The sequence below is a fragment of the Triticum urartu genome, chromosome 5A (genome assembly GCF_056163025.1).
Source record: "Triticum urartu cultivar PI428250 chromosome 5A, HENAU_Tu73, whole genome shotgun sequence".
NCBI lineage: Eukaryota > Viridiplantae > Streptophyta > Magnoliopsida > Poales > Poaceae > Triticum > Triticum urartu.
The window spans coordinates 488415714-488482425 of NC_141877.1; the positions used below are offsets into that span (position 1 = coordinate 488415714).

The following is a 66712-nucleotide window of genomic DNA, read 5'->3' on the forward strand; positions in this document are numbered from 1 at the left end:
CTTAGCCAATTTCCCAGGGACAATTTCGCAAATCCTACCATCACTTTTCCACACTTGCTATACTAATTTAATTGTACTTTTATTAGAACATCACCTAATTTTTATTTTCAGATTCTTTATTATCTTGCAAACCTATCTCTTTACACCTACAAAATACTTCTAGTTCCATACTTGTTTTAATAAAGCAAACGTTAAGTGTGCGTAGAGTTGTATCAGTGGTCGATAGAACTTGAAGAGAATATAAATTCTACCTTTAGCTCCTCATTGATTTCGACACTCTTATTTATCAAAAAAGCTACAATTGATCCCCTATACTTGTGGGTTATCATCCACCATGTCATTATCAAGATCAGAAATACGAAAATTTCAGGGAAGCAACAACAACATCGGGTAACAGATTTCATCTGCTACCCGCATAAATAATTTTCAGCAATAGATCTCATCTACTACAAAAATATATTATGCAATACCCATACATCTCTATGTATTATAGATCGTAAACTACATCTACGCATAGCAGGGCTCATGATGCCACTAAAGGAGAACGCGACAGAAAACAAAAAAAATCGGTACTGGTAGCACGCCTAGGATCACTATGGAGATGCATACAAGGTTTTTGATCTGATCATTACCGACTTGAAGTGTAGAGGAAGTAGATTCGATGTAGATCGTCGGTGCAGATCCCCACAACTAGGATTTACAACTTCCCAACCGCGAGGATGTTCTCTCCGTCAGCTCCTCGGACAGTCCTTTGGGAGGCGGTCAAACAGTCCCTCGGACGGTGTCACGAACAGCCCTTCGGGAGGCACTCTCAGAATCTCATATGGTCACTCGGATAGCCCTCCAGGAGGCACTCTTGAACTAAGATCGAAACTATGACCTCTCTATCAGGTTGCACACATATGGTGTCAGCTATCTGATGTCTAGTACACAACTTTATTCTTGTAGACTCGTGTTGGGCCTCCAAGTGCAGAGTTTTGTAGGACAGTAGCAATTTTCCCTCAAGTGGATGACCTAAGGTTTATCAATCCGTGGGAGGCGTACGATGAAGGTGGACTCTCTCAAACAACCCTGCAATCAAATACAAGAAATCTCTTGTGTCCCCAACACACCAAATACAATGGTAATTTGTGTAGGTGCACTAGTTCGGCGAAGAGATGGTGATAAAAGTGTAATATTGATGGTAGAAATATATTTTTATAATCTGGATAAATAAAAACAGCAAGGTAGCAAATAGTAAAAGGGCACAAAAATGGTATTGCAATGCTTGAAAATGAGGCCTAGGGTCCATACTTTCGCTAGTGCAATCTCCCAACAATGCTAATATAATTGGATCATATAACCGTCCCTCAACGTGCAACGAAGAATCACTCCAAAGTTCCTATCTAGCGGAGAACATAAGACAAAATTGTTTGTAGGGTACGAAACCACCTCAAAGCTATTCTTTCCGATCAATCTATCCTAGAGTTAGTACTAAAATAACACGAAGCTATTCTTTCCGATCGATCTAACCAAGAGTTCGTACTAAAATAACACCAAAGCAAATCCAGATTCATAATATTCAATCCAACACGAAGAACTTCAAAGAGTGCCCCAAGATTTCTACCGGAGAAACAAAGACAAGAACGTGCATCAACCCCTATGCATAGATTACCCCAATGTCACCTCGGGAATCCGCGAGCTGAGTGCCAAAACATATATCAAGTGAATCAATACGATACCCCATTGTCACCACGAGTATTCAATTGCAATACATATATCAAGTGCTCTCAAATCCATAAAAGTATTCAATCCGATAACAACAAAATCTCAAAGGGAAAACTCAATTCACAACAAGATGGAGAGGGGGAAACACCATATGATCCGACTATATTAACAAAGCCCGCGATACATCAAGATCGTGACATCTCAAGAACACGAGAGAGAGAGAGATATAGAGAGATTAAACACATAGCTACTGGTACAAACCCTCAGCCCCGAGGGTGGACTACTCCCTTCTCATCGTGGTGGCTGTCGGCATGATGAAGATGGCCATCAGAGATGATTCCCCCCTTTGGCGGGGTGCCAGAACGGGGTCTAGATTGGTTTTCGGTGGCTACAGAACCTTGCGGCGGCGGAACTTCTGATCTAGGTTAACTCCAAGGGTTTTCGAAATATTTGAGAATTTATAGGGTAAAGAGGGGGTGTGGGAGGCCATCGAGGTGGGCACAACCCACCTGGGCGCGCCCTGGTGGGTTGTGCCCCTCTCGGGGCACCCCCCAGGTGCTGCTCTGGCCCATCCTGGGTGTTCTGGTCCATAAAAAATCCACACAAAGTTTTGCGGTCTTTGGACTCCATTTGATATTGATTTCCTGCGATGTACAAAACAAGCAAAAAATAGCAACTGGCACTGGGCACTGGGTCAATAGGTTAGTCCCAAAAGTGATATAAAGTTGTTATAAAATGATTGTAAAACATCCAAGAATGGTAATAAAACAGCATGAATACTTCATAAATTATAGATATGTTGGAGACGTATCACTTGCACACTTTGTTAGCATCTTTAGGATAGACAAAACGTTCTGGTTGCATCATATACAACTCTTCTTTAAGAAATCCATTAAGGAATGCAGTTTTGACATCCATTTGCCAGATTTCATAATCATAAAAATCCACACAAAGTTTCACGGTGTTTGGACTCCGTTTGATATTGATTTCCTGCGATGTAAAAAACAGCAACTGGCACTGGGCACTGGGTCAATAGGTTAGTCCCAAAAAATGATATAAAGTTGCGATAAAATTATTGTAAAACACCCAAGAATGATAATATAACATCATGAATACTTCATAAATTATAGATACATTGGAGATGTATCACTATCCGGCAGGGTTTCGCCGTCCAGAACTAGTTCCCACCAGAACCCAGCCAACCTTTCAACTGTATGAAACTATTTCAATGGAAGGGAGAGAGAAAGCCAGATCATGCATGGCATTTGTATGAGAGTAAGTAGTGAGTGCGGCGAGCTCCTCTCCACCTCTATTTATAGGAAAACCCAAGGGGTAGAGTGGCCCATGAAAACCCCAACATGCCTATGCTTTATGTCCCACATAAAGGGCATATTGGGGAGGCAAGTGGCGCTCCATGGAGGAGCTCCCCTTGGACGTCCACCACTTGTGGGGCCCCTAAAAGGGGGTTCCCACCCTTCCATGTCATCCCTAGATCTTTTGGGGAAAGCCCAAAAAGGTGGCTTTCCAAAAGCAACGGTTAAATCTGAAACTTTTTCTGTAGGTCTAGAACATTTCCAGTACACACTAAAATAATTCTGGACGCATTCTGGAACAATTCCGGACCAATGATTTTCATCGGTGAAAAGCTACCAAAGCGTTTTCGGCAGCTCTGGAACATTTCCGGTTAATATCTGCAGAAAAAATCCAAAAGTTACACTACAAGAGATTAGGCCTACTATGACGGGCCAAAAAATGTCATCAAAAAGCTAATAATGTCACAAATTACACCTGAGTGACATTTTATGGGCGTCACAAGCATAATCACGGAATCCCCGTCACAGATTACTCCTCGTGACGGTGCGCACGAAATAATATCACTAAAATGGGACCTTCCGTGACGTTCTCTAGAACGTCAACAACTTGTTATTTCTATGACGGTGGATTAATGTCACAATTTAGGAGCAAAGATGCCATATCGTACGATATTCAATGATGGAGCAACGTTACCGACTTTATGCCATATAAACACCCACACAGATTACCCCAACACTAGCATCACTACTTTCATTATAGATGAAAATGACATCATCAAAATACATTTACTATATTTTGAATAATTTGCAATGAATTATCAGATCCACTATATTGCAAATGCATATCACAGTAAGTATTTAATTCACATCACATTATATAAATAAATTGTGAGCCCAATCACATTATGAAACGCAAGACAAATTATATTATATATTCAATCTCTAAGCCAAATCATCCTCTAAATAGAAATGACAATAAAAATAACACCGACTCAAGTTTGACACGACAGAAGACAATGAATTCTTGCTGAGTTGCTTGAGCCCTTAAGAGAAAACCAATCAGGTTATCTGTATTATGTTGCTTCTTTTCCCAGGCTTCATTCTTCTTTTGTTGGCTCTTCTTCACAGCTTCCAATTCTTCTTGATGCTTCCTTTGCATCAATATCAAATGCTTTGTCTTGTGCTTCAAGTCTCACGGCTAACTCCCCCCAACACCTATAAACTGAGGAAACACAATAGCATGTTGCATCTTAATGAGATAAAAACATGCAAGATAAAAACGCATAACAGTACCACTAAGAAGCACACAATCTATCAAATTACGAAGCTGAGTACATTATTAACTAGATTTGCAGGTATGCAGATGGGCCAATAGAACGGTATATTAGTTTGGCAAAACAAGAAGACACAAACTTGTATAAAAATTGTCAGTCAAAAAAATTTACATCGATCGCTGCTGCACTTTTAACTAGTGTGCTACTTAAAGTTTTAAGTAGCATGTGAATGACTAGGTTACTACAAAAGTTTAGATCAGCACATCACTATGAAAACCGATCGGTAATGTACTAAAAACCGCAGACCAAAACACAAAAATGTTTCTTTAGTAAGGAGTGACATCCATTCATCTATTATAATGAACAATCTCAGAATAATGCAATATCTAGAGGTCATCACCCAACAACTACATGCCACATTATTCCTATTAACTGTGTGTTTTCTCATCTCTGAATTGATCCAGACATGCTATGAATTTGGCCGTTCATAACCTTATGTACAAATACGTGCCATAAGCAACTAGTACTAGTACTGTCTACACTATTTTAATCAGTTGTGTGCTTACTCACCTTCCCAGCAACTACAGCTAATTGTGTACTTGCACTGTAGTTGTACGTTGCTTCCTCAATCTAAATATAACAAACAAAAATGCAAGTTATGCACAAAGGAAGGACACGATGAGCTTAAATGTTAGGTATACACAACCAGGTATGGAATTATCAAAGACTGGACTATAAGAAAACAGAAAGTGGAGAAGCAACAAGCAAGTAGTACAAAGTTTAAGCTTCAGACTTTACCAACATAGCAAGGTCGATAAGATTATATTAATATTGCAAACCCAGCCTGCTACCTATGGTGAGCAGTCGATTAATGCGCCTGCTTTATAGGGGAATAAAACAGAAGAGAAACAATATACTGACAAGTGTTCACATGGAGAAAAAATATTACAGAACAACATAAACATTTTCTCTTCCACTGAGCAGTATTAGCATCTGAATGAACCTTTTAGTATATAGATTTTTTAGCAGCTAGCAACTACAGTATGGCCCATGATACAAGCCCTCGACATATCTTTACCTTGTTAATTGTTATCACATAATATTGACTTCTTGTGTATAGTTACTAATAAAAGGCTATTCTTAGTATAGTTTCACTGTTAATACTCTGAACATAGAGTCTAGTCACATATTAGATGTTCTTGAGCATGCTAGAGATTGCATAATCTCGAAGTAGAAATTTAGAGACAGTTCGGAACATACCTTTGATAAGAGTAAAGGACATTGATCTTACTCCTGATCTAGATGAACTGCAACTAGGAAAAGGAGATCTCAAATAGGTGGTTAGAAGAATCAAATTCCAGATCACAAATATTACATCGGGAAATTATGGAAGAAAAAGGAAGCAGCAAAATATTACCCTCGAGTAGTTGAAGGGGAGCAGATCTAACGGTGATGTAGCCGGGTTCCTTGCAGAGTTTCCGACCCATCTACTAGCCTATCTGCATCATCGGGTTGCCTCTCCCAAACCTGGTATCTCCCGCCGTCGCTGTCTTGTTGGTCGTTGGACGAAACCAATCTTGTAAATCACCATCTACATCTCAAGTAGTGAGTGATGGAGGGGTGGTGAGGCAGCGTCCAAATCTTGGTGAGGCATGCGGTGAGAAACGAAGTTGGGGAAGGCGCCAGAGATGAACTGGGCGATGGTCGACAAGCCATCTATGAAGTGGCAGTGGAGGTAGCATGGAGGTCGGACCAGGCAGCAAACGGGGCAGGTCGGCGTCGGTGTAGTGGTGGCTGGGGACGCGCAAGCAGACAAACAGGGTGGCGGCGGACTAGAGGGCGGAGGCAGGGAGGGAATTTGGGTGGCGCGGCTGGCGGCGAGTGATTTGGCGGCGCCGCTGGTGAGATGAGATTTGAATCAGGTGCGAGTCGGTACATGTGTATTTGGGGATTTTTTGGGCTGTGGTTTTATTTGGAGGCACAGAGCGTGGGCATGAGACCTAGTGACAAATTAGTTGTCCCGTGCTTGGAGCTGAATTCTGTTTTTCTTTTTTTGCTCCGTGGTTCTGACTTTTTGGTGTCCCATCGTTTTAAAAGGTGGTTGATAAGAATTTAAAATATCCCATCGACTCTCATATTTCCATTTTCACTTTTGAGATAGAAATGTAACAACATTAGCTCACGAGTGTGCCATTGAAGGTTTTTTTGCATACCCACTAAATATTTATTATATTATAGTTAAATAATGTTCACTCATTTCCTCTTGGCTCCCTTATTTTCATTTTTTAGATAAACATCAGCTCACGGACGCTCGGTTCAAGTTTTTCCCAACCACTACCTATTTATATTAGAAAGAACAAAATAAGTTTTGCCTTTAATTATTATAAGTATTTCCATGCCCACTTCCTATTTATATTATATCAAAAAAATACAACACTCAACAGCCTTTGAAAAAACTATGGCAAGTCCCATTGCTAACATTGACGCATGGGTACAATAGCTCAATTACCCAAGAACTAGCTATGTGGTGACTCTAGCTCAATTACCCAAGTCCTTTGAAAAAATACAACACTCAACAGTCTGACTACTATACATAACATGACAAAATTGGTCTTCACACATTTGTAGTATTCGGTGACTCTAGCGGGCTTGTCATGAAAATTACCAAAATGTCACAAAACTTGGGAGCCATGTGTGCTAAAAGGTCTAGGAAATTCGGTGACGGTCACCGTCACCGGTTTGTGGTAATTGGTGACGTCACCTACGACAACTTCACACATTAGGAATTTATGTGACATTCTCGACCATCGTCACGAGGATTTTCGTCACAATATGTCAATTTTGTTGTAGTGTTACCAGAACAATCTGGCAACCTCCAAAAAGTTCCTGGCGTGTGCCGAAACCTTGTTGGCTTAATGGTTTACTCTGAAACAAGTTTTTAGTTTTACCGAAGCTTTTCTGGTGTTCTCTCTAGAACCTTTCCGTTGTCTTCGAAACTTCTTCGGTGACTTTCTCTCAGACCCCCTGTCTAGTATTCAGCACATAGAAGACCCTTAAGCATGTGACCCTGTAGGTTCGGTGAAGTATAGACATGAACGGAACACTTTCTGATCAATGATCAATAGCGGAACCGAGGACATCCATATTGACTGCTATACCCACATGAATGAATATTTGAGTGAACCTATAGTTGTTGTGTGTTATACCTGTTGCTTCGCAATATGTTACAAATACCTGAGGTGAGACTTATCGGCATCCTTGTGAATCAACAACTTTTCCATTATACCAGCAACCTCATTATTGGTTTTGTTCTCTTTTCTCGTTTCCACGTTCCAGCACCCCATGTGATCAAATCACATTGTGTCTGGCCAGACGATGATGGATATTGTAACACCGAGAGGGCCCTAACACTACTAGGGAAAATCCTAGCAGCAGCGCTGGTTTTAGGCCTATCAGTAGCGCGGGGCGATGCACTACTGATAAGGCGCTACAGCTAACGTATAGCAGTAGCGTGCCTCTGCCCACACTACTGCTAAATCGACTTAGTAGTAGTGACTTCTCGGAGGAGCGCTACTGGTAATTAGTAGTAGCGCTTCTCCCTGCCCGCGCTGCTACTATTATTTCGTATTTTATTTCTTTTTTATTTCATGTTGTATTCGTACACCTTTACACAAGTTTTCATACAATAGGAATTTAGAAATTGTTTTTACATCATAATGAGTTATTACATCACGGGGTGAAAGAACCGTGGACTAGTTTCAAGTGGATGGACATCCACTTGAAACTAATCCGCGGTTCTTTCACCCAATGATATAATAAATATCATCATCATCATATCATTAACAACTTATCATCATAATACATCATTGTCATATAACACCTCCTCAAGATCATCGTTTTCATCAATGAGACATCACATAGCAAATTGGTCACTAGTCGTAATCACAAGTACTCATCATCATCAACTCTAACACATTGTATCACATAATAAACATATTGTACCTCATAGGACCTACTATATTCTCTTAGGACCTACTATATTCTCTAAGGTAAAATAGCAAAAAACAAGATAGCCCCTAACTCTCCATTATGGAGAATGGAGATTATCCTGTCTCCAATTCTTGCCTTTCTCTTAGTGTTACTTCCAAGAACCTCCTTGCGAATGTCCAAACATTTTTTCCATTATTTGATTAGCATGTGTTCACCGGTTTTAGAAATCCGATATGCATAGGTGAGCTCCTTAGATTGACCTGGCTGTATGTTCAGAACTGCAAGGCGACCATTCTGATACATCAGATGAGGCACACAATCCATCGGGATTTTCTGTTGAAAAACATAGTAATAACTTCGTAGTTAGCAATGATGTACTAGTTTTAGAAGTATGCAAAAGATGCACGGATGTCGTAATAGTAAAAAAATCTTACCAGTGTATCTCCATAGAAGTTACCGTGGTTCAACACGTGCACTAGTGGCACGTATTCACCATAATTTGGAGGAGTTTGATAATAGGTATTGTAATTCTCAAGATAAGTACAATAAGCAATTAGATGACTTTTCTCCTTATAAGTTAATTCGAAGCCATCAGTGTAGTGGGTTTTGTCTACCATCTTCTGCACATTCTTTGAATATTCAAAATAAGCTGTCAATGGAAATAAGCTGTCAACTATTTTGAAATAAACAATATAAATTAGTTAATAACTATGTTTGAGAAACTCACATTGCGGTAGAATCGGAAGCGTATCAACAAGGACCCAAATGTCCATATTGTCTTGCTCGATGTCAGGATCACCAAGATCCATGGTGACAATCATACCCTCATAAAAACCACATTTTGCAAAGTGCTTCCCAATTTTGGCAACCAAAAATGGGTTACGCTCTGAGAATTGTACAGATTTACTTCAAAATCGATATCATGATGGGTCCTTAGGTGTATTTTCTTTGTCTGAAAATTTTCATGGTCTTCAAAACCCATCCTTGCCAAGACATAGCATCTTGCATGGCATGGGATAAGCTAGTCGAATTGTAAAATATGAAAATTAGACGTTGAAATAGTTGAAGTCATTCTTAATTACGAAAAAACACTTGTCGTTGTTGCGTACCGTTTCAACATCGAAGGTCTCCTCGAGCTTAACGATGAAGCGCCGATCTTCATCCAGCTCAATAAACCTGTCGCGCATACCTCGATCGTCATGGCACCAGCTGCACTCCCCCGGGAGACTGTCATCATCCGAGTACGACATTTCCTACGTTCATAATTCAAAGGTTAAACTTGTACAATTAAATATATGTACTAAAAAACCTAAATTAGATCATTATTTTTCGAGAAAATCCAGGCCACTCAATATTTCCTACATATTCTAGCACAAGTCATGCCAGAATTCACGGAAAAATCCGGCATGACCTTTGCTAAAAAAGGACCTATCAAGCGCCCGAAATTTCCCGGAACGGAAATTAATCAACACTCCGGCAAAACATAGGCCACTCGGAGGTGTAAACTGAACATGAACGGCCACTTGGGCAACCACATATCCTATTTGAGCAACACAAGATATACATGGATATTTGGCTGGTCTCACCTCGATGTCAGAGGGGGTCGGGGACGACGGCGGGGATGATGGAGGGGCTCCTTGATTTCTGCAAAAGCAAAAACTGTATAAGTTATCACTAATACATCCCGAATAATTGCTTAAACTAAAAAATAACAACAAATATGACATGTTCAACTAGTTTTATTAATTCAACTAGTTCTTACTAAATATAATCTTACTATAAATAGAAAAAAAACTAGTTCTTTCTAAAAATAAAGTAGTTCAACTAGTTATATTAATTATCTTACTAAAAATACATTAGTTCTATTAATTCAACTAGTTCAACTAGTTTATTAATTTACTTACTAAACTAGTTCAACTACAACTAAAGTAGTTCAACTAGTTTATTAATTTACTTACTAATTATTTTAAACACTTACTAAAAACAGTAAAAATAAACTACATTATACAATAGTTAACTAGTACCATCACTACTACTAATTAACATTTACTACTGCTAAAAATCATTATCTATGAACCATAAATTAACATCTACTACTACTAAAAAACATCTAGTACTAACTAAGCAGAGAGAACGCGGGTGGGGGAGGGGTGGGGGCTTACAGAGAGGGGAGAGACGGTGGCGGGGAGGTGCTCGGCGACGGTGAGGTAGATGCGGCGAGGGCGGGCTCGGGATCGGGAGGCGGCGACGGGGTTGGGGGAGGCGGCGGCGACGGTGAGGTCGAGAGCGATAGTGAGGTCGAGAGCGGAGGGGGTGGGGAAGGCGGCGGCGATGGTGAGGTCGAGAGCGGCGGCGGGCGGCGGCGGTGAGGTTGACGGCGGCCTCGGGCGGCGGCGGTGAGGGCAGGCTCAGGCTCGGGCGGCGGCGATAGAGGAGTAGGGGAACAGTGGGGGGAAGGAGGACGTACTTAGCGAAATTTTGAGCGGACGGGTGGTTAAGTCGAACTAGAAGTAGCGCACTTCAGGAAACGTGCTATAGCTAAAGTAGCTATAGCGCGTTTTCAGGAAAAACGCTATTGCTAAGTCTAAGCACGCATCAAAAATATACATTGGTCATCATTGATCTTTTTGTATAGAATCTAAATAGTCAACATATGGGACTAAACTTAATTAGGTGCAACACTTAGCAGCAGCGAGTTTTGCAGAAACACGCTGCTACTAAGTACTTTAGCAGCAGCGCGTCCAGGGAAGGGCGCTACTACTATATCTAGCCTGGGGGCAAATCCGTGGCAATTATAGTAGTAGCGCTTGTTTCACCTAGAGCGCTACTGCTATCTAGTTATTAGTAGCGCGGTTCCTTTAAGCTCGCTACTGCTAGTTAGTAGTAGCGCCTATTTTTAAACCGCGCTGCTGCTAAGATTCTGTGTATAACGTTTTCCCTAGTAGTGTAATAATATATCTCCATCGTTGGAGGAGCAAATCACAATCTTGAGCTATCTTGTTCCTTGTCATACTTTTCCATCAACCTGTAAGCCGCCGTAATAGCCACCTAGCTATGGATGATGTTTAACAAACCCAAAAGTTAACGAAGCAAGAACGAAGGAACTCAACACTCTCATGGTCTAATGAATTATACAAACATTAACTTTCTCCGTGTTATTAACCATTTACTTGTGACGAATGTATCTCATAGCATAACATCAATCCAGGTCGATTCAGCACAAGTGTTATTCTAACATTGCGCCCTCAAAATTGCCGGCATAGTAATGCCCATGATCAGGAAAACAGGACCATCATGCAACACTTGAGCAGGTCATAGAGGCATGACTAGGAATACATTTTACTGTTTAATATACCACATGTGCAAATGAGTTTCACTCCAAGCCTCGTGGTTATTGCAGATTCGAGAATCATTGCAATTATAACATGGAACATAAACTTCAACTACGAACTTGGAGATATAAAATAATTATTATTACTACCTCTAGGGCATATCTCCTACAAAACACTATGTGTTATAACAATTGACTTGTGACGATATCATCTCAAAGTATAACAAAACAAGTTTGGGTCATTTTAATATGACCGTTCTTCTAACGTCATACTCTCAATATTATTTTAGGACTATCATTACACTTAACGATATCTTAAGATCCGGAAAACGTGATCACCAACAACACTTGAGCTAGCCTTAGAGGCAAGACTAGGAATCTTATTTCCCCGTTTATCGTTCTACACGTGCATATGAGTTTTCCACTGAATTGCATATTCCAGGACCATATCAGTTATATCATAGAATATAAAATCTTAATTATGAACATGAAAGTATAACAATACAATATTATTGCCTCTAGGACAAATTTCCAACAAATTCAACATTGTACAATTATAATCAAAATCTTGGAGACAACTATGTGACTCTGACGCCCCACTAGACGACGAATGACCCAACCCCAGCAGGAGCAACGACGCCCTATACCTTAGTCTAATGGGTTTGGTTCACTCGCCTTGCTAGATTAACCGTACCTTACATACTCACCACTGTTATGTTGCCACACACACTTCTGTCTCTGAATACACCTCTAGCCCGTAGGTGGGCAGAAATGTCCTTGTTGTACCACATTGTCGTCTTCAACCATGATGTACTAATTGCGCTGAATTTATCTGAGATTCACCTCAGTTCGATGGCCCTTACCTAGGGTTCTTGAGAAATGGTCGTGTCTAGCCCAATTGCCAGAAGATGTTTTTATCTTTTGTACTCACTTCACAAATGTGTAGTCAAATATATGCCTTTGTATGAATTTGATAATTTTTCTTGCATGATTTCTATTTGTAAAATAGGCATAATTTACGCTTTAATTTTATACTTGGTAATAATTTAATTTTTTTACACCACAATTTTATCTAATAAAAATTTATATTACTTACCTTTTGTAGTTAACCACATTATTCTTTTGCTAAATATTAGTGTCATTCTTTGTGATATTGTTCTAATGTTAATCACTAAAAAGTACATTCTTTGTGCTATCTTTAAGCAGTATTGTATAACAAAAACTATGTTAGTTGTTTTCGTTTTGGAGACATCAACCCCTTAAAAAGGCCTTTAAACCAAGTAATGTTATATGTGAGAAAAACATAAAGTAAAAGATTGCGTGGATCAATAGATGAATTTGTGACGTTGCATGAATGTATTGATGCAGTTGTGTGTGGTCATGTATATTTAATACCTTACAATATCATGGTAGAAATATTTATAAACATATATGGTCCACCGGTTTCTAGGCTACGATATAGCCAAATAGAAAAGTCTAGAGTGTATGTGTTGTTTAGAAAAGTCTACCATCTAACCATTGACACACTCCTTTACAGTTCCCTGTAAAATGTGTCTTACATCTCGTATTTTAGTTTGATAATGAAAGCACAAGTGCTCCCTGGGTGATTTTGGTAATTAATGTCAACATATCTCTTATTGGACTAATATTTTTATCTAGTATATTTCAGAAAGTTGAACAAAGGCGTGGCATGGACAAGAGGATGTGGAACCCTTTTGAGAAGCTAAGGACAAAGATTGGCAAAAGCTCAAGACTCTTCATTTCTATTTTAGTGATCCAAGATTACATTGAGTCCATAGGAAAGCCAATACTATTAAAAGGGGATGAGGTGTTGCTTAATGGTCTACTTGCTCAAAGTGCTTAGTGATATGCTCCAAAGCCTTCAACCACTTTATCATTTCCACATATGTCCTAAACCTAAAGTCAAACTCGGCCCCGCCGATTTGATCTATCCGGCGCCACCGAGTTCATTTGACATAGCCACTGCCAGAAACCCTAATCAGTTCGGTCTCACCGATGGGATCTCGGTCTCATCGAGATGGGCTTGCAAACTCTCTGTTGTCTGTTGCAATTATTTCAGTCCCACCGAGATAAACAGTCGGTCCCACCGAGTTTGCTTGACCAACTCTCTGTTTGTTTTTTACCAAAGGCGGTCTCACCGAGTTTGTGTAATCGGTCAAACCGAGTTTAGGTTTTACCTTAACTCTAGCACATCGGTCCCACCAAAAAGCCTAACGTTCACATTTTGAACCAGGTCGGTCTCACCGCGTTTCACTATTCGGTCCCACCGAGTTTGGTAAATTGTGTGTAACGGTTAGATTTTGTGTGGAGGCTATATATACCCCTCCACCCCCTTCTCCATTTGTGAGAGAGTCATCAGAACGTGCCTACACTTCCACTACTCATTTTCTGAGAGAGAACCACCTACTCATGTGTTGAGACCAAGACATTCCAATCCAACCACAAGAATCTTGATATCTAGCCTTCCCCAAGTTGCTTTCCACTCAAATCATCTTTCCACCATATCCACATCTGTGTAGAGAGTTGAGTGTTGGGGAGACTATCATTTGAAACACAAGAGCAAGGAGTTCATCATCAACACACCATCCATTACCTTTTGGAGAGTGGTGTCTCCTAGATTGGTTAGGTGACACTTGGGAGCCTCCGTCAAGATTATGGAGTTGAACCAAGGAGTTTGTAAGGGCAAGGAGATCGCCTACTTCGTGAGGATCTACCCAAGTGAGGCAAGTCCTTCGTGGGCGATGGGCATGGTAGGATAAACAAGGTTGCTTCTTCATGGACCCTTCGTGGATGGAGCCCTCCGTGGACTCGCGCAACCGTTATCCTTCGTGGGTTGAAGTCTCCATCAACGTGGATGTACGATAGCACCACCTATTGGAACCACGCCAAAAATCTCCGTGTCTCCAATTGCATTTGCACACTCCAATCACATCCCTTTAATTTCTTGCAATTTGCATGCTTTACTTTCCGCTGCCCATATACTCTTGCCATGCTTGCTTGAAATATATTGTGAATGTTTAAACTTGTGCTAAAACTCCACCTTAACTTGAAGAGCTTAAAAACTGCTACCTTTCTTTGTTGAGGGTCTAATCACCCCCCTCTAGACACCTCTTCTCGATCCTTTCAGATAATCACCTTACATCACAAGTGTTTTGTGTTTGTGTTGAAATTATGTGGGTTTGGTTATATCTTTAATAAATTTTGCACTTATGTGATTTGATGTTTGATATGCTTGCCACACTGCATGAGAATTAACTATTATATACATGTGACTCCACCAATTTCTCAATAAAAACTTTTATTTACACATGCATATAATTAATATGGGAATTACTCCTCTAGGAACATTAGGAGTATACCTACCATCCATCTAAGAGAGACTACCCTCCTAGTTAAAGTAGCCGACCTACCATTACAATGTTTTGGTCAAACCAGGTGCCCAATTCGCAAAAAAGGGGGTGCACCATATTGGTTCATGGTGTGTGGACATGCTAGAACAATTTGATCATTTTTTTCTTCATTTTTTGGCAATCGAATGTGTTTTTTGTTTGAGGGAAATATCATGTTATTTATCAGTGTACAATAGCAGGGTTTGGAAGATTAAAAAGGCCACCGACATCTTAGAGTAATAACTCTTCGAGGTGTCTTTGTCAATATCAAGACTTGTTGGTTGAATCTTAGAGATGCTCATAGCGATAGGTTGTTAAGCAACGTTTTCCTCTTAAGTGAGTGGCCTAAGGTTATCAATCTGTGAGAGGCAATGACAAGATTTTTTTCCTCTCAAACAACTCCAAAGCAAACATAACATAATTTCTTGTGCCCCAATTTTTTTAATGTAGATGTCAATTATAGTAGACTCTTGGTTGCAACGAAATATCAACATTTAATCATATTTTGCCTTTTTTGCATTTTTGAACAATTAATAAATGTTAAAAACAATACTAATCAAAATATTTTAGAGTGTTTTTTTATTTAGGAAATGACGCTAGGTTTGGCACCTTCACTCTTGGCATCTCTTGTAACACATGGTGGCATATAAAAATAAGTATAGGCGTGAGAGTTGATCGATACACACATGATGGAATATAAAAATAAATATATGCATGAGATTTGATTGATAAATCCTACATACTCATAACAATAATTGCATATAAATAATATACAAAATGTTATAGTTATATCTATCTTTCCTTAATTCTGGCTTCCCCAACTCCATTCATAGGGCAACACATGGAGGTTGCGAGTGGGGTTATGGGTCCTCCATTGGTGGATTAGACTATCCATTCTACTAGAAGTGTTGGTCGCGCTTTGCTGCGTCATTGGTATGTTGTTGGGTTTCTTTAAAATTTAGTCACACTGTTTCAAAATATAAGGTGTATTACTTTTTTGAAAAGTCAAACCTTTTAAGTTTGATCAAATTTGTAGACAAATGTATTAAAATTCATATTGTCAAATTGGTATGATTGAATTCATCATGAATGAATTTCCATATTTTTTTTGTTTAATATTGTGGACGTTGATATTTTTTTTTTCTGAATTTGGTCGAAGTTAAAAAAATGACATTCCAAAATACTAATACCCCTTATATTTTGGAACTGATGGTATATTTAGTTTGGTGTGTGGGAGAGATGATAGAGTGTGTTTTATTATTACTCCCTCCATTTTTGTATACAAGGCCACAAACCCATATTACAGGTACCAAGAAAAAAGTTAATGCATTCCTAAGTCAAAGTTGCAAGCCAGCTTGTCTCCTTATTTGCCGTGTTAATTAATGTGTATTTTCTCTCCCACGCACAACAAGTCAATGCTCTCACTCCTCTTTGATTGATTAATGAGGCACATGCAAGCCATCCTTCTCATTCCCGCATGCATGCAAGGGATAATTAATGTCTTCCTTTGTTACTATCATTAATTTTAATACGAGGCAAACACCATTAATTTTGCCTCGATTAGTGTTACTGGCCTTGTATAGTTACAAATTGTATTTTTGATAGTGGCCTTGTATATAAAAATGAAGGGAGTATTTATAATGTTATAATCTGACGAGCCTTCCGTGGTGTGGTTCCATGTCATCCGCTAACCAATGTATTTTTAAGTGATGAATTTCTGCGTCAATGGCTGTATGTACTATATTGATGCCTATAGTATCATATGATGGTGCTTTTTTCTGGTTGGTGGGAAAGTGCGCATTATTGATATCTTTGTATATGCCGGTTGCTACCGATTGATTTGAAAATTCGTTGGTCTAGTCAAAATCGTAAATCAAATCCAAAAGTTAAATACCTCAATTCACTGAAAGAGTTTCGAAATTAGCGAACATACGGAATTAAAAGAATTAAATGAGGTATAACCAATTTTAAAAGTACCGCTCTCATTACTCCTTCAAGATTGAGCTACAGCTTCGTGTAAAGCAACACCAATTACTCCTTCCAGTGTCGTGTAAAGCAACAGTTCAGCCACCAATTACTCCTTCCAGTGTTCTCCGCGCAAAGATGATTGTTTTTTTCTTCTTTTTTGCTACGCGAATTTATTTTAAAAAAATTGAAATGGAAGTTGAATCCCCCACAAACGGCAACAACCGAACCTAACGCTGCGTCCTCCGTGTTCACTTCCGTCCAAAGTGCTGCTTTTTGGTATTCACTGATACTGCGGGATTATAAAACGACAGGCCAAGAGCAACTCTACCAGATCCGCATCCGTCCCTCACCCGTAAAATAACCGCCATAATGCAGGTAGAGGCAAAAAAAACCTGCCCAATCAGACTCTGCATCCCACTCCGGTCCGTAAAAAATTTTGAGGGACACGGCCAAATCCCGCCCCTAACCCGGGAATATGCGGGTTTCCCCCTCACGGCTGTGGTGCCCAGCAACATAGAGAAGCAGTTGGCGGGAGGGACATTTCAGCCCGCGCGCCTCCCCCCTCCTTCCACCGTCGACCGCCTTTGCTTCCGCCCGCCCGCCGCCGGCGATTCCGGCCAAATCTGCGGGCGGAATCGCGCCGCGGAGCCACCCCACACCCTCCTGCGTCGAGACGTTGCACCGACCTCCTCCCCCCTCCCGGATCCGGCGAGAAGAGCCGCCCTCGTCGCTGCCGCCACCGGGGGATCGACCACCGTCGAGCTCGCCTCCTCGTCGCCGCCCGGGATCACCCGCCGCATCCGCCATCGGTTAGTGCGTATTTTTGTGATTTTTGCGAGCGAGCGATATAGTTGATTGACGTGCCAGTACACATGTAGATGGAGTTGAGCCCGTGCGAGAAGTTCTTGCTCTCCGATTTGTCCGATTCGGACGACTCGGATGTTGAGACCATGGTTGCGAACTTTCGGCAACAGACATTAGTCATGGCACTTGCCGTGAAGGAGCACGAACACGAGAACCGGAAGAGGAGGCGAGGATCGACCGATAGACGTGTTTGCATTCCTCGGAATCGTCATCTTGGAAACGAGATATTGATGCAAGACTACTTCGCGGAGAATCCTACATATACACCGCACCTCTTTCGGAGAAGGTACCGAATGCGCCAATCCCTCTTTGTCAAAATTGTTCAAGCTTGCGAGGCAAATTGCCAGTATTTTACTCAAAGAAGAAATGTCGCGGGCTTATAGGGATTGAGTGCATATCAAAAAATCTCCGCGGCAATGCGGTTGATTGCATATGGTGTTCCGGCTAACTATGCCAATGAGTACCTTCACATTGGTGAAGATACTACAATTGAGTCTGTGCGTAGATTTACAAAGGTGATCATCCGTGTCTTTGGTCATGAGTATCTTGATGGCATCTAATGAGAGGAGAGGTTGTCTTGGCATGTTAGGTAGCATTGATTGTATGCATTGGACTTGGAAAAATTGCCCCAAGGCATGACAAGGAATGTATTGTGGCAAGTCTCGTGATGCAACAATTGTGTTAGAGGCTGTAGCATCCGAGAATTTATGGATTTGGCATTGCTTTTTTGGTATGCCGGACACTCTCAATGATATCAATGTGTTGCAACGGTCTCATTTGTTTGCTAGGCTTGCTAGTGGTGATGCTCCTGCTTGCAACTACATTATCAATGGGCATGAATACACAAAGAAGTACTATCTTGCAGATGGTATATACACTTCTTGGTGCACATTTGTCAAAAGCATCAAAGAACCCAAAACTAAAAAACAATGTGAATTTGTAAGGGTGCAAGAGGCAGCCCGAAAAGACATTGAAAGAGCATTCGGTGTTTTGCAATCTAGATTTGCCATTGTCCGTGGTCCTGCTCGTTTTTGGGATAAGAAAACCTTGAAAAATATCATGACATGATGTGTTATCCTGCACAATATGATTCTTGAAGATGAGAGAGGAATGAACTTGGAATTCTTCTACGACAATGTAGGTAGCCGTGTCAAACCAGGTAGAGACCCTAACCGCATTAGAGCTTTTCTTCAAACATACAAGGAGATTGAAAATGCAAACACACACTTTCAACTTCAAGAGGATCTCATTGAGCACCATTGGCAAAAGGCTGGACAGTGACTAATTTTTGTATTCATTTGTATTTGTATTCATGACAAGTTTTGTATTGCATTATTTAAGTTTTCTACGATGATTTGAATAATTATTTGTAATGTGAATGATTATTGTATTATGTTTGATTTGAATAGTTTAGTTTTGCTTTTGATTATTGTATCATGTTGGATTTGATATTTGCGGGCCGATGAGATGCGAGATGCAGCGATGCAAAAAGCAAACCTCGTAAAGCCGACCCGTAGAAAAGCATATTCCGCGAATATACTTTTATACGGGTCCATTTGAGGGGTCTACATCTGTAGCCATCTACGCCGGCCCGCAAAGACCATTTTATGCAAACTGCAAACACGTTTTGCGGGCCGACAGAATGCAGGGTCTGCTAGAGTTGCTCTAAATGCCCTGTTCCTTTCCGTCCAAATGAAACACGCAGGATTTAGGCTTTTTCTACGAACTTGTACCTGGAAGCGACGTTCGTGAACGTAAAGCAAGCAGTAACGAGAAGTCAAGCTAATACTACTGGGCAACTGAAAAAAGGGCACCGGTTAAGCTCCTGCCAATCGACTACTCTTGACCACACACAAACAAACAAACAAACCAAAAAAAACTACTACTCTTGACGAATTGCATGAACACCCTATCCCCTTACGAGGTTTGCCAAAAAAGAGAGACACTCCCAAAACTTGTGGGTGTAGTGGTGTACACGTGTGCACATTGACAACTATTCCACAGCATCTAGCTTAACTCTAGACCGAACTTTTCCCACGATGTATTTTCTGATTACCAGGACCGCTTTACGGGCCTCCTTGGTTCTATCCAAGAAGGAACACTTACAGAACTCGCGGTCAGAACACCGGAGACCACCACCGGCGGTGTCCAGTGTAAGGCACTCCAGTGATGATGTGGTTTCGAGAATATGGCACGTCAGCTCAACCAAGCTCTTTGAAGGGTAGAACCGAGATATCTTCACTTCCTTGAGCTTGTCATGGCGGCATCCTAGCATCTTCCTTAGATGTGAGGGATCTTCAGAAAGCAACTCATTGGTGTGTTCTAGCTGTGTCTGAACCTGAAGATACAAACAATAGTTTAAATACTTGAATAGATGGTTCAACCATAGAGACTTGTTATATCTGCATGATGAGTGCATTCAAAAATATTGGCAGGGTGAAGAGTGACTTACATTCAGTATGAATGTCTCGAAGGAGGGAGCCGCACCAAGAAAAGAAACTAGAGAAAAATAGTCGTAGTCACCATGAACATGAATACTAATACTCAGGTACTTCAGGTGGAGGAACTTGCTAGGCGCCAATGCCATTCTTGTATTTACCACCTGCATAAATATGCCATATGTTAATTAATATTCCAAGGTATCACTATTGTTCTATGCATAAGAGTGCTACTGAATAATCACAGAACGTTCCCTACTTCCCTTCCAAGAAAATGATCACAAAGAGTTTTAGAATATACCTCACGGGGTGAATATATGCTAAAAGTTTCAAGATTCGGCGCAATGGATGGAAGCTCTTCGAGTGCATAACAGAGGGGGCGGCAATCGAACATCTCTAGGTTCTTCAGTCGCAATGATTCTCCAAGTGAGACATCTACTTGGCCAAATGTAATAAAGCAAAACCTATAAATATTTGGAGCTTCAATCTTTATATCTGCAGTTTGGGGCAAATTAATACATGCAGGTTGCTGAGCCGCTGCAGCTGGAAAGGTATCTTCAAGCAAGTTATATCGAAGCATCTCGAGAGTTCCAATCGCTCCAAAGCAACACAGCTGGAAAAACGTACCCTAACTCGTCCCCTGAAATTCCCACACACTCAAGATGCAATACCGTCAGGCATGTCAATCTCAAGCAACCAAGACTGACTGTAGGATGGAAGGAACAGTCAGTAAGTTGAAGATACCAGATCGAGCTCCCATTCCCATTAAACAAAACATGGCAAGGGAAGCTGACTGCCTCCCTCTCAGGCATCACAAGGGTAAGTTTTTCAATGCCAGGTTTAACCACTATCTCAAGCCACCTAGAGGATTGGGGTTGTAGCAACAGGATAAATCAAGCTCGAATGTCTTCACGCCAATGCCTGAGTGTTTTTTTCAAAATGTAATCAACTCTGTAGGTGAAATCCATGCCATCCGGCAACACTATTGTTTGAATATTAAAGGTAAGGTTGGTATAGCATTTCCAAGAACTTCGAAAGGCATGAGATATGCAGGCAGCACGGGCAGCGTCTCGTAGCGTCATTAGGGAATGAATATGACATCAAATGTCCTGGGTCCACAAGAATGGAAGACAAGTTAAAACATTAGAATTGTAAAATAAAATGTCTTCCTCATTGGTGTGAAGGGAGGGGGAGCCACTAGAAGCATAGTACTACCTCTGTCTCAAATACGTAAGTGTGATAGTGTCAAAAGACGTCTTACATTTTGAGACAGAGGGAGTAACATTCTCGTAAACTGAGCAGTGGATAGATAAGTTTCTCTTTCCCGAGTGCTACAAGTTAACAATAGTGGTTGATATGCACTCGTGTAAATCAAAATGCATGGAAGTGTTAGAAGAATTGTGTAGAGATAGGAAAGTTGTTTAATTTGTATCTCTTTCTATCTCTTCTTCTGTTTTATCTCTCTCAACCTCCTGTAACAGTCACGATCGATCTCCTCTCGATCGTTCTTGTAAGCCACGGCATACAGCATATATATACAACCGCGGCCCGAGCAAAGGGTTCAACGCTTCCATAAACCTTTTACATGGTAACAGAGCTTCTTCCTCGATAGATTGGATAGAGATCGCATCTAGCTACCAGGTGACCGCAGCCATGTCCACCACCACCGCATCCATGACGCCCAGCACCATGGGTGCGCTCACCACCTCCTTCTCCTCCACGTTTGCGTCATCATCCACCTCCAACTCCACCACCTCCTTCCTCGGATCGCCGCCGCAAGAGAAGCTGACGAGGGGCAACTTCTTGCTCTGGAAGGCCATCGTCCTACCACAGATCAAGGGCGCGCAGATGGAACATCATCTCGACGCGAAGAGCCCGGCATCGCCGGCCACCCTCACCATCACCAAGGACGGCAAAGAAGAACAGGTGCTGAACTTTGCGAGATCCCTCTGGTTTGCACAACAACAACAGCTCCAAGGCTACTTGATGGGCTCCCTCTCCCGCGACATCCTTGCACAAGTCGCCACGCTACAGACGCCGGCTGAAGTCTGGCGCACCATCCACGACATGTTCGCCGCCCAGAGCCAAGCCCAAGCTATCAATACCCGCATCGAGCTTACGAATCTTCAAAAAGGTAACATGACTATGGCCGAATATCTTGGAAAGATTAAGAGCCTCACAGATGAAGTTGCCTGCACTGCTGCCGCGCTCTTCGATCCGGAGATCGTGTCCAAGATCTTGGCCGGGCTGGACATGGACTACAATCCAGTCGTCTCGGCCCTTGCAGCTCGGGTGGAGCCGATCACCGTCCAGGAGCTATATAGCCAGCTCCTGAGCTTCGACGCCCGCCTCAGCCTCCTTCATGGCGCCAGCTTCTGTCAATCCTCCGCCAATGCCGTCTCGCGTGGCCGCGGCCGTGGGCGTGGTCACCACGCGCAACGCGGCAGTGGGCGTGGGCGTGGCAACTCCCAGGACAACGGATACAACAACAACTACAGCAACGCCGGAGGCGGCAACTACAACAATTCTGGCAACAGATCAGGGGGTGGTGGCTTCAACAACAACACTAGCCGCCGCTCCTCCTCTTCCTCTCATGGTCGCCCTCGCTGCCAACTCTGCAAGAAGGCCGGCCATGAGGTTATGGATTGCTGGCACCGCTTTGATGAGGACTACGTTCTCGATGCTAAACATGTTGTTGCAGCCATGCGTGAGCAAGGAGGAGATGGCGTGTGGTATGTTGATTCCGGCGCCACGGACCATGTCACAAGTGAGCTAGAGCAGCTGTAGCGACCAGACCTCAAACAGTCTGATCTCTGTGCTCCGTGTCATCCCTGGATCAGTAATGCTGACACCACACTGTACTCGGAGGATTTATAGCAGAGTAGCAATCACACACTTATTACATCGAGTGTCTCATAAGAGAACTTATTACAATAAATATGGCTTAAGGCCATCTAATAACGATAACAGCGGAAGGCTTGGAAGATAAGTGAGTCTATCAACTCCAACGGCATCACTGAGTATAGAACCACGACCTAAAAACTCCTTAATCGTCGTCTGAAAAGTCTGCAACATTAACATTGCAGCCCGAAACGGGTCAGCACATGGAATATGCTGGCAAGGTAACACATAGAGAGTAATGGAATGAAACAGCTATACTATATGCATATTTGGCTGGTGGAAAGCTCTATGGTTACGGTTTTGCGTAAAGCCAATTTTTCCCTACTTCAAAGGAATAAATTTATTTAACTATCATGGTAGTTGTTAAACATTGAGAATGGTTGACAGCATTCTCAATCCCAATTAAGCATCATCATTAAACATAACCCAACAAAATTAATTTAAAGTAACATGTTGAGATTCACATGATAATCCAGGTACTAGATACTCAAGATGTCCATAACCGAGGACACGGCTAATCATGATTAGTTTATTACACTCTGCAGAGGTTTGCGCACTTTTCCCCACAAGACTCGATCGCCTCCGTTTGGTTTCTCGCACTACATGGTGTTTGAGAAGACGGATGACCGAGACATAGTCTTTCAGAAGCGCTAGCACCTTACGATCGGGTAGACCGTACCACCTACATCCCCTACATCTGCTAGTCTGCCACTGTAAGAGTTCGCATGACTTAGTCAACTATGCTAGAGCCCATAATAGCTTGTGGCTGCACACGGAAGTTTCTAGTATGAATAGTCTCATGATCCCTTTGAGCCTGGGTGGCGGTCCAAAAGAAAACAGGCAAGTCCTGGAATACCCAGGTGCCTCAATCCACCAAGATGTGTGTTTAAGTTGCCACCTTAGATAAACCATTAATTAACAAAACTCACATCTGTCATGGATATCACTCACCCAATCTACGTCTACTAGCATAGCATAGCATAATAAGCAAACGTAGAAGTAACTCCCAAAGGTTTGATAATAAACAGGTAATAGGTACTACCTCAACTACTTCCCATCCCACAATTTAATTAGATCCTAATCATGCAATGTTTGAGGATTGATCTAATGCAATAAAACTGGGTAGTAGGAAAGGTATGATCAAAGTGTTACTTGCCTTGCTAATGATCCGGGAAACCTAGCGATTCGAAGTAACAAGCGGCGCACTCCGGGTATTCTATCACAAACAAAGAAACAAGCATACAATAAGTACTCATCTAATGCACGGGTAAAACTTAAGAACTCTGGTTGGCAAAAAGAATCAAATCGAACGAAGCAACGGAAGTCAAACGGCGAAAGAAAATAACTTCGTTCTACTAATCTGGATCTAGGGCAAATTTTACAGTAGCAAAATCTTGTTTAAGTTGGTTAAACGGATAGAGGGTTTCAAGACGAAACTTCAGGCGCTTGAATCGTCTGATTCCGATAAACGAGAGAAAAGTTATACTAAAACGAAAATCGGATCAGGAATCGCGATCAGAAAAATCGCGGATTTAATCCGAGAAAAAGAAAAAAACGACGAACGCTCGCTAAATTAAATAAACCGGAAAACCGATCTATTTAAAAAAACCGAAACTAAAAAACCAACGGAAAAACCGAACGGTTTTTTGAAAAAAATAAAAAAAATGGCCCAGATTTCGAGGCGGCGGCGGACCTCGGGCGGCGGCGAGGCGGCGCGGTGGCGGCGGGGCGGCGGCGGGGCGGCGCGGCGGCGGCGAGGCGGCGCGGCGGCAGGGCGGCGGCGGCGGGGGCGGCGGCGGGGCGGCGCTAGGGTTCGGCTGGGGCTGGGGCTGGACCTCTCCCCGGCTTATAAAGGCTAGCCGAGCCGGAGTCCTAGTCGGACACGGCCCGTAGGTCGGTTCGATATTTTTTTTAAAATAATTACGCGTAGAAGAAAAATAAAAAGAAATACTAAACGGACTCCAAAAATTCCGAAATAAATTTTCACGGGCTTCTAAAATCAAGCCGCACAAGGTGAACATTTATTTGGGACCTAAATGCACATTTTTCCTAAATTCAAATAAAACACCGAAAAACTCCGAAATAAAATCTTATTTGATTTTATTATTAAATCCTCAATATTTCTTTATTTTGGGAAAGTCATTTTATTCCCTCTCTCATATTTTTGTAATAGAAATAACTGATGATAAAATAAATAAAATCAAATGATCCTATTCTCAAAATTTGAGAAAACTCAAATATAAAAATAACGAAATCCCCAACTCTCTTCGTGGGTCATTGAGTTGCGTAGAATTTCTAGGATCAACCAAAATGCAAAATAAAATATGGTATGCATTGATGATCTAATGTATAACATTCCAAATTGAAAATTTGGGATGTTACAAACCTACCCCCCTTAAGATGAATCTCGCCCTCGAGATTCGGGTTGGCTAGAAAATAGGTGAGGGTGGTCTTTGAGCATATCTTCCTCTCGTTCCCAGGTGGCTTCATCCTCTATGTGGTGGCTCCACTGAACCTTGCAAAACTTGATAACCTTGCTGCGGGTAACTCGGCTGGCAAACTCGAGGATCTTAACTGGTTTCTCCTCGTAGGTCAAATCGTTATCCAACTGAATAGTTTCCAACGGCACTGTGTCTCTCAAAGGTATGTCAGCCATCTCCGCGTGGCACTTCTTTAACTGAGAAACGTGGAACACATCATGAACTCCTGACAATCCTTCGGGCAATTCCAACTTGTAGGCCACTTCTCCCATACGCTCCAAAACTCGACACGGTCCTACAGATCGTGGCGCTAACTTCCATTTAATTGCAAAATGCTTTGTTCCCCGAAGTGGAGATACTCGAAGATAAGCTCTATCTCCGACTTCGTAAACTGTCTCCTTGCGTTTAGAATCTGCATAACTTTTCTGTCTGGACTGGGCTACCTTGAGCCTATCGCGAATCAACTTCACCTTCTGTTCAGACTCTTTAATCAAGTCAGGTCCAAACAACTGGCGGTCTCCAACTTCGTCCCACGATAACGGTGTCCTGCACCTCCTTTCGTACAAAGCTTCGAAAGGGGCCATCTTTAAACTGGTTTGGTAACTGTTGTTGTAAGAGAACTCTGCATATGGCAAATTATCGTCCCAACTAGATCTATAATCTAGTGCACAAGCTCTCAGCATATCCTCCAAAATCTGATTGACTCTCTTGGTCTGTCCATCTGTCTATGGATGAAAAGCTGTACTGAATTCTAGCCTGGTACCCAAAGTTTCATGCAACTGCTTCCAGAACTTTGAGGTAAACTGGGTTCCTCTATCTGATACGATACTCCTTGGAACTCCATGCAAACATACGATCCTGGTCATGTATATCTTTGCCAACTTAGCACTGGTGTAAGTGGTCTTTACTGGGATGAAATGAGCTACTTTCGTCAATCGATCAACTACAACCCAAATCGAGTCATAGTCTGAACGAGTCCTGGATAATCCCGTGATAAAATCCATGCCTAGCTTATCCCACTTCCATTCGGGTATCGGCAATGGTTGTAACAATCCTGCTGGCTTCCGATGCTCTGCCTTTACTCTCTGACATACATCACAAACTGCTACATGTCGTGGTTCTAACTCTGACAGTGACGTAGGGGGGTATGTATGGAGAGGCTAGATCTCAGCTATTGGGAAGTTGTAAACACACCACGATGTACGAGTTCAAGCCCTTCGCGGAGGAAGTAACAGCCCTACGTCTCGGTGCCCGGAGGCGGTCGACTAGATTACTGGCGTGTGAATAACAGGGGTGCGAACCCTTCATACTGAGGAGGGGGGTGGCTTATATAGAGTTCGTCGGCCCCCTCCTGCCCTCAGTAATGCAGGGTTTAAGGTACATTTAAGGTTGGGCGTTACTGGTAACGCCCTTAAATAAAGTGCTATAATGACCATAAAGACTACTTAATAGCCGACCGTTTGCCTGCGGAGTGACTTTAGGTCTCCTGGCGGTCGAGTGGTTGGCTTCATGGTCGAGTGATAGCTTCTTGGTCGAGTGTCTTGAACCCGTCGAGTGGGATACCTTCAAGTCGATTGAAAGGTGACTTCTTCTAGGGATGTCCTAGGGTAGGGCTTTTTGGACAGGTCCGTGCCCCTACCCTAGGTACATGGCTTCATCATTAGCCCCCGAATGGATCGAGGTTAGAGTGGGGAAAGAGTTGGAGATCTTTCCGACTGGTTCTTTGGGCTACGTGAGCGCCTCGTTTTGGGTCAATCGTCACGGATGACGTTGCCAACCTTTTTCAGTCGCCTTGATCCATTCCAGGCCTTTCGTCGAGTGAATTTCTTTATTTGTGACATACCGAGCGTCGGCGCGGGCGGGGTCTTCCGTTTTGACAAGTTGTTCTGCAGCCCGCGGATGTCGTGGGATTTTGGATTTTGGGAAGCGTGCGGGACAGGAGCGGCCGCAGTAATCGGAAGCGATAAAGCGGAAGCTCCTCGATCCCCGCGTCGCCTTTTTCGCCACGTACTGCGCGCGCGTCCGCTGCGGGATTTGACTGGATAGTTTGGGCCTACCAGTCAGACACTCGGGAGCGGCCCCTTATAAATCGCCGCCTCGGGGTTTCCAAGTAGTGCGCTCTCTTCTCCTCCTTTCTTCTTCCTCTCTCCCTTCGCAAATCCTTCCGCCACCTCCGTTCTCGCCCCAGTGCAGCAGGCCCGTGCAAGACTTCGCCGGTGACAATGACGAAGGGCAAGACCTCCGCTCTAGAGCGCGTGAAGAAGGCGGCGGCGCAGGGGAAGGGGAAAAGATCTGCTCGGGGCGGATCCTCCTCAAGGTCCGCTCTGCCCAAGGGCTGGATCCAGGGCGATTGGATGCCGTCAGTGATCCGGCAAGAGGATCTCGACGACATGGTCGAGGGGGGAGTCATTCCCCACGAGGCTGCGCGTCTTCCGGGGAGAGAGATCGAACCTCAACCCCGCGATGGTGAGTGCGTGCTCCTAGCCACCCACATCGACCGAGGGTTTTCTCTGCCGCCCCATCCTTTTTTCCAGAGCTTCTTGAACTTCTTCGGAGCACAGCTCCACCACTTTACTCCCAACTCCATTGTATACCTTGCCGCTTTCATTTCCATGTGTGAGGCTTTCTTGGGTTGCCGCCCCCATTGGGGACTTTTCAAGCACATCTTTACCTGCCGTTCTCAATCGGTCAAGAAGGCCAAGTCGAGTGACGAGAGGACACAGGTGATCCAGTTGTGCGGGGGCTTGGCGATCTAGACGAGGGGGAAGAGCTGTTTTCCATCCATTACTTTCCCGGAGTCGGTCCGTGGCTAGCAGGCGACCTGGTTCTACTGTCAGGACCAGGCGACCCCAGGACAGTCGACTGGTCTCCCCCCTTTCTCACTCGACCAAGCTGAAAAACCTGCTTCTCTGAAAGTGACGCCGGAGGAAAGGGCCCAAGTCAAAGTGCTGGCCGGTCGAGTGGTTGAGCTTGTCCGTGAGGGCGTGACGGGCATGGATTTGCTGGACGTCTTCCTCCGGAGGCGCATCCAACCGCTCCAGGCTCGTGACCATCCGATGTGGCTGTACTCGGGTCTTGACAACACCACTCGGATCCACCCGGAGAAGGTCACTGATGAGATGCTGGAGGGGTGGCTGTCGAGCATCACAGGAAACAAGGACAACCCCCGAGGAGCCAGGAGGGTAATTCCACTCGACAACTCGTACGACGTGGACCAGGTATGTCTCTATGCTCCCGACTGAGATCTTGTTTTTCTTCATTGGTCTTCTTTGAGTTGGTCGATTGACCTTTGTCTTGTCTGTTGTTTTTCAGGCGACTACTGAGATGTACTCGACGCCCAATGGGGCACAGGGGCCAATTGAGGAAGGGGAGGCGAGCGGAGGTGAGAGCGGGGACGATCAAGGGGAGTGGGAGTCCGACGGTGAAGGAGAGGGAGGCGACGACGTCGACTCCAGCGAAGAGGAGGAGGAGGAGGTTGAACCCCCCCACCCGGAGGGGCGATCCAAGCTCACGCACGATCCAGCGAGGGAGCGTGGTAGTGCGACTGCTCCTGTTGGGCAGTCGTCGAAACGCCCTCAGACCTCTTCTCCTACGCCGACTGGAAAGGCTCCCAAGCACCTGCGCGCAGCGCCGTCCAAGCCGCCCAAGGCTCTGCCCAAGATGAAGATGGCTGTCCCCACCATTTCTGGGTAATAATAAAACTTGCTTTCCTTTGTCGACCGTGGACGTATCCTTGGTCGATTCACTGAGCCAACTGACTGACTTTCGAGATTTGCAGCGGTGCTACTTCTGAGGTCTCCGCCAAGGACGACGACCAAGAGATGGAGGATGCTGTTACCTCCAACCCTAGTATGATTACTGACGTTCCGCTTTGAGTCGACTGAACATTTATTGCAACTTTGGTCGATTGAATGTTTTCCTTGCAGCTCCTCCTCATGTTGTCGACCTCCCAGATGACGACAACAATGAAGCGCTGAGAATGAGGAGGAACAAGAGGTCGGCGGCTGACAAGACCCCCCAACCTGCTCCGGCGTCTGAGGCCATGGCTCGGGATGGTGGTGACACCACTCGGGCTTCTGTGACTTTCGCCATTCCTCTAACGAGCGTGCGGCCTTCGGCGTCGACTGCGGATCCACCTTCGCTTTTTGCTGCGTACCCCGTCCCTGAGGACCAAGCGGCTGCTGCAAAGGAGGCTATACGCCAGGCGGGGATCATGATGGAGCAAGTGAAGATGGCTCGGGAGGCCAGCCAAGCAGCCTATGACGCGAGTTCGGCTCTTCAGAGCAACATCCAGGTCAGTTGACTCGACACTTGGTCTGTTATGATATGCTGTTTGAAGAGTCTCTTTTCCGAAGATCTTTTGTATCTGTATCTGTACACCCACTGGGTGTGTCTGCCAATTCTTGGACGAGTGGGGGCACGCTAAGTGCACCCACTGGGTGTAGTCCCCGAGACTACACTGGACTGCTGGCAGTCGACTGTAGTCTTTATATTGAGTTGTTGTAGCTGTGTTTCTTCATTCGGTCTGGTCGGGCCATGTCGAATGGAACGGTATCCGGTCGACTGCGGGCAGTCGACTTCTTTTTTTTTGGTCGAACCAGTGGGGGCACGCTGAGTGCACCCACTGGGTGTAGTCCTCGAGACTACTGTCGAATGTTTTTGATTCGGCTGTGGTCTTAGAAACGTCGTCATTGTCTCTTAGTTACTCGGAAGCAACTTATCTTGGACGTCTGTCGACTGATTTTTCTTTTACAGAAATCCTGCGAACTTGTAGCTCGCTATACTGAGTTGGAGAAGCAGAAGATTCAACTGAACCTTGATCTGGAGCTGGCCAGAACAGAGCTGCAGAAGGTCAGAGACGGCGCCGCAGGTAAGACGACTTTGTCGACTGGTTAGTTTTTAGGCTTGAGTACCCTTCTTCTATTTCCGAGTCAATCATCACTTCTTTTCAGAAAAATTGAGCGAAGCTCTGGCGAAGAGGGATCAGGACTTGGCTGCTGCCCGTAAGGAGGCTGATGACAAGACCGCTCTGGCCGAACAGAAGCTGGCGTCGGTCGGCCAATTGGAAGAAGAGAATGCCAAGCTGAAGACCGCTCTGAATGAAGCCAACCGGGAGTGTACACGTTGGAAGAAGGAGAACCTCACCCTGAGCGAGGAGATGGAAGGCATCGCTCGCAGGAGGGACGACCTGGAGAGCTACTTGAGGAGCCTCGCCAAGAAGTTGTACATCAAGCTTGAAGGTGCACACTCAGTTCCGACTGGGTTTTTTTGTGTCGACTCAGTCTATGAAAATTGATTTATCCTTGGATCATGTATGCAGAGATTTGCCAGAACTTTGAAGAGGAGACTGGGTGTATCGAAACAGGTTTGGATCCAATCAACTCCCCCGTGAAGGATGAAGCTGCCATGAATCTGCTCCGACTGGAATCTCGCATTGACGGCGTCGTGGACTACTTGGCTCGACTGAAGGTTGCCATGTCACGGATCAACCGGCACTTTGGCCAGAGGCTACGCTCGAAAACGAACTCGAGTCTCTGATGACTCGACTTAACGGAATCCCTGACCGAGTGCAGGAGTGGAAGAAGTCTTCTGCTCGGTGTGGCGCTGATGTGGCTCTGTCTCTGGTCCGCGTCCATTGCAAGGAGGCGCGAGAAGAGAAGCTGGCCGCCATCCAAGTTGCCAATACCAGGAAGCACAACTTTCAAGATTTCATGGAGACTTTCATCGCTGCTGCCACCCGTATTGCAGACGGGGTCGACTTGGACGAGGTCGTCGCCCCTTCCAGTCCTCCACCTGAGGAGTGAAAAACTTTTAAGCTCCACTTTAAATTTGCCTCGGAATGCCGAGTGGATTTTGTAACCGTTAAACTCCGTCGAGCTGAGGGCTCGATTACTTTGGCCTGAGGTCTGGGACCTTTAGGTCTTATCTGAATTGGATTTATCGTTGAATATCTTCATGGATGATCCGTCGAGTGGAACTCGATCTTCACTCAAAATAACTTTTGTATTTGTGGTGCGGCTCTGAAGGAGAAGGTAGCAGTCGATTTGCACCTCGTCGTCCTTGCGGATTGGGTTGTGTCTTGTACTTAGGCGAGCACTGGGCTACAGCTAAGCCTTCGAGTGAGAGGTTTGCTCTCCACTCGGTAGGATTTTTAAACACTTAGGCGAGCGTTGGGCCGTAGCTAAGCCCCCGAGTGGGAGGTTTGCTCTCCACTCGGTAGGATTTTTAAACACTTAGGCGAGCGCTAGGCTGCAGCTAAGCCCCCGAGTTGGAGGTTTGCTCTCCACTCGGTAGGATTTTTAAACACTTAGGCGAGCGCTGGGCTGCAGCTAAGCCCCCGAGTGGGAGGTTTGCTCTCCACTCGGTAGGATTTTTAAACACTTAGGCGAGCGCTGGGCTGTAGCTAAGCCCCCGAGTGGGAGGTTTGCTCTCCACTTGGTAGGATTTTTAAACACTTAGGCGAGCACTGGGCTGCAGCTAAGCCTCCGAGTGGGAGGTTTGCTCTCCACTCCGTAGGATTTTTACACACTTAGGCGAGCGCTGGGCTGCAGCTAAGCCCCCGAGTGGGAGGTTTGCTCTCCACTCGGTAGGATTTTTTGAACACTTAGGCGAGCGCCTGACTGCAGCTAAGCCTCTAAGTGAGAGGACTTAGGCGAGTACTGGACTATAGCTAAGCCCCCGAGCAGGAGGATTGCTCTCCACTCGGTAGGATTTTTTCAAACTTAGGCGAGTGCCTGACTGCAACTAAGTCTCTAAGTGAGAGAACTTAGGCGAGTACTGGACTGCAGCTAAGCCCCCGAGTGGGGAGGATTGCTCTCCACTCGGTAGGATTTTTTCAAACTTAGGCGAGTTCCTGACTGCAGCTAAGTCTCTAAGTGGGAGAACTTAGGCGAGTATTGGACCGTAGCTAAGCCCCCGAGTGGGAGGATTGCTCTCCACTTGGTAGGATTTTTAAACACTTAGGCGAGCGCTGGGCTGCAGCTAAGCCCCCGAGTGGGAGGTTTGCTCTCCACTCGGTAGGATTTTAAACACTTAGGCAAGCACTGGGCTGCAGCTAAGCCCCCGAGTGGGAGTCTGGCTCTCCACTCGGTAGGATTTTTCGAACTTAGGCGAAACGGATTCGCAGCTAAGTCACCCACTGAGGGATTTCGCACGCAAACAAAAGTGACAGCAATTATTGGAACACTCTTGTCTTTGATAAAAATGAACTGCGGGAAATTTTTTCTTATTACATCTCGTCCAAGGGAGAACTCAAGTGTAAAAGGGGCGGAGTAGTTCCGCATTCCAAGCTCGTGGCTCATCGATCTGGTGATCAACATTGTAGAGGTGATATGCTCCATTGTGGAGGACTCTGGTGGCGATGAAGGGGCCTTCCCAAGTAGGAGCAAGTTTGTGTGGTTTCTGTTGATCCACTCGGAGGACCAAATCTCCTTCCTGGAAGGCTCGGCTCTTCACATTTTTGGCATGGAATCGACGCAAGTCTTGCTGATAGATGGTCGATCTGATCATAGCCATTTCCCTCTCCTCCTCTAGGAGGTCGACTGCGTCTTGCCGGGCTTGCTCTGCTTCGTCTTCGTTATAAAGCTCGACTCTGGGGGCGCTGTGAAGAAGATCACTTGGCAGAACTGCTTCGGCTCCATAAACCAGAAAAAATGGAGTTCTTCTAGTCGACCGGTTCGGGGTGGTCCTCAATCCCCACAGAACCGACGGAAGCTTGTCGACCCAAGCACCTGCCGCATGCTTGAGATCACGCATCAGTCGAGGCTTTAGTCCTTTGAGAATCAGACCATTTGCTCTTTCAGCTTGTCCATTCGATTGGGGATGGGCGACCGATGCGTAGTCGACTCGAGTGCCTTGAGAGGCGCAAAAAGCTCTGAACTTGTCCGAATCGAAGTTTGACCCATTGTCAGTGATGATGCTATGCGGGACTCCATATCTGAATGTTAGCCCTCTGACGAAACTGATAGCAGTGCAAGCATCAAGATTCTTGATAGGCTTAGCTTCAATCCATTTGGTAAACTTGTCGACTGCCACAAGCACATGAGTGAAACCACTTCTGCCTGTTCTCAGTGGGCCAACCATGTCTAGTCCCCAGACAGCAAAGGGCCAGACGAGTGGAATGGTCTTCAGGGCTAATGCAGGCTTGTGTGACATGTTGGAGTAGAACTGGCACCCTCCACACTTGTCGACTATTTCTTTTGCCATCTCATTTGCTCTAGGCCAGTAAAATCCCGCTCGGTATGCTTTAGCCACAATGGTCCGAGAGGACGCATGGTGACCACAGGTCCCCGAGTGGATATCATCGAGGATTATCTGACCCTCTTCTGGTGTTATGCACTTCTGACCGATTCCAGTCGCGCTTTCTCTATACAACTGTCCCTTTATGACTGTGAAGGCCTTGGATCGGCGGACGATCTGTCGAGCCTCTTGCTCGTCCTCCAGGAGTTCTTTCCTTAGGATATACGCGATGTACGGTATCGTCCAGTCGGGAGTGATTGCCAAGACTTCCATGATTAGGTCGACCACAGCAGGAACTTCGACTTCAGTCGGATCTGTGGCACTTTTCGGTTGTGGGGCTTCTTCTGTGAAAGGATCCTCCTGGACTGACGGCGAGCGGATGTGCTCCAAAAACACATTGCTGGGAATGGCTTCTCTCTTGGAGCCTATCTTTGCCAGATCATCTGCTGCTTGATTTTTCAGTCGGGGGATGTGATGAAGCTCTAACCCCTCGAATTTCTTTTCTAGCTTTCTTACTGCGTTGCAGTAGCCAGTCATAGCTGGGCTTCTGACGTCCCACTCCTTCATCACCTGATTAACCACCAAATCTGAGTCGCCGTAGACCATGAGGCGCCGGACGCCGAGTGAAATGGCCATGCGCAACCCATATAAGAGTGCTTCATATTCTGCTTCATTATTGGAGGAATCGAAGTGGATCTGGAGAACATATCTGAGCTTATCTCCTCGGGGGGAGACCAATACTACCCCAGCGCCGGAACCATTCAGCATCTTAGATCCATCGAAGAACATGGTCCAGTGCTCTGAGTGAACTTGAGTCGGAAGCTGCTGTTCAATCCACTCGGCGACGAAATCTGCAATTGCTTGGGACTTGATAGCCTTCTTTGTTTCAAACTTGATATCTAGGGGGAGGAGTTCAATCGCCCACTTAGCCACTCGACCAGTTGCATCTCTGTTGTGCAAGATCTCTGACAGTGGAGCGTCGCTGACAACTGTAATGGAATGGTCAGAGAAGTAATGTGCAACCTTCTTCGTGGTCATATAAATCCCATATACAAGCTTCTGGTAGTGAGGATATCTTTGTTTTGAAGGGGTCAAAACTTCAGACACATAATAAACTAGGCACTGAACTCTGAAGGCCTTTCCTTCTTCTTCCCGCTCGACCGTAAGTACTGTACTGACAACTTGTCCTGTGGCCGCAATGTAAAGCAGCAGAGGCTCTTTGCTGATTGGGGCAGCAAGCACCGGCTGGGTGGAGAGCAGAGCTTTGAGCTCTGCAAACGCTGCGTCAGCTTCTGGAGTCCACTCGAACTTGTCAGACTTCTTCATCAGTCGGTAAAGAGGTAACGCCTTTTCACCGAGACGAGAAATGAATCGACTTAGAGCGGCCAAGCAACCTGTAAGCTTTTGGACATCGTGCACACGCACAGGGCGCTTCATCCGGAGTATGGTGCCAACTTTCTCGGGATTGGCGTCGATTCCTCGTTCGGAAACGAGAAAACCGAGTAACTTTCCACCTAGAACTCCGAATGTGCACTTTGATGGATTGAGCTTGATATCGTATCCCCTGAGGTTAGCAAAGGTTTCGGCAAGGTCAGTCAGTAGGTCGGAAACTTTCCGTGACTTAACCACAATATCATCCATGTATGTTTCTACGTTCCGACTGATCTGAGTGAGTAAACACTTCTGAATCATCCTCATGAACGTGGCTCCAGCATTCTTGAGGACGAAGGGCATGGTGACATAGCAGAAGCACCCAAATGGGGTGATGAAAGCCGTTTTGATCTCGTCGGGTCCATACAGACGGATCTGATGGTACCCTGAATAAGCATCTAGAAAAGACAAACGCTCACACCCCGCGGTCGAGTCCACTATCTGGTCGATGCGAGGGAGAGGGAAATGATCTTTCGGGCAGGCCCGATTGATGTGTTTAAAGTCAATGCACATGCGAAGTGACTTGTCCTTTTTGGGGACCATGACAACATTGGCGAGCCACTCGGAGTGGTAAATCTCTCGGATGAACTCCGCTGCTAAGAGCCGAGCCACCTCCTCGCCAATAGCTTTCCTCTTCTGGACGGCGGACCGTCGAAGATGTTCTTTCACAGGCTTGAACTTCGGGTCGACTCGTAAACGGTGCTCAGCCAGCCCCCTGGGAACTCCAGGCATGTCAGAAGGCTTCCATGCGAAGACGTCCCAGTTCTCACGGAGGAACTGGATGAGCGCTTCTTCCTATTTGGAGTCGAGCGTCGTTGAGATGTGAGTCGGGGCAGCATCGGGGTCGGTCAGGTGAACGTGGACTGTTTTTGTTTCACCGGACGACTGAAAAGATGATTCTGAAGCAGGTTTCTTGGCCCGTAGTAATTCACTCGGATCAGCAGTCTTCTGGTACTCTTGTAGCTCAACAACTGCTATCTGAGCGTCAGCAATCTTTGATCCTTTCTGAAAACACTCTTCCGCCTTCTTCCGATTGCCCGTAACAGTGATCACACCTTTGGGGCCAGGCATCTTCAGTTTGAGATACACGTAACATGGTCGGGCCATGAAGCGTGCGTAAGCTGGCCTGCCCAAAATGGCATGATAAGCACTTTGGAAGTCCACAACCTCGAATGTCAACTTTTCCTTGCGGTAATTCTTTGAATCACCGAAAACCACATCAAGAGCAATCTGGCCGAGTGATTGGGCTTTCTTCCCAGGAATGACTCCGTGGAAGCTCATGTTACTGGTACTGAGTCTGGACATCGGGATGCCCATTCCTTTCAAAGTTTTAGCGTACAGTATGTTCAGGCCACTGCCACCATCCATCAGGACTTTGGTCAGTCGAGTGCCTTCGACAATTGGGTCGACCACCAAAGCTTGCCTCCCAGGGGTGGCAATGTGCGTAGGGTGATCAGACTGGTCGAATGTGATGGCAGTCTGAGACCACTTCAGGTAACTGGGTGTTGCCGGAGCAACCATGTTCACCTCGCGGTTGATGACTTTCAGTCGACTTTTGCTTTCGACATCGGCAAAAATCATCAGGGTGGAATTGACTTGGGGGTACCCATCGTCACTGTCTTCCTTGTCCTCAACTCTGTCCAACTCTTTTTCCTTGTCCTTGGACTACTTGCCTTGAAACTGCTGGATTAGGATCCGGCACTGTCGAGTGGTATGTTTTGGGTAAATAAAATTACCCTCTTCATCTTTCTTGGTGTGGATGTGACATGGCAGATCCAAAACATCATTCCCATCCTAATCCTTGACTTTCTTGGGCTTCCAGGGGCCCTTGGGTTTTCCCTTGAAGTTTCCCTGGGCCACGGCCAGGGCTTCCCCAGGGGCGGCTGGTTCGGCCTTCCGCTTTTGCTTCCGACTGGAGTTGCCTCCGGTTTCCTAGGCGACTGCTTTCTGCTTGCCACTCCGGAGTCGATCTTCATCTTCTCCGTTAGCGTATTTGGTGGCAATTTCCATCATCCGATTCAGGGACATTTCTCCGGTCCGACCGAACTTCAGGTTCAACTCTCTGTTCTTGACGCCTTCTTTAAAGGCACAAACTGCTTGGTGATCAGGTACGTTCTCAACTGTGTGATGCAAAGTGATCCACCTCTGGATGTAATCCCTCAGAGTTTCACTCGGCTTCTGTACGCAAGACCGCAATTCTGTAAGGCCTGCGGGTCGCTTGCATGTTCCCTCAAAGGTTGTGACAAACACTCGAGAGAGATCCTCCCAAGTGTAGATGCTGCTGGGTGCTAACTGATTCAGCCACGCTCTGGCCGAGCCCTCTAACAGGAGAGGCAAATGCTTCATAGCCACCTCATCATTGCCACCGCCAATCTGTACAGCCACTCGGTAATCTTCGAGCCAAGTGTCAGGCTTAGACTCACCGGTGAACTTGCTGACTCCAGTCGCCAACCGAAAGTTGGGAGGAATCACCGCGGCCCTGATGGCTCGACTGAAACACTCTGGCCCTGAAACACGTATTCTGCTGCTGGCGGGCGCATCTCTGTTCTGGCCTTCCCGATGAGCCCTGTTCCTGTCAACCAAGCCTTGAACGAGGACAGATCTCGCGTCAAAGCCTGGGTCCCTGGGGTCGACGGGAATCCTCTGCCCAACGCTATGAGGGCGCCTGTCATCTCGATGTCGAGGCGCATATGACCCACTCCTCGGGGGAGGGGTTGGCACTCGACGTCGATCATCACGATCGGATCGGTGATCATACTGCTCATTCCTTCTGTACTGATCATGTCGGTCGCCACGTCCCTCACGCCTCGGGGGCGACCGCGGGCTGTGAGCTGACTGGACTGTATCTGTTGCAACGGATCGACTGTGGATCCTATCCCGCGACTGAGAAACAGCGGAATTCTGGTTTCCCGCCGCCCGGAGCAACGCTCTGATCTGCAACAAGCCCCTGCCAGCCTCCGACTGGGAGGGCTGAACCGGTTCTGCTATACGGGCCACGGCGGCCAAATTCTGAACTGGGGTTTGGTATACCTGCGTCGGCGGGAAGAGCTGACGTCGACTAGACTCGGGAGCCCGCTGACGCGCTTGCTCATCGAGTGCTCGCTGGAGATTCTCCGGTCGAGTGCGCTCGGCCAAGTTAGCCAAGCGCGCGTCCTCCAAGGCCCGGGCCTCGGGGGTCTCTCCGACGATAGGAGTGTGGAGCGCGTCCATGTTCCGGCGGCGAAGCTCCTCTCGCTGTAATGACGTGAGAGGTTCGGGGAGATACTCATCGTGGGAATGCGACGGGTCACCCCCACCCGCGCCTCCATCGGTGCGAGGGAAACCGGGAGGACTGTGCGTTCCATCGACCGCCAGAACCTCAGCCGCTGGGTCGCTGCTGTCGCACTCGGATGCGGTCTCCGCAGAGCCAGTCGACAGGTCGAACAAGCCGCAGAGGGATTCGTCGGGCTCGATTGCCGCGACCTGTGGGGCGGCCGACTGACGAGCCGCGGCATGCCTCGCCCACCTCTGAAGTCTCGACCGACTGGAGTGCTTGCGCCGGTGGGAGACAGAGCGGGGAGACGACACGGGGGCCGACCGATACTGGGTCGACGGCTGCCGCAGGAGGACGCCACGAACGCATGCGCGGAAGTGCGTCGCACCGCGGACGGGGAGCGCGTCGATGTCGAGTGGTGCCTCCTGAAGCCAGGCGGAGTCGTCAGCGATGAACGTGAGCGCGCCGAGGCGGATCTCGCGGCCCTCCACCAAAACTCCGCACGAAACCATGATCAAAGGGATCGGAAAAATCGCAACTTCTCCAATCAGGCGCTAAGATTCCTGCCCCACGGTGGGCGCCAACTGTCGTGGTTCTAACTCTGACAGTGATGTAGGGGGGTATGTATGGAGAGGCTAGATCTCGGCTATTGGGAAGTTGTAAACACACCACGATGTACGAGTTCAGGCCCTTCGCGGAGGAAGTAACAGCCCTACGTCTCGGTGCCCGGAGGCGGTCGACTGGATTACTGGCGTGTGAATAACAGGGGTGCGAACCCTTCATACTGAGGAGGGGGGTGGCTTATATAGAGTTCGCCGGCCCCCTCCTGCCCTCAGTAATGCAGGGTTTAAGGTACATTTAAGGTTGGGCGTTACTGGTAACGCCCTTAAATAAAGTGCTATAATGACCATAAAGACTACTTAATAGCCGACCGTTTGCCTGCGGAGTGACTTTAGGTCTCCTGGCGGTCGAGTGGTTGGCTTCATGGTCGAGTGATAGCTTCTTGGTCGAGTGTATTGAACCTGTCGAGTGGGATACCTTCAAGTTGATTGAAAGGTGACTTCTTCTAGGGATGTCCTAGGGTAGGGCTTTTGGACAGGTCCGTGCCCCTACCCTAGGTACATGGCTTCGTTACTACATACTCTGCAATATCCTTCTTCATTCCAGTCCACCAGAAAATATCCTTCGGATCCAAGTACATCTTGGTATTTCCTGGGTGAGTTGAATACGGTGAGTCGTGTGCCTCTTGCAGTATCAACTTCCTGATCTCCGGGTCATTGGGCACGTAAACGCGGTCTTCAAACCATAGGGTATCATGCTCATCCTCACGAAATCCCTTAGCTTTTCCTTTGCTAAGTTTCTCCTTAATAGCGGCAATTTCTTTGTCAGTCGTTTGAGCTTCTCTGATTCTATCCATCAAAGTTGACTGAATCTCCAATGCTGCTACATAGCCTCTCGAAACTATTTCCAAACATAGTTCACGAAGATTTTCTGCTAACTCCCTTGGTATTTCTCCCGTCATTAATGTATTGACGTGGCTCTTACGGCTTAATGCGTCAGCTACTACATTAGCCTTTCCGGGATGGTAATGCAATCTCATATCATAATCCTTGATGAGCTCCAACCATCTCCTTTGTCTGAGGTTTAACTCCTTCTGTGTGAAGATGTATTTCAAACTCTTATGATCCGTGTACACCTCACAATGATTTCCAATCAGAAAATGTCTCCATGTTTTCTATGCATGCACTACGGCTGCTAACTCCAAATCATGCGTGGCATAATTCAACTCATGAGGCTTCAGTTGTCTTCAGGCATATGAAACAACTCTCCCTTCCTGCATAAGCACTGCTCCAAGTCCTCGACATGAAGTGTCGCAATACACCTCATAATCTTTAGTCTGGTCTGGCAAAATCAACACTGGTGAGGTAACTAATCGTTTCTTCAACTCCTGGAAACTAGCCTCACATTCCTCCGTCCATATGAACTTGGTATCTTTCTTTAACAACTCCGTCATAGGCTTCGCAATCCTTGAGAAATTCTCAATGAATCTCCGGTAGTATCCTGCGAGTCCAAGAAAACTCCGGATCTCTCCAACTGTTGTTGGGGCTTCCCACTTGGTCACGGTATCAACTTTAGTGGGATCAACTGCTATACCTTCTCCAGATATAACGTGTCCTAGGAATCCTACTTCCTTCAACCAAAACTCACATTTGTTGAACTTGGCATATAATTGATGTTCTCTGAGCTTTCCAAGTACTAGTCGCAAATGTTCCTTATGCTCCTCTTCATTCTTCGAGTAAACCAGGATATCATCAATGAACACCACGACGAACTTACCCAAGAACTCCATTAACACTTTGTTCATCATGTTCATAAAATAGGCAGGTGCGTTAGTCAGACCAAATGACATAACGGTATACTCGTATAGCCCATACCTGGTGGTAAAAGCTGTCTTAGGTATATCCTGTTCTCGAATCTTCAACTGGCGGTATCCTGATCGCAGGTCGATCTTGGAAAACACCTTAGCTCCTTGCAATCGATCAAACAGATCATTGATCATTGGTAGTGGGTACTTGTTCTTGATCGTTACTTCATTCAATCCTTGATAATCAACAACCATCCTTAATGATCCATCCTTCTTCTCCACTAGAAGTACTTGCGATCCCCAAGGTGAAGAACTTGGGCGGATATATCCCTTATCCAGTAACTCCTTAATCTGCTTCTTAATTTCCACTAAATCCTTTGCTGGCATCCTATATGGTCTCTTTGATATTGGCCCTGTGCCTGGCAATAGCTCAATCAAAACTCAATTCTCTATCCGGTGGCATGCCTGGCAACTCCTCTGGAAATACTTCAGGGAAATCCCTTACCACTGGTACTTCCTCCTGCACAACTCTTGTTAGGCAATTTACTTGAGTCCTCTTTGGCACATGCCGGGATACATCCTTGATCCTTCTCCCTTCTGGGGTGGTAAGCAAAATTGACTTACTAGCACATTCAATATTCCCTTCATACTTTGATAACCAATCCATGCCTAATATCACATCCAATCCTTGGGATTCCAATACTATTAGGTCTGACGGAAAAACATAGTTACCAATCCTTAATGGTAACCGATCACACCATAGACTAGCCACATACTCTGCTCCAGGCGAGGTTACTAACATGGGTGACCTAAGGGCTTGGGTTGATAGGTTATACTTATCCACAAATCCCCTTGAGATGTATGAATGCGATGCACCAGTATCAAAAAGAACGAGTGCAGTAAATGACTTAACCAAAAACTTACCTATTACTGCATCGGGCTGAGCTTCAACCTCCTCCACGCTAACGTGGTTCACCTGTCCCCTGTTGAAAGGGTTCAGCTTCTTCCCAGAACTTTCATTGCCATTTTGGCCTTCAGGACATTCATTGGCATAATGTCCGGCCTTCTGACACTTAAAGCAAGTGACTTGGCTCAGGTCCTTCTTGGCTGGGGTTGATGGGTTGGTGCGGTTCTGGCCGTTCCTTCCTCCATTGTCATTACCATTCTTGGTGCCATTGTGATTGTGCGAGCTACCTCCTCCATGGGTATGCTGAAAATGTCCTCCCGATCTAGGGGTAAAACGTGGCTTCTGCTGAGCTCCTGAATTGTACTTTCCTTGTCCATACTTCCTCTTGCGATTCTCAATTTGCTGCTGCTTCCCTTCAATCATAAGAGCACGATCTACCAACTCCTGGTAGTTGTTGAAGGTGGCTACCATCAACTGCATGCTCAACTCATCATTCGGTCCTTCCAGAAACTTCTCCTGCTTAGCTGCATCCGTAGCGATGTCATCTGGTGCATAACGTGCTAACTTACTAAAGTCCTCCACATACTGGCCAACTATCCGTCCTCCTTGGCGCAAGTTGTGAAACTCTCGCTTCTTCATGGACATAGCTCCTGCTGAAACATGTGCAGTACGAAAAGCCTGCTGAAACTGGTCCCATGTGACGGTGTCGACTGGGAAAGTGGCTGTGAAATTCTCCCACCATGATGCTGCGGGTGCTTCAAGCTGATGTGCGGAAAACTTCACCTTCTCCGCATCTGTGCATCCTGCTGTGGTCAACTCCCTAGCTGTCTTGTGGAGCCAATCATCTGCTACTATCGGCTCGGTGCTACTGGAAAACACCGGCGGATTCAGCCTAAGAAAACGGGCTAAGTGGTCAACAGGTGGGGTGGTGGTGGTGGGTTGTTGTTGTTGTTCCCCTGATTCTGATTCTGAACTAGCAGCTGCATCAATGTGTTTTGCTGCTGGATCAACTGGGTGAGCTCCGGTGGAAAGGCAAATCCGGGGTCACGTCTCGGAGGCATCTAAGGGTTTAGAAAAGATGAGATGTAAGAATAGAGGGGGTCTAAAGAGAAAACACTACCCATATGCACATGAGGCAAAAGAAAACAATTCACTTCATTCAATCAAACAAGGGCATACAATCGATCTATCTATCGAAAAAGTGCTCGGACTACTATATTTACATGGTGGACTACTACTACTGATGATGTGGTCTACTAGAAATATTCTTCGGTTGCAGACTCCATGATATCTGCTCCAGCTTCATCAACATAGTCATCATCGCTACTATTTGGATCCGAATCGGTGCCGTCGATGATGATGTAGTCTTCCGGGCTAATCTCCTTGGGTTCTTCATCTTCCTCTACTGGCGTAGGGCCTCCCACAAATATCTCAATCTTCTTGATCAGGTTGTCATTCTTCTCCACCAATACTTTAATTTCCTCTTCATAATCTTCACGTGTAGCCTTGAGTTCTTCCTCTAGTTCCTTGATTCTAGTCTTAGCCTTCTTCAGATCTATCATGTCGGCGCACATCTGGTTCTCTTATCGTCGAATGTGCTGGTTTAGCTCCTAGATAAAAGCTGCGATTAATCTATCCTTCCTGGTGCTGATCATCTCCCAGTGTTCATCTCGATGCCCACAAATCTGGTAGATAGTATCCTTGAGATCCTTGCGGTAGACTTCTCCAATGCGTCCCATGGCGATGTGAGCTGTCATGCTCTTTCCTAGACTCCAAGTTGGTGCATTGAAAGAAAACTCTATGGGCTCAGTGACTAGCATGAATGTCCTTCCTGGAACTTGAACTTGAATCATCCAGCGCTCTTCTTCAGGTAAAGTGGCGTTGTAGGTTCCGTTGAAGCTTGGTACTCCTATATTCAGGTATCTAGTGACTTCCTTCAAGTGACGTCCAAAGGGTGTATCTTCATCCGGTTGCGTGAACTTGTTCCTTGCATCCGCCATCCTAAAAGAGTAGAAAATATGAGAAGTCAGAAGAGAAGAGAGTGGAAAGTGATCTAGGTCTTTTAGCTTCGTGGTCGTGTCCTACAGTCAGCATGTGCTCTGATACCATCTCTGTAGCGATAAGACCTCAAACAGTCTAATCTCTGTGCTCCGGTGTCATCCCTGGATCAGTAATGCTGACACCACACAGTACTCGGAGGATTTATAGCAGAGTAGCAATCACACACTTATTACATCGAGTGTCTCATAAGAGAACTTATTACAATAAATATGGCTTAAGGCCATCTAATAACGATAACAGCGGAAGGCTTGGAAGATAAGTGAGTCCATCAACTCCAACGGCATCACTGAGTATAGAACCACGACCTAAAAACTCCTTAATCATCGTTTGAAAAGTCTGCAACATTAACGTTGCAGCCCGAAACAGGTCAGCACATGGAATATGCTGGCAAGGTAACACATAGAGAGTAATGGAATGAAACAGCTATACTATATGCATATTTGGCTGGTGGAAAGCTCTATGGTTACAGTTTTGCGTAAAGCCAATTTTTCCCTACTTCAAAGGAATAAATTTATTTAACTATCATGGTAGTTGTTAAACATTGAGAATGGTTGACAGCATTCTCAATCCCAATTAAGCATCATCATTAAACATAACCCAACAAAATTAATTTAGAGTAACATGTTGAGATTCACATGATAATCCAGGTACTAGATACTCAAGATGTCCATAACCGGGGACACGACTAATCATGATTAGTTTATTACACTCTGCAGAGATTTGCGCACTTTTGCCCACAAGACTCGATCGCCTCCGTTTGGTTTCTCGCACTACATGGTGTTTGAGAAGACGGATGACCGAGACATAGTCTTTCAGAAGCGCTAGCACCTTACGACCGGGTAGACCGTACCACCTACATCCCCTACATCTGCTAGTCTACCACTGTAAGAGTTCGCACGACTTAGTCAACTATGCTAGAGCCCATAATAGCTTGTGGCTGCACACGGAAGTTTCTAGTATGAATAGTCTCATGATCCCTTTGAGCCTGGGTGGTGGTCCAAAAGAAAACAGGCAAGTCCTGGAATACCCAGGTGCCTCAATCCACCCAGCTATGTGTTTAAGTTGCCACCTTAGATAAACCATTAATTAACAAAACACACATCTGTCATGGATATCACTCACCCAATCCACGTCTACTAGCATAGCATAGCATAATAAGCAAACGTAGAAGTAACTCCCAAAGGTTTGATAATAAACAGGTAATAGGTACTACCTCAACTACTTCCCATCCCACAATTTAATTAGATCCTAATCATGCAATGTGTGAGGATTGATCTAATGCAATAAAACTGGGTAGTAGGAAAGGTATGATCAAAGTGTTACTTGCCTTGCTGATGATCCGGGAAACCTAACGATTCGAAGTAACAAGCGGCGCACTCCGGGTATTCTATCGCAGACAAACAAACAAGCATATAATAAGTACTCATCTAATGCACGGGTAAAACTCAAATAAGAGATCTAACCAGAAGGTTCAACTTAAGATCTTCGGTTGGCAAAAAGAATCAAATCGAACGAAGCAACGAAAGTCAAACGGCGAAAGAAAACAACTTCGTTCTACTAATCTGGATCTAGGGCAAATTTTATAGTAGCAAAATCTTGTTTAAGTTGGTTAAACGGATAGAGGGTTTCGAGATGAAACTCCACGCGCTTGAATCGCCTGATTCCGATAAACGAGCGAAAAGTTATACTAAAATGAAAATCGGATCAGGAATCGCGATCAGAAAAATCGCGGATTTAATCCGAGAAAAAGAAAAAAAGACGAACGCTTGCTAAATTAAATAAACCGGAAAACCGATCTATTTAAAAAAACCGAAACTAAAAAACCGACGGAAAAACCAAACAGTTTTCGAAAAAAATAAAAAAAACTGGCGCGGATTTCAGGGCGGCGGCGGACCTCGGGCGGCGGGCGGCGGCGGGGCGGCGGGGCGCGGCGGCGGCAGCTGCGGGGCGGGGCGGCGCTAGGGTTCGGCTGGGGCTGGGGCTGGGCCTTTTCCCCGCTTATAAAGGCTAGCCGGGCCGGAGTCCTAGTCGGACACGGCCCGTAGGTCGGTTCGATATTTTTTTAAAATAATTACGCGCAGAAGAAAAAAAATACTAAACGGACTCCAAAAATTCCGAAATATATTTTCACGGGCTTCTAAAATCAAGCCGCACAAGGTGAACATTTATTTGGGACCTAAATGCAATTTTGAAAAACACACATTTTTCCTAAATTCAAATAAAACACCAAAAACTCCGAAATAAAATTTTATTTGATTTTATTATTAAATCCTCAATATTTCTTTATTTTGGGAAAGTCATTTTATTCCCTCTCTCATATTTTTGTAATATAAATAATTGATGATAAAATAAATAAAATCAAATGATCCTATTCTTAAAATTTGAGAAAACTCAAATATGAAAATAACGAAATCCCCAACTCTCTCCGTGGGTCATTGAGTTGCGTAGAATTTCTAGGATCAACCAAAATGCAAAATAAAATATGGTATGCATTGATGATCTAATGTATAACATTCCAAATTGAAAATTTGGGATGTTACAGCAGCTCGCTCTCCGTGAAAAATATCACGGCAATGATCAGATTCACACCGCAAGCGGTGGAGGTATGGATATCCAACACATTGGTCAAGCTTTTATTAATTCACCTATGCTTAAACGTGATCTAGTTCTGAAAGATGTTCTTCATGTTCCTCAAGCCGACAAAAACCTTGCTTCTATGTCTCGTTTAGCCACTGATAATAATGTCTTCTTTGAAACTCACCCTCGTTACTTTTTTATAAAGGACCGGGCAATGAGGGAACTTCTACACCACGGTAGATGCATTGGAGGCCTCTACCCCATCACTTCCGGAGCACTTAGTCGCAAGCGTTGTCAGGTCTACTCCGTCATCAAGCCCTCTTTGGCAAGGTGGCATCAACGATTAGGACATCCTTCCTCAGTCATTGTTAAGCAAGTTATCAATAAAGGCAATCTTTCCTTGTCTCATAGTCCTCTTAGTGATCAGTTTGTGAAGCTTGTCAATGTGCCAAGAGTCACCAACTTCCCTATCCTAGATCAAGTAGTGTTTCTCATGCTCCTTTAGAGCTTATTTTCAGTGATGTATGGGGCCATGCCCATGATTCTTTTGGACGAAAGAAATATTATGTCAGTTTCATTGATGACTATAGAAAGTTTACTTGGATTTACTTACCCAAGTATAAATTTGAAGTTTTTTCCATATTCCAAGAGTTTCAAAAACTTATTGAAAGACATTTTGCCAGAAAAATTTTGACAGTCCAAAGTGACTGGGGAGGGGAGTATGAGAATCTCAACTCCTTCTTTCGTCATATTGGTATTGCACACCATGTGTCTTGTCCTCATGCTCATCAACAGAATGGCTCTGCAGAGAGAAAACATCGTCATATTGTTGAAGTTGGTTTATCTTTACTTGCTCATGCTTCCATGCCTCTCAAATATTGGGATGAAGCTTTCATCACTGCCACATATCTTATTAATCGTTTGCCTAGTAAAGTCATTGCCAATTCTACTCCTTTGGAACGTCTCTATAATCAAAAACCAGATTATAATTCTCTCAAAGCTTTTGGTTGTGCATGCTACCCCAATCTTCGTCCTTACAATCGTCATAAACTTGAGTTTCGTTCAACTCAATGTGTTTTTCTTGGCTATAGTAATCTTCACAAAGGCTATAAATGTCTAGAAGTTGCTACTGGACGTATCTATATTTCTCGAGATGTTGTTTTTGATGAAAATCTCTTTCCATTCGCCAAGCTTCATCCAAATGCAGGAGCTCTCCTCCGTGCTGAAATAGCTCTTCTTCCAGATCACGGGGGTGAATTAAATAATGCTGACCTTGTGAAAAATTCCAATGAAAATTGTGATTCTGCAGATTTTGGTCGTCATTTTATGTGTACAGATCAGGACAAGACAGGCACGGGATCCCATGCTGATCCTGCTGGCAGCGGCGCTAGATCCCAAGCCGATCCTCGCGTCAGCGCATCTGTCCCTGGCGGCGCGCGATCCCAGGAGGATCGCTCTCCTCTGCATGTGTCTCGTGCGCGGGTGGCCGACCAGGTGGAGCCCGCCTGTCTCGCTCCGCGGTTGGACGAGGCCGCCAGCCCAAGCGTGGGTGCATGCGCGCGCGTGGCCGACAGCCCCCACCAGGTGGAGCCCGCTAGTCCATGCATGGGCGAGTGCCTATCATCGCAGGGCGTGGGCGAGCGCTTATCGCCGCACGGTGCGGACGAGCGCTTATCACCGCGGGCGAGCGCGTCCCTATCACCGAGCGCCGCTTGTTCGCAGGATGATGTGGCGGCTGCAGCTGGCGACAGGGGGACAGGCACAGCAGCCGGTGCAGAATCTTTCTTGGATCCGGAGCTAGGATCGTCTGTGGATCATTCTGCGCCTACATCAGCAGCTCTATCTCCGGCTCCTCGTCGTCACACCAGGTCACAGTCAGGTATCGTCAAAAATAAAGAGTATAAGGATGGTATGGTACAGTATGACAGAGGCAAACGTGCTTTTCTTAGTATTGTTGGTGAACCAAATAATTTGCATGATGCTCTAGCACATAAAGATTGGAAGGAGGCTATGGGTAAAGAATATGATGCACTCATGAAAAATAGAACTTGGCACTTAGTACCTTCAAAGCAAGGTAGCAATGTTATAGACTGCAAATGGGTATATAAGATAAAAAGAAAATCTGATGGAAGTATAGACAGATACAAGGCTAGATTGGTTGCCAAAGGTTTTAAGCAGAGATTTGGTATTGATTATGAAGATACTTTTAGTCCTGTTGTTAAGGCAGCTACTATTCGACTTGTATTATCTATTGCTATTTTCAGAGGATGGAGTTTACGGCAGTTAGATGTTCAGAACGCGTTTCTTCATGGTGTTCTTGAGGAAGAAGTGTTCATGCGGCAGCCACCTGGATATGAGAATCGAAGCACACCACATTATGTCTGTAAGTTGGATAAAGCTTTGTATGGTCTGAAACAAGCCCCAAGAGCTTGGTACTCAAGATTGAGCATGCAGTTGCAACAACTTGGATTTACACCGTCCAAAGCTGATACTTCATTGTTCTTTTATCATAAAGACAAGATCACTATATTTGTACTTGTTTATGTTGATGATATAATTGTTGCCAGCTCAAGTTCAGATGCTACCACTTGTTTGCTTAAAGATCTCAAGTTGGAATTTGCTCTCAAGGACTTGGGTGATCTTCACTACTTTCTTGGCATAGAGGTCACACGAGTCAAAGATGGTATTCTTCTTACGCAGGAAAAGTACACTGCTGATATACTCAAGAGAGTAGGGCTACACAATTGTAAATCTGTGAGTACACCAATTTCAACTTCTGAAAAACTTACACTTGAGAGTGGGGAAGCACTTGGATCAGAAGATGCAACAAATTATAGAAGTTTTGTGGGTGCTTTACAATACCTGGCTCTTACACGTCCTGATATTTCTTACTCTGTGAATAAGGTATGTCAGTATTTACATGCACCTAGAACAACTCACTGGACTGCAGTTAAGAGGATTTTAAGGTATCTCAAGTTTTGTGGAGGACATGGACTTCAGATTACCAAGTCTCCATCTCTGCTTGTTACTGCTTATTCTGATGCAGACTGGGCAAGGTGTGCTGATGATAAAAGGTCTACAGTGGTTTTGTTGTGTTTCTGGGAACTAATCTCATATCATGGAGTGCAAGAAAACAGGCTACTGTCTCAAGGTCAAGTATAGAGGCTGAGTATAAAGCTTTGGCAAATGCTACAACAGAAGTAATGTGGATACAGACATTGCTCTATGAACTTGGAATCAAGGCTCCACAAGCTGCTAGATTATGGTGTGATAATATTGGAGCAACTTATCTTTCAGCTAATCCTGTTTTTCATGCACGCACCAAACATATTGAAGTTGATTTCCACTTTGTCAGAGAAAGAGTAGCTAGAAAGCTACTTGATATTAGGTTTATACCTACTGGGGATCAACTTGCTGATGGCTTCACAAAACCTCTCACTATGAGGAGGTTGGATGAGTTCAAGTACAATCTTAACCTTGCACAAGTTTCCTGAGGTTTAGATTGAGGGGGAGTGTTAGAAGATATTGTGTAGAGATAGGAAAGCTGTTTAACTTGTATCTCTTTCTATCTCTTCTTCTGTTTTATCTCTCTCAACCTCCTGTAACAGTCAGGATCGATCTCCTCTCGATCGTTCTTGTAAGCCACGGCATACATCATATATATACAACCGCGGCCCGAGCAAAAGGGTTCAACGCTTCCATAAACCATTTACAGGAAGATGTATTGTTGCGAAATAGCATGCTATAATACGTCAATTTAGCAAAGATGCAGATAAGAAACGTACAGATTTTGCAAAGGTACAAATAGTACATCTACATACGCCCATCTCATAGAATCCAACAGTTTTGGTGCAAGATACTTGATCAGTTGGTCCCAACTTTTGATCACTAAGATCAGAAGATTTAATAAATAGAACAAACTGGGTAGAACAATGGCGATTACAGAATACACAGCTCAATACAACCAACCATTATCAGCGCCGCAAAAGTGTGAAGCCAGGAAAATGAGCAAGGGAAGCATAGATGTCTTATTATAGATCTATGCCTGACATTTCAATTTTTCGAAACTTGTAGAAAAAATGGATCTCAGGAACATAAGGTATTCTGGTTTTAGACAAGGTCCTCAAGGATATGGTAAGGTGTCAACTGCTGTTACCGGGACAAAGTTTTACTAAGTTCTACTCCCTCTGCAACTTAATGTAAGACATTTTCTAGACTTACCATACGTCTAAAAACTGTCTTACATTAAGTTACAGAGGTTGTACCTCTTAAAGAAGCTAGATAATATATGAAGCTTTATGTTGCGTGCTTGCAAGTGAAGGTGACCCATGGTAATTGACAATCTTTCGTGTTCTGAAGTTGATTGCAACATTATTGTATTGGAGAGCGAGCCGTATAGGTTGTGATGGTGTGGCACTACTGAATTTAATCTGGATAAATTCTGTGACAGTTTTTGTGGCAGTACTGCTGTAACTGGTCAGTATGCAAGGCTGTTGACCATCAAAATAAAAAATCTCCATCATTTGAAAAAGATACAGCCTAAAGGTAAGATTTTTCTTAAGAGTATATGTTACACTGAATCTGGAGCGGACAAGTTTTCTGCTCTTTAACAAGACTCGTGACAGGCGGTTTTCTGCTGCAGAGATACATCTGGAACGATTGGAACAAAACAGAAGTACTAATGCAGCAGGGGGACTACAGGAGATTGCAGCGCAGAAAAATAAACTAAATCTCATTTAGCTTGCATTGGTTGTCAATCAATTTCTGCAGCATATGTAGGTCTGGCCTTCAAATTCATGATCTCGTTTGCAAGGCACCCCTTTTCTTCTTATAGCTAATGATGAAGAAGCCGATGCATCTGCAACAGAAAACGGTTATGGTGAGTAAAGGAAATACATCGGTGTTGTTCCACCCTAGCGTTTGCCCTAAATTTCATATCAGATCACACATCTTTTTTCTAAGAACAAGTGCAATACTTTGGGGCTAAAAACTATGCGACTTAGAGTGGAGATCCTTCAAAAAGTGAACTATTTGTCCCTGTTTATATGCATAAGAAATCTGAAAACGCACCAGTTCGCCGCTCCGGATGCATGAGATCGATCTAGCGGCAAGCAGGCGTCGACCTGTGCTCTTCTTCCTTGTGTTGTTCTCTTCTCCCCGTCGTGCGAAATCCACTCCACGCAAGAAATTGAATCTTTTTTTTTAAAAAAAAGGGACTCTTTGGCATCTGCATCAGAAAGATGCATACAACCCTCTTATAAAACAAATAAATAGGTTCAAACAAGGTCTTGAAGTCTCCAAATAAAAATAAAAAAGAGCTCACACAGAGCCAAAAGGCTAGAAGACAGACTAGCCAAATAAAGGACGCCACAACCGGCTGGCAAAAAGAGAGATAGGTAAACTAATTGCCTATTCTATTACATGATCACCATCCAAACCGGTTGAAGATATCCCGAGTTACCATCTTCCAACGGATAGATGCAGTAACCAAACGCTCCCTGGCCTCCGTCAGAGTGAGTAGCGACCACGAAGGGATCAACGCCGTGGCTCGAAAAATAACCTGCAAAAAATGAATGCTTGTTGTCCTGTTAAAAATCAAATCATTTCTGCAATTTCAGAGAGCCCACAACAAGGCGCAGACTCCTACGCGTATATGTCTCGCTAAATCGGGCTCTATCCCGTTAAGCCACGTTCCAAATGGCGTGTTGACAGAATTTGGTGGAGTAATATTAAAAGCAATATGGACTGTCCGCCATAAAACTTTGGCTAGCGGGCAATCAAGAAAAAGGTGTTTGATCGACTCATCCCGATTACAGAAACTACACCTAGTAGGTCCTGCTCAATTACTCTTTGTCAAGTTGTCCTTGGTTAGAATAACTTGTTTATGGACAAACCACATAAACACTTTGATTTTCAAAGGAACTTTGACAGCCCAAACATGTTTGGAACTAGGAATCAAGCTTGAATTGATAACATCAACATACATTGATTTAACTGAAAATATTCCAGACCTAGTAAGCTTCCAACGTAATTCATCGGGTTGTTGAGAAAGCTGAACCTCCATCATTCTACTTACTAGACGGAACCATTCTTCCGAACGATTGCCTACTAGCGCCCTTCTGAACTGAATATTAAGGGGGATAGATTGAAATACTGTTGCAACGAACACCTCACGTCATTGAACAATACGATACAAAGACGGGTATTGAATGGCAAGGGGTGTCCCTCCGAGCCAAATATCCTTCCAGAATCTCATACTAGCACCATTACCAATAATAAACTTTGTCCTATTAAACAGTGATAATTTGACTTTCATAAGCCCTTTCCAAAAAGGAGAGTCAGTCGGCCTTACTGTCACCTGAGACAAAGTTTTGGTTAAATTGAATCTATATCTGAGTCCTTCGTGCGCCGCCTTCAAGATGTCCTACCCGGTATGAGTCATGGAGGTTTTGTTTTTGTTTTTTGTTTTTGAAAAAGGAGTCGTGGAGTCATGGATAGACCGAGTCACAGAAAATATTCCCCTGCAGGATTCTCGCCTCCGCGAAGTGGGCTTCTCGAAGCAGAACTGTTCGGGGTTGCCTCACGTAGAGATTTGTGGAAACTGACTGATGGAGAGGTTCCGAATGGGGCCTACCTTATCCCATAGTGCATGTCCTATATTTATCCAATCTATTTTATGTGGGCTCAGGACATAGAACTGACGGGAGGCGGTGGCAAAGTAAATTGGAAAAAAAGTCTGCTTTGGTTTAAATAAAAGGGATAAGTATATTTTTTGTCTTTAAACTCTTTCGAAAGTTTAGAAATGGTCCCTGAATTCAAAAACCGGCAAAACTTAATCTCTCAACTTTTCAAACCGGGTTAGTCTAGTCCCTCGTACCGCTTCGAGTGGTTTTCATCAGACGTGGACACGGTTTTGACCAAAAACTTTAACACGTCACCTAGGTTTGACCGCCACGTCACAGTCCATGTCATTTTTTTTGGAAACACAGTCCACGTCACCAAGTGTCCAGTCCCCAATACTCCCGGGCGCGGCGATGTCGGATGAGAACCTGGACAGCGTCGTCCATGACGGTCATGCCGCGGAGATGAAGTGCTCGGGCGGCCAGAGGAGCTCGGCGACCCAGGGCTTGACATTGGCAGACGAGATAGGATCAGTATGTTGGGTTTCGCTTGCATCTCCGGCGGGCCAAATCAATACGTACGGGAACGTATACCTTTGTGTTTTGCCGACGGGTTAGAATCAATCCAGCAGCTAGTCTGCACTTCGTGTTCCGTGAAAGCACACGACTGGCCGCCGCACGCATGCACGCGTGCCAAGCACCAAAAGCTCGCACGCAGCTCACGCTCCTTCCTGGAGCATGCCTGCCTCGCAGGAGATCCAAGGCCGCGCTCAGGTCGTCCTCTACCCGCCGCGGACTTCCTCGGTACAGTGCCCGTGGGAGCTGCCCATGGCGCGCAGTCGCCCGCCTACGTGAGGTCACCTAGAGCTCGCCCTCATCGTGTGACATATTTAAAAGCGCTTCAATTTGCTGGCCAGAGCCACCCGGCGCCTCAGAGCTCCTCGCCTATCTCGTTTCCGACGGAGAATCGCTACCATGACCGCGCTCGAACCAACTCCGAACTTACACCATGGTAGCACGAACGAGCGCATGAGCACCCGCCGTGCTCTCTCCCTCTGCCAGCGCGCGTCTGTGTTGTGCATGTGCACCTGTGATGTGCGAGTTTGTGCGTGCTGGTGGGTGTGATGTGCAAGTTTGTGCGTGTTGGCGTGTGCGCGTCACCGGCGAGGAGGCGATCCTCGCCGTGCCACACCTCCCCGGCCGCCTGCACCCAGTACGTGCGGCGCCACAAGCTCCACGTCGAACTCCTCCTTCTGTTTCTTGGCGTGCGCCAACTGCTGGACGAAATGCTCAGCTGAGTTAAAAGATGGAAAGGAAGAAGATTGCCACGTTGGCAACACCGGGTCAAAACCATGCCAACTCAGCACGAAAACTATTTTTGTTAAGTTAAGGGGCCAAACTAATCTGGTTTTCAAAGTTGAGGGACTAATATTTGCCGGTATTAGAGTTGAGGGACCATTTTTATACTTTCGAGAGAGTTTAGGGATGAAAAATATACTTATCCCAAAAAAATGAAAAAAAAGTCTACTCGCCGATCGATCGCGGAGGACTAGGGACCAAGGTTTTGGATTTCGAATGGGTAAATTTTCTTGCACGCGGGCTAACAGTTACCGAGAAATGCAAATAAATTTCGGATGGAATTTATAATTGAATTTTGCATTCAAATTCTTTTAAATTAGATATAAACACATTTTGAACTAATATTAATCAGAAAAGAGATAGTAGCTCAGTGGAACGTCAAGTACGTGCCCCGGATCGGGGAATTTGAGAATTTGCCACACCTTATTTTGCAGTTTGAGGATTTGCCCCTGTTTTGGCTGTAACTCAGGATTTGCCACATCTTTGCTGAAAGATTGAGGATTTGCCCCTAACACGACTGGCCCACAACAACATGACCAAAATGCCCTTGTGTTTACCTACGTGAGAGGAATCCGGTCCAAATGTTGCCCCCGATAACTCTCCCATCTCATCCTACCTGTACCTGTGTCGGCGTCGGCGATCTGCGGCGGCTACGACGACATCGACCTCGATCTCCCTGACAGCGGCAACCTGGTAAGATCGGCTACTACCCTACGTTCCTTCGACCACCTCCCGCTCCTGAACGTATGGAGAAAATCTAAAAAAAATCAGAGATTACATTCACACTTCATAGTGAACATACAGACTGAAGACATACTGAAGAATGTTACAATGAGTTCCGTTTCGAAAAAAAACAGTGAATATTCTTCTGGGAAAGTTTCATCGCCTTTTCTTTTAATCACAAAGTACATTCACACTTCTTAGTTCACAACATCACAAATTACATTTGCATTTTTAGTGACATCAGAAGGTACATTGGCCCTTAATTACTAGTTCACAAGTTAGAACAAATGCACACTAAAACAAGGCACAACACGATGCGTCATCAGCAAGCTCGGGGAGGCACAGCAGGAACTCGAGGGAGACTGCCAACGCCGGTGTAGCCACGGTGAGGTTGCACGCCGCCGACGTTGCGTGGTAGCCAGCCGCCAGGGCGAACAGAGTACGGGAACAGCGAGCTCATGCCCGATTGATGAGGATAACTAAAACAGATTGGGTTGGGGGTATTTTGGTCACAGAATTTGTACTATAATGTGCCAAATGATCCAAACAATACATCAGGGGCAAATCCTCAATCTTTCAGCAAAGATGTGGCAAATTCTGGGTTACAGCCAAAATAGGGGCAAATCCTCAAACTGCAAAGTAAGGTGTGGCAAATCCTCAAATTCCCCCATTGGATCCTCATTTGTTTATTTTGAGCGTTTAAATTCAAAATATTCAAAAAAATTGAGAATTAAACGCTCACCATCGGAGATGCCCTTATTGCTGGCTGTGGAAATAAGCTGCTCCCTCCCCCAGCTAAGGGTTCACAAAGCAAAGGTTTTTTCCTAGCGCAAAATAGCTAGCTTGCCGGAAGTCACCTAGCTGGCGCTTATTTCCATAGCCGGCCATAAACCCTAAAATAAGTTAGGGAGGGGTAGCTTATTTCCATAGCAGGACATAAACCCTAAAAGAATTGATCCTAACCACCCGTATGAAGCTTGCGTTGTGGAGCAAAGAAATTTTGGAGATGCGGCAAATCTCTCTTTGTAGCACCGAGAGCAAAGAACATTGTCGACAGTGGGATTTGAACCCATGCCCTTTCGGACAAGAACCTTATCTGGCGCCTTAGACCAACTCGTCCATATAAACTTTGTCATTTAATTTAATTTTCTCATTTAACTGTCTTTTGACGTGACAGCAGGAGTTCTAAACAGAAGTAGCAGTATAACCGGACTGTCTGTTCCAGTGACACTAAGATTCTTATGCAAGATGAGCTACAGCTTCGTGTCAAGGAGCAATTTCAGTGTGCCACACTGAAATTGCGCTAAGAAGATTATTTTAAATTTTTCTTAGCTGCACGAAGAGCCGAAGAATGAAAGTTGGATCCCCCAGGAACGGCAACCTCGCTGCATCCTCTGTGTTCACTTCACACAGTTCAGCCAAAGGGCGACAATCTCGTTCATTTTCGGTGCAAGTACGGCGTCTGGTATTCACTGACGCTGCGGGATTTTAAAACGACAGGCTAAATGAAACACCGAACAAGCAGTGTAAAGGCAGGATTCAGGTTTTTTTTCACAACCCCGTAAACGGGCCTGGAAGCAACTTCCCTCAACACAAAGCAAAGCAGTAACAAGAAGATTTTTTTTTTTTGAAAGTTAGCAGGACAGCTGCTAAGATTCCTTTGCAGAAGAAGAAGCCGATGGCTGAAACTGCTCAGTTTATTGAAGGAAACCCGGGCGAAAACCTGTACAAAGAACACACCACACCTATTGAAGCAAACACAATACAAACAGAAGGTACATCGGCGATCAAAGCGGCGTCATCGTATATTACCAACCGCGCTCACGGCCTGACGACTTCGACTTTGCTGCAACATCACACAAGTACACGCCACCGCAGTAACGAGAAGTCAAGCTAATATGTTCCCTCACGAGTTTCAACAAAAAAAAGGGCAACATTCAGTCCTCCCAAAACTTCTAGATGTACCGTTTGCACATTGACAACTAATGCGCCTACGGGTCAAGGGTATGGCACCAGATGCAAGGCTCCACAACATCTAGCTTAACTCTAGAGCGAACTTTTCCCACGATGTATTTTCCGATTACCAAGACCGCTGTATGGGCCTCCGTGGCTCTATGCAAGAAGGAGCATTTACGGGACCAGCTGTCAGAACACCGGAGACCACCACCGGTGGTGTCCAGTGCAAGACGTTCCAGTGATGCTGAGTTTTCAACAATATGGCATGTCAGCTCAACCAAGCTCTTTGAAGAGCAGAACCGCGAGATCTTCACTGTCTTGAGCTTGTCATGCCTGTATCCTGGCATCTTCCTTAGATGCGAGGGATCTTCAGAAAGCAATTCATCGATGTATTCTGACTTTATCTGTACCTGAAAATAAATAAGATAGTTTAGATAACTTGAATAAATGGTTCAACCACAGAGACTTGTTATATTTATCGGGTGAATGCATTCAAGAATATTTGCAGGACGAACGGTGACCTACATTCAGTGTGAACGTCTCCAAGGAGGGAGCGGCATCAAGAAAAGAAACCAGAGAAAAATAGTCGTATTCTCCACGAATACTAATACTCAGGTACTTCAGGTGGAGTAACTTGCTAGGCACCAATGCCATTCTTGTATTTACCACCTGCAGAAATATGCCACATGTTAATTAGTATTCCAAGGTACCACCATTGTTGTATGCATAATAATAATAAGGCTACTAAACAATCACAGAAGGTTCCCTTCCAAGAAAAAGATCACAAAGAGTTTAGAATATACCTCATCGCATGAAAATATGCTGAAAGTTTCAAGATTCGGCGCAATGGATGGTAGCTCTTCAAGTGCATAATAGAGGAGGCGGCAACAGAGCATCTCTAGGTTCTTTAGTTGCAATGATTCTCCAAGTGAGAACTCTACATGGTTAAATGCAGTAAAGTGAAACCTGCAAATATTTGGAGCTTCGGTCTTTATCGTTCGCAGTTTGTGGCATTCTAACACATGCACGGAACTGAGCCGCTGCAGCTGGGAAGGTATCTTCAAGTAAGTTATCTCGGGGCATTCCCCGAGTTCCAAATGCTCCAAAGAAACACAGCTGGAGACAATGTACCCTAACTCGTCCCCCGTAATTCGCACACAATCAAGAAACAGCACTGTCAGGTTTCTCAAGCAACCAAGTCTGACTGTAGGACGAAAGGCACAGTAAGCAAGGTGAAGATACCACATCGAGCTTCCATTCGCATCAGATAGAACTTGGCATGGGAAGTTGACTTCCTCTATCTCAGGAATCGCAAGGGTAAGTTTCTCAATGCCAGGTTTAACCACTATCGCGAGCCACCTGTGGAGATATTTATAGGCATCGGACTTGTAGAAACAGGGGAAATTAAGCTCGAATGTCTTCACGCCAATGCCTGAGTGTTTTTTCAAAATGTGATCAACTCTGCAGGCGAAATCCATGCCATCCCGCAACACTACTGTTCGAGTATTAAATACGAGGTTGGGATAGCATTTCCAAGAATATCGAAAGGCATGAGATACGCAGGCAGCACGGGCAGCATCTCGTAGCGTCATTAGGGAATGAATATGACACCAAATGTCCTGCATCCACATGAATGTGAGAAGAGTTAGAACATTAGAATTGTAAAATAAAATGCCTTCCTTCATTGGTGCTAAGGGAGGGGAAGCCAATAGAAGCATAGCAGCATTTTAGTAAACTGAGCAGTGGATAGACAAGTTTTTTTTCTCGATTGTTATGTTAACAATAGCGGTTGTTATGCACTTGTGTAAATCAAGATGCATGGAAGATGTATTGTTGCAGAATAGCATGCTATACATCAATTTAGCAGAGATGCAGATCAGAACGTACAGAAGCCCATGTCATAGAATCCAACAGTTTTGGTGCAAGATGCTTGATAAGTTGGTCTCAACTCTTGGTCATTAAGATCAGAAGATTTACTAAAGAGAACAAACCGGGTAAAAGAATGATGATTACAAGAATACGCAGCTCAATACAACCAACCATTATCAGTGCTGTGGTGCAAAAGTGTGAAGCCTGCAGGGATATGAGCAGGGGAAGCACATTTGCGTTATTACAGATCTATTGCCCAGAATTTCAATTTTCAACAACTTGTAGAAAAATGGATCTCAGGAACAGGAGGTATTCTGATTTTAGACAAGGTCCTCAAGGATATGGTAGGGAATCATGACTTCGACTGCTGTTACCGGGACAGCTTTACTAAGTTCTACTACCTCCTAAAGAAGCTAGAGAATATATGAAGCTTTATGGTGAGTGCTTGCAAGTGAAGGTGACCCTCCCATGGTAATCAACAATCTCTCGTCTTACAAAAATCTTAATGTGCATTGGAGTTCTGAAGAGCAAGCAGTATAGGTTGTGACGGTGTGGCACTACTGCTTTTAATCTGGAAATAAAGTTTGTGACAGCTTTTGTGGCACTACTGCTGTAACTGTTCAGTATGCAAAGGCTGTTGACCATCAAAATCAGAAATCTCCAGCATTAAAGGAAGAGACAGCCCAAAGGCCAGAGTTTGCTTAAGAGCGTATGTTAGTTACACTGAATCTGGAACAGACAAGTTTTCTGCTCTTTAACGAGGCTCATGACAGACAATTTCCTGCTGCAGAGATAAATCTGGAACAGTTGGAGTAAAACGGAACTACTAATGCAGCATGAAAACAGAGATGCAGCGAAAAAAATAAATAAAATCTCATTTAGCTAGCATAGGTTGTCAATCAGTCTGTGCCATTCAAATTCGTGGATGTATTACCTCTGGGACTGCGAGTTCCGTCGCTGAAGACCCTCTTCTTTTGCTATCGTGAGAATCATCATCTCGTTGGCAAGGTGACCTTTTTCTTCTTATAGCCAATGAAGAACTCGAACCATCTGCAACAGAACGGTTATTGTTTTGGTGAGTAAAGGAAATATCGGTGTTGTTCCACCATGAATTTCTCATCAGATGACGCGTCTTTCTTTTTTCTAAGAACAAGTGCGATAACTTAAGGCTAAAAAAGATGCGACTTGAGTGAGATCCCTACTTGTCCCTGTTTATACTCCTATATATCAATCTAAAAACGCACCAATTCGCCGCTCCGGATGCATGAGATCGATCCAGCGGCAAGCAGGCGTCGACCTGTGCTCTTCTTCCTTTTGTTCTTATCTTCTCCCCGCCGCACGATCGAGATCCCACCCCACGCAAGAAATCGATATTTGTATCTTAGTCCGACGAGGCGGCACGAGGAAAAGAAAGCGATAAGAAATCGTCGTGCGAGGGAAGGAAGTCTGGGGGTATATAATCAGTTTCCCTAGAATTATACTCCCCTCCCTTTTCATTATACAAGCTGTACTCAAGAATTATTGAACGAAGGACTAAAACCACAACAAGAATTACGAACAGACGTCCAAAAATCAAACTCGTGCATGTTTGACTATCTTTTTAGAAAGAAGGTATTAATATCTACGTATAATACTAAATTTGTATAGTTGATTCATCGTGAAATGTATTTTTATATTTTACTTATTTTGTATTAGGGAAAAGTATATTTTTTTGTCCCTCTATTCTTTCGAAAGTCTAGATTTGATCCTTCAACTCAAAAACCGGCAAAACTTAGTCCCTCAACTCTTCAAACCGGACAAGTTTCCTCGCCTCAGCTGACCCGGTATGTTGCTGACTCAGCCCGGTTTTAACCAGTCTTCGCTGATGTGGCAAATTCCTCTCTCCTGCTTTTGCTATATCTTTTTCCTCACATATCTCTCTCTTTCATGGGCATTTGATCGAGCAGCTCGCGTGCGCCTCTGCACTTCTGCCACCGGCACTACCTCATCATGTCCGGCTACGCCACACCGGCAAGGAGCACACCACCGGCACCACCGGACGAACCTGGACGTCGTGGCCGGCACCCCAACCTTGTCTCCCTCGTTTGCTATTGCTCCCAGCCTCCCAGGGCCAAGAGCAGCTTCTCGTCAAGATCGTGCATGGCGCCACCAGGGGCCTCCGGCACCTGCATGAGGCGGTGACGCCGGCGGCGATCTACCGCGACATTCCAGCGTGACGCTTAGTCCGTTCGTGCAGCTCCAACTAGCAAGGATGGGGCAGACTTGGGATGATAATTGAGGCACAACGGGTCAACGTCTATGGCCAGCCGGGTGTGGCTGCTCGGCGTGCTCAAAGGGAGCACGCCCAGGGGAGCAACAGACCGGTGCTGGCGAGCATGGCTTTCAGGGCCAGGCGACGGCCGCCTCCACATCATGAACCAAACCAGTCAGAGCAACTCTAACGGACCGACCCAAATAGACGGCGATTTCATCTGTTTTTTGTCCGTTTGAGTCGGCCGCCCGCCCGGCGTTCGTGCTGTTTTTCATATCGGTCGGCAGCGCGTCCAACGCTCCGACCCATATGTGCAGACGTGGCCGGCTGGCCGCCCAACTTTATATTGATTTGCATTCAAACATATTGTGAAATGAAATAACAAATAAAATAGTTTAGCCGTCCAAATAAATAGTATAGTTTTACAAGCCAAATACAAATAAAAATGTTTCACATAGTTTTGCAAACGAATAAAAGAAGATGCATCTATTGGTTGCCAACATGAGTCCACATATGCTCAATCAAATCATTTTGCAGTTGCACGTGAGTTTCCCAATCACGCATGTCTTCATGAAACTGAGTGAACTGCTCAAATGTTGCCGCTACTCCATGCTCAGGCACAAGATTCTCACCCTGAAACTGAAAGTCTTGATCGTACAGACGTTCCGGACGCTCGTCTTCTACTATCATATTGTGCATGATCACACAAGCAGTCATCACCTCCCATAGTTTGTGCGTGCTCCAAGTATTAGCAGGATACCGAACGATGCCCCATCGAGATTGCAAAACACCAAAGGCACGCTCGACATCCTTTCTAGCACTCTCTTGTTCTTGGGCAAATCTTTTCCTTTTCTCTCCGATAGGGTTGGGTATTGTCTTGACAATAGTGGTCCACTGAGGATAGATACCGTCATCCAAATAGTACCCTTGGTCGTAGTTGTGGCTGTTGACAGTAAAGTTCACCGATGGGTTGTTGCCTTCGGCAAGCCTAGCAAACACCGGCGAGCGCTGAAGCACGTTGATATCATTGTGTGATCCAGCCATGCCAAAGAAAGAGTGCCAGATCCAGAGATCTTGAGACGCCACGGCCTCTAGTATGACAGTGCAAACCCTGACATGTCCCTTATGCTGCCCTTGCCAAGCAGAAGGGCAGTTCTTCCACTCCCAGTGCATGCAATCTATGCTGCCAAGCATCCCCGGGAAGCCCCTGCTGGTATTCATCGCCAACAAACGGGCTGTATCTTCAGCTGTCGGCTCTCTCAAGTACTCAGGACCAAACACAACAATCACAGTCTTGCAGAACTTATACAGGGACTCTAGGCATGTAGACTCGCTCATACGGACGTACTCGTCAATGAGATCACCGGACACTCTGTATGCAAGCATTCGGATGGCGGCAGTGCATTTCTGATAAGAGGAGAAAGCAATCTTGCCGACGACATCCTCTTTGCACTCGAAGTAGTCATCATAGCCGACCACTCCCTCTCTAATACGGTTGAAAACATGCCTACTCATACGGAACCGGCGGCGGAATTTGTGATGTTTGAACAACGGGTTTGTTGTATCAAAGTAGTCCTTCCAGAGAAGGAAATTCCCGCTCTCTCGGTTACGATTCAACGCCGGAAGGTGGCCCGAAATGGAGCCACAGAACAACGGCCGCTGGTTGTTGAGGTGGTGATGGACCAACACGGCAGCCAATATCTCCTCCTCGTCGTCGGACGATGAATCGTCGGAGTCACAAAGGAAATTGTGGAAAAAGGACTCGTCGGCGGAGTCCATTTTCGTACCTTGGCAAACTGTCGAACAGCTTGCGGGCATCGAAGAAGGAGACGGACGGCGAGGGGAGACGCGGCGCCCACAGACCAGCTAGCTGCCCTGCCGGCGTCCGACGAGCGTGCCGGTCGGATGTGGCGGGGACGGCGAGGCGTCTTCTTGGTCGCGGGCGGCTGTGCGGTGGGGGAAGCGGCGGCGGGAACCAGTTTGCTCCCCGGCGGCAAAACGGCGGCGGCGGGCGACTGGGGGCAGGGGCGGCGTGCTGGGCGGATGTGGAGGCGGCGGCAGCTGAAAGAGTCGCCAGCAAAAAAGGGCGGCGGCGTCAGTGACGAAGGAGGTGGGGCGAGGGTTGCTTGTTGGCCGAGGGGGGTGAGAGGGGAGGCCAATGTGCCCCAGACCAGCGAGCCCGGGGACAGGAGTAGGCGAGCGCGCGCGTCTGTCGCGTGTCCGCGCCGACGCAAATCAGGCGCAAAAATGGGTCGGGAATGGATCGCCCGCGGACGAAAAACGGACGCGCGTCCGTTTGGGTCGGCGCGTTATGCCGCCTTTTCTGTCCGTGCCGATCCAAACGGACGGCCGCGGACGAAATGGGTCGCCCCATTGGAGTTGCTCTCGAATCAGGCAAAACCATGCCACGTCATCAAGAAAGCAGTATGAAGGACTAAAGATATCCGGTTTAAAAAGTTGGGGGATCAATGTTTGCTGGTTTTGAAGTTAAAGGACCATTTCTACACTTCCAATAGAATTGAGGGACTGAAAATATACTTATCCCTTTGTATTATGGATGTTGACATATCTTATTCTAGAATCTTGGTTAAATTTGCATATGTTTGACTTTCATGATAATTTGTGTACCTCATACTCTGGAACGGAGGAAGTAAACTTTTTATACAGTTCATATGGTTCATCTAAAGTTATATATAAAAAATGGCATTTTAGGGAAAATTTGCTATATCTAGGGCATTAAATATATTTCTAAAGGTGCTCTACAGGTGTCTCCAAAGGTACTTGTTGGGTTGGCGTATTTTGAGATTAGGATTTGTCACTTCGATTGTCGAAGAGGTATCTCTGGGCCCTCTCGGTAATGCACATCACTTAAAAGCCTTGCAAGCATTGCAACTAATGAGTTAGTTGCGAGATGATGTATTACGGAACGAGTAAACAGACTTGCCGGTAATGAGATTGAACTAGGTATTGAGATACCGACGATCGAATCTTGGGCAAGTAACATACCGATGACAAAGGGAACAACGTATGTTGTTATGCGGTTTGACCGATAAAGATCTTCGTAGAATATGTGGGAGCCAATATGCGCATCCAGATTCCGCTATTGGTTATTGACCGGAGACGTGTCTCGGTCATGTCTACATAGTTCTCGAACCCGTAGGGTCCGCACGCTTAAGGTTTCGATGACAGTTATATTATGAGTTTATGAGTTTTGATGTACCGAAGGAGTTCGGAGTCCCGGATGAGATCGGGGACATGACGAGGAGTCTCGAAATGGTCGACACGTAAAGATCGATATATTGGACGACTATATTCGGACATCGGAAAGGTTCCGAGTGATTCGGGTATTTTTCGGAGTACCGAAGAGTTACGGAAATTCGCCGGGGAGTATATGGGCCTTATTGGGCCATACAGGATTAGAGGAGAGAGGCCAAAAGGAAGGAGGCGCCCCCCCCCCCTTCTGGTTCGAATTGGACAAGGGGTGCAGTCTACTTTTCCTTGTTCCTCTCCCCCTCTTTCCTTCTCTCCTACTCCAACAAGGGAAGGAGGAGTCCTACTCCCGGTGGGAGTAGGACTCCCCCCTTGGCACGCCCTCCTCCTAGGCCGGCCGCCTCCCTCCCTTGCTCCTTTATATACGGGGGCAGGGGGGCACCCCATAGACACAACAGTTGATCATTGATCTCTTAGACATGTGCGGTGCCCCCCTCCACCATTGTCCTTGATAATATTGTAGTGGTGTTTAGGCGAAGCCCTGCGACAGTAGAATATCAAGATCGTCACCACGCCGTCGTGCTGATGGAACTCTTCCCCGACATTCTGCTGGATCGTAGTGCGGGGATCGTCATCGAGCTGAACGTGCGCTAGAACTCGGAGGTGTCGTAGTTTCGGTGCTTGATCGGTCGGGCCATGAAGACGTACGACTACATCAACCGTATTGTGCTAGCGCTTCCGCTTTCGGTCTACGAGGGTACGTGGACAACACTCTCCCCTCTCGTTGCTATGCATCACCATGATCTTGCGTGTGCGTAGGAATTTTTTGAAATTACTACGTTCCCCAACAGTGACATCCGAGCCTAGGTTTTATGCGTAGATGTCATATGCACGAGTAGAAGACAAGTGAGTTGTGGGCGATATAAGTCATACTGCTTACCAGCATGTCACACTTTGGTTCGGCGGTATTGTTGGATGAAGCGGCCCGGACCGACATTACGCGTACGCTTACGCGAGACTGGTTTTACCGCCGTGCTATGCACACAGGTGACTAGCGGGTGTCAGTTTCTCCAACTTTAGTTGAACCGAGTGTGGCTACGCCCGGTCCTTGAGAAGGTTAAAACAACACTAACTTGACAAACTATCATTGTGGTTTTCGATGCGTAGGCAAGAACGATTTTGCTATGCCCGTAGCAGCCACGTAAAATTTGCAACAACAAAGTAGAGGACGTATAACTTTTTTTTGCAGGGCATGTTGTGATGTGATATGGTCAAGACGTGATGAGATATAAGTTTTTGTATAAGATGATCATGTTTTGTTAAAGTTATCGGCAACTGGCAGAAGCCTTGTGGTTGTCTCTTTATTGCATAAGATGCAAGTGCCAAATAATTGCTTTACTTTATCGCTATGCGATAGCAATAGTTGCATGAGCAGTAGTTGGCGAGACGACCTTGTGACGACACATTGATATAGATCAAGATGATGGAGATCATGGTGTCATGCCGGTGACGATGGAAATCATGACGATACTTTGGAGATGGAGATCAAAGGCACAAGATGATGATGGACGTATCTGTTGGGGAACGTAGTAATTTCAAAAAAATTCCTACGCACACGCAAGATCATGGTGATGCATAGGAACGAGAGGGGAGAGTGTTGTCTACGTACCCTCGTAGACCGACAGTGGAAGCGTTATGACAACGCGGTTGATGTAGTCGTACGTCTTCACGGCCCGACCGATCAAGCACCGAAACTACGTCACCTCCGAGTTTTAGCACACATTCAGCTCGATGACGATCCCCGGACTCCGATCCAGCAAAGTGTCGGGGAAGAGTTCCGTCAGCATGACGGCATGGTGACGATCTTGATGTTCTACCGTCGCAGGGCTTCGCCTAAGCACCGCTACAATATTATCGAGGAGTATGGTGGAGGGGGGCACCGCACACGGCTAAGAAAACGATCACGAGGATCAACTTGTGTGTCTAGAGGTGCCCCCCTGCCCCCGTATATAAAGGAGCAAGCGGGGTGCGGCCGGCCCTAGGAGGAGGCGCACCGGAGGAGTCCTACTCCTATCGGGAGTAGGACTCCCCCCTTTCCCTAGTTGGATTAGGACTTGGGGGGAAGGAGGAGAGGGAAGAAAGGAAAGGGGGGGGCACCGCCCCCCCTCCTTGTCCAATTCGGACTTGGGGGGGGGGGGGAGGGGCGCGCGGCAGCC

The 66712-nt window shown here is 45.5% G+C and overlaps 2 protein-coding genes and 1 pseudogene across 2 annotated transcripts; all 3 read right to left on the reverse strand.

Moving 5' to 3' along the window:
* Nucleotides 1–19850: 19850 nt before the first annotated feature.
* LOC147972162 (uncharacterized) lies at nucleotides 19851–21986 on the reverse strand (annotated as a pseudogene).
* Nucleotides 21987–56902: 34916 nt separating this feature from the next.
* On the reverse strand, nucleotides 56903–61546 carry LOC125556372 (F-box protein At4g22280-like). The gene is made up of 5 exons (XM_048719121.2): nucleotides 60280–61546; nucleotides 59970–60085; nucleotides 57970–58785; nucleotides 57692–57835; nucleotides 56903–57576 (listed from the first exon to the last, which is right to left on the reverse strand). The coding sequence occupies exons 1-5, from the start codon at nucleotides 60299–60301 to the stop codon at nucleotides 57202–57204; spliced, it is 1473 nt and encodes a 490-aa protein (XP_048575078.1). The 5' UTR covers nucleotides 60302–61546; the 3' UTR covers nucleotides 56903–57201.
* A 226-nt stretch (nucleotides 61547–61772) lies between these two features.
* On the reverse strand, nucleotides 61773–63065 carry LOC147972163 (uncharacterized). Its single transcript, XM_087522963.1, has one exon. The coding sequence runs from the start codon at nucleotides 63063–63065 to the stop codon at nucleotides 61773–61775; it is 1293 nt and encodes a 430-aa protein (XP_087379089.1).
* Between the last annotated feature and the right edge of the window lie 3647 nt (nucleotides 63066–66712).

Bases quoted from the DNA above. Each gene is read 5' to 3' on its own strand.
- LOC147972163 (XM_087522963.1), bottom strand. From the start codon at position 63,065: ATGGACTCCGCCGACGAGTCCTTTTTCCACAATTTCCTTTGTGACTCC.
- LOC125556372 (XM_048719121.2), bottom strand. From the start codon at position 60,301: ATGCATCCGGAGCGGCGAATTG. The intron at 57,836-57,969 runs GTATATTCTAAA...ATATTTCTGCAG, and splicing joins GCATATTTTCATGCGATGAG to GTGGTAAATACAAGAATGGC. The intron at 57,577-57,691 runs GTAGGTCACCGT...ATTTATTTTCAG, and splicing joins TGGAGACGTTCACACTGAAT to GTACAGATAAAGTCAGAATA.